Source organism: Spermophilus citellus (assembly GCF_964194105.1).
Source record: "Spermophilus citellus genome assembly, chromosome: 9".
In the NCBI taxonomy this organism is placed as follows: domain Eukaryota; kingdom Metazoa; phylum Chordata; class Mammalia; order Rodentia; family Sciuridae; genus Spermophilus; species Spermophilus citellus.
Window position 1 is genome coordinate 65,999,538 of NC_138191.1, and position 72,089 is coordinate 66,071,626.

Consider the following 72,089-nt stretch of genomic DNA (forward strand, 5'->3'; position numbering starts at 1 on the left):
CTAAATTTTAAAATATATTAACTCTTTCATTCAACGTAGTGAACACCTGCTATGTGTGAACACGAGGAGACACAGAGGTAAACAGGATACGCCTGGCCGCTGCTGCCCTCGTGACACTTGCATTTCAGGATAGAGGATGGACACTGAACAATTTATTCAGAGTTGATTGTTAATTTGATAAGCCATTCCAAGGAAGTACAGAGTAGATATAAGCATGTGTACAACAAAAAGTCTGACCTAGGCTGCAGAGATCAGGAATTCATTTTTCTTTTTAATGTAATATGTAAGTCTAAAAAAAATTATGGACAGACTTTTACTAACAAAGTAAATTTATCTCTGCTGGTTGACAGATTGTTTATGGATCTTCCTATTTTACTCTTTAATTATGATTAGATTAGGACTTTTGCCATTTAAAAATATGTATTAACTTTTTGAATAGGAATTCACTGACCTGGTTTAAACATTACAAAGTATGAAAGTGTATACAGCCAAAATTCTCCCTCACATTCTTAACATCCATGGGTCCTCACTGTTACCACTGTTGCTGGTTTCTTATTTATCTTTAATAAGAATTTGTATTTATAGAAAAGTTAATAGAAATGTATATGATTATGTTTTTTTTCCTTTTAAATGATAGATATTAACATACTGTACACATTTTAATTCCCTTTACTTTCTTCACGTAATATAACTTGGGGACATGCCAATCTAATATTTTGTTAAAAATGTCTTCTATTATTTTATAAAACCATAGGTATTTCATTTTTTAGATATATTCATGTATTTAGCCAGTCCCTTGTTTAAGTTGAGCACGTAAGTTGTTTCCAGTATGTTGCTATGATAAAGAGACAGTGCTTAATAAATAATATTCAAATGTCATTTCATTCTCATGTGCTTGGATCCAAAGAGTGAATTCTTAGCCCATTTGGGATTTATCTAAGCTTGAGGTATATATATCAAGCCATATTTTTTCTCTACAGGCCTTCCTGGTTATTTCCAGATGATTCATTAATAGTACTTCTTTGCCTCACTGATCTGACATATCACATTTATCATATACTAATGTTCTATTTCTGACAATATGTTCTGTTTTATTTGTCTATTTGACTTTTTATGTGCCAGTTCTATTTTAGGTACTGAAGTTTATCTGACAGACTCTCCCTGTAGTGTTCTCCTTTTGCAGAGATTTCTTGAATTTTTTCTTTTGATTTCTATATAAGCTTTAAAATCACTTAATCTAGTACTGGGGAAAAAACAACAAAAATTATTATTATTTAAATCCCACTAAATTCTCAAACTAAAAAGGATTAAGATCTTTATTACATGAAGTCTTTCTATCCAAAATGCCTTGCCATTTAAGACTGACTTTTGTCTTTAAAGTAATGACTTCTTTTTCCTTTAGAATACTGGACTTTGTCAAGAATGTCCCAAGCCTCTTTACCTAGGAATGAAGTCTCTTCTTCCATTTTATATATTCAGCAAATTTAAGTTGTATATAAGAAAAATCTTATATATTTATTTTGCATCTTGCTAATTTATTGCATTTTTATTTGTGGTAGTTTTTTAGTTGACTCTCTTGAGTTTTCTAGATTTGTTATCATAGGATCTGCTTATAGTAATAGTTTTAATTTTCACATCTCTAATTTCTTTCTCATATGTAATTACATAGGCTAGTACTTCTGGTAAAGTGTTAAATAGTATTGGTGATAGGATCATTTATGCTCTGTTCCTGAGTGGGGGTGCTCTAGTGCTTCCCGTGAAACATAATAATTTGGAAATTGAAATAAATATATTTTAATATTTAAATATATATTCATTATAAATACTTTCTTGAGAATTTCATTAAGAATGAATATTGAATATTTATTAATATCCTGCTTGCTTCATAAAAAGAATCTAGAATTAATTTTCTATACTCTAGAACAGCTTATATGGCATGAAAAATAGCTCTTTTTTGAAAATTGTACAGAATTCTCCAAAAACTGTCCTGTTGTCTTGACTGGGAAAAAGGGGCAAGAGGAAGCACTCTATAAATTTCTTTCTTTCTCCTATAGATATTATGCTGTTTTGATTTTATGTCTTTTCTAGGGTCAGTTTTGGTATTATTATTCCCTAGAAAATCATCCATTTTATAGAGAAATTTTTCTCTTTTCATTTTTGTGTTAATTCTCCCTTATCATTTCTCATTTTATTAGCATATTTTTAAGTTTTTTCTTGACCAAGTTAAGCTAACATTTTTATCTGCTTTATTGATGTTCTTTCAAAGTACCAACTTTCAGTTTTTATTTTCCAACTTCTTTTTATCTTCTGATTTTATCTTTGGTTCTTGTTCATTTTTGTTTTATCTTCAAACTTCTTAAGCTGAATGTTAAACTCATTTATTTCAGTCTTTCGTGTTTATAACAGAAGAATTTAAAGTTATGATTAGTGCTTAGTTTGCTTTAGCAGTCTGTAGTTTTCATATCACACTTTTTTTTTCATATCACTGCTTTTTGAATGTTTTGTGATTTTAGTTTTGTATTTTTCTCTTTGATCAAAATATTGTTTGAGATTGATAACACCAAGAGATATTAACTTTTTGTTTCCGATTTTATTAACTTTTAGTATTTCATGGTGATCAGAGAATGCTGTCCAAATCATTTCTACTTTTTGTAATGTTTTGAGGTCTTTTTTGGGTCTTAGTACCCAAAGAAGTTTCTGTGAATATTTCATAGGCATTTAATGGAAAATATACCTTTACTTACTTGCTTATCTCTTGATCTCTCATGATCTGAAAGAGGCAAATAAAGTTTCCTTCCATTAGTAGGTTTTCATTTCTATTTGTATTTCTTTTGCTTATGTGATACAGCACAAATAATCATGGTTGTTACATCTTAACTGTGAATTACCCTTGATATTATAAAGTTCTTTTCTTTGCCTCATTTAACCTGAGTTCTGTTTTCTCTTAGATTGTAGCCTTTGATTTTTTGTCTTTTCTTCTTTTTTGTGTTTTCATTTACCTGGTATATCATTCTCTATTTTGACCACTCTGAAATACTTTATTTTAGGTTACATCTCTTGAAGGCAGTGTAGAGTAGGTTTAATCTGAAATCCCTTTATATTTGGTTTAAACCCATTTACACTTGTCAGTATGACAGAAATGTTTGATATTGGTTTTATTATTTAATGCGTATTTTCTAAATTTATAGATTGTTTTTAAGTCTTTGACAATAAACTTTGTTTTCTGTTTTATCTGTTTTGCTTTCTGTGTGAGTCTACTGATACTAAGAAATGTTTGTGATTTTGTTCTCATTGCTTTTATATGTTTGTTTAATATCCTTAGTTCCTAATAAATCTATATTAGCAAGGATTTTCCAGATGAATACAACCAATAGGATAGATGGATCGATAGATAAGTAGGTAGGTAGATGGATTCATCATAAGGAACTGGCCCACATGATTATAGATGCTAAGATGTCTTGAGATCTGGTGGAAAGCCAGAGACAGTTCTAGTCTACGTACAAAGGCCAGAGATCCAGGAGAGCCAATTGTGTTTGAGTATAAAGGCTTCAGAATCCATAGAACCAATAGTATAAAGTTCACTTTGAGTCCAGTCTGAAGGAAAAAGGAGAATAATGTTCTATCTCGAATGTAGTGAAGCAAAGAGTAAAATCTTCCTTTTATTTCCTGTTGGTTCCATTCAGGCCTTCAAAAAATTGAATGAGGCTCATCCCCATTGGGAGGCAATCTCCTTTGCTCTGTATCCTGAATCAAAGGTTAATCTCACCCAGAAACACCCTATAGAAACACCTAGCATAATGTCTAATCAAATATGGGAACACTCCATGGCCCAGTCAAATTAAAATAAAATTAACCATTACAAGTCTAACTGTTGTCAATTGGGCACATTTCCTTAAATCCTACTCAATCTCCAAATAAAAACAATAGCAAGGTTATAATTCTTTCCAACATGATGCAACAATATGTATAGAACATGTCAAACCAAAAAGCATCAAAAGAAGAAGTCAAGTCCTTGAGTGATGTTTATGTGTCTCCTTTATAGCCAATAATTTAATGTTGTGGCGTAAAATTAACAATACTTAAATAATATGATGTAAAATCAACACTTATTTTTACATAACAGAAAAAGAGGGGGGAGAAAAAAAGATAGTTGATTGTATGTGTGTATGCATGCATGTGTGTATACCTTCTTTTTTGTTATGAATACGCTTGTATTTTACACAAACAGTGTGTTTTGGAAAATGTTGGTATTACATATATTAACAAAATAAGGAGAAAATACTATGACAACTAGAGTGCTTATTTCTACTACTGGTAGGTATTTATGACTACCTTTCCCACTACCTATTTGGTATTCCCTTTGTCTTCAGCAAGCAGCTCACTGGTTAAGGTTCTTGACCTGGTGAAGTGATTCAAGTATTCATTCAGACCTTATTAGTCCTGCCTGGATTGAGTTGATGTTTTCTTCCTTTCCTTCTTCTCTCTCTCTCTTTTTTTTTTTAGTTGTAGTTGGACACAATACCTTTATTTTATTTATTTTATTTTTATGTGGTGCCGAAGATCGAACCCAGGGCCTTGCATTAGACGGGGGTTCTACTGCTGAGCCAGAACCCCAGCCCGCAATTTTGACCTTAATTACAGGGCACAGTAATACTAAGAGATACCCTAAGGGGTTTCCTGTATTTCAGATAATTTTCCTTATCTCCACTAAGTAAATGCAGTAAAATGTCCCTTTGGAGTCAAGACCAATAACCCCAGCCTACACAGTAACACCCTTCTCTGCCTGTTGATTCAGAGGCTTCAGAAGCTCAAAGTTGCCAGGCAGCAGACTTAACTTCCAGTTCAATTTAATCATTGTGTCTGCTGCTAGAAACTTTTCTCCTTCTGGTACTATGACCACTAGACCATCATGGCATAAGGTTGTGGGAACAGGAAACAAAAATTTTTCGAGTGGGTCCCTAGGGGAAATATAGTGTGTTGTCACTCCCATTTCTACCTCTTAACAACTGGGCTCATGATTAGAGCATATATGACCTTCTAGAGAACATTACTCAGCTCTGCCAAGGTATTGCCACCTTGATGCTGTTACTGAGACTTAAAAGGCCTGTACTATCAAACCAGCTGCTTTAGAATGGTAAAGGGCATGGTAAGAGCACTGACTTCTAGGAGTACAGGACTACTGCTACACTACTTTGGCTATGCAGTGAGTTCCTTGATTAGGAGCAGTGCTGTGGGGAATACCAAGATGGTGAGTAAGGCATTCTGTGAGTCCATGAATGGGAGTTTTGGCAGAAGCATTGCAGGCATGGAAAACAAATACATATCTAAAATAAGTGTCCATTCCAGTAAGAATAAAAATTCCCCTTTCGTGATGGATGAAATTTAACATAATCAACCTGCCACCAGGAAGTTCTGATGCTAGTAGATCAAGCTGCTCAGCAGTGATGGCCACAGGAACAACCTTCATGAATGAGTCATTGTTGTGCCCATTCATACCTCCATCATTAATATCATGGTCAATTTGTTCATGACTCCATTGGGCAATGGCAGGGGTGGCTGGGGAAAAGAATGACAAGAACAAATAAAAATTTTAAAAAAGAAAGAAGAAAAGGCATTGACTGGTATTCACAGAATGGGTCATCCAATCTACTTTATTAAAATTCTTCTCTGATGAGGTCACCCTTCAGTGAGCTTTCACATGGGAATCAAATGTCTTCATGGTTGCTTATTTATTTATTTATTGTTTATATGCTTGTTTTGCCTATCCAGAGAGGTCTATCTACATACCTCTGTCCCACATTTCCTTGTCACCAATTTTTCAATCATGTTCCTTCCAAGGCTCTGACCATCTGGCTAAATCATGGCCACAGGCTATGAATCAGCATATAATCATGCATCTGGCTACTTCTCTTTCAAAGCAAAGTACACAACCAGATGCATGGCTCAAAGTTCTTCCCACTAGGATTTCTCTTCATCATTGTTCTTTAAGGGTATCCAAGAAAGAGGCTGTAGTGTTGCAACTGCCTACTTTTTTTTTGGGGGGGGGTGTCAATATTGTATGAAACATCTATAAACCTGGCCTGAGTCTCTGCTTCCTCTGTCAGCTGATCATAGAGAACTCCCCATGAGGCCACAGGTGCAGGCTGGAAAAAAGAAGGCAATGTCATATAAGCCCATTCTGTTTTCTTCATTCTGTTTTCTATATATAATTCTACAGACTTTAAGAAAGATTTGTAAATTTACTGCTACTTTATAATTACACCTTTATTTAATATTCTTAGTTATTCATATCTTTAGACACTTTTGGTTTCCTTATATGAGCAATGATAAAATCAGGGATTTTTCCTCCTTTCTCTACCCCATCTCTCATCTCATAAATTTAAATTTATCTTTGTACAATGAACTATTAATACAATATTATTAAATTTATCATTTTAAATAATTTCCTTTTATTCTAGATACTGCATGTGAAGGAACCAGTGTATTTTTCTTCCACTTTCCCCCCACTTCTTTTGCAAATTTTTGATGGCATAATTTCTACCTTGTTAGGGCACATAATATTTATATGCTTTTATACCACTCTAATTTCTACATTTTTGTCTTAGTTCTACATTTTGCATGCAAACATGCATTTGTATCATATGCTAAGTCATTTATGGATGAACTTATGAGAATAATTTGTAGATAGATATATATCTGACTTAAGTAAAATTAAGCAAAAAGTCAGGAAATTATAAACAATAAAACAAAATTGAACTCTTAAATCCGATGGATGACTTGAAAAGAAAGATGGACTAAAGCATTTTTCTGGCAATAATCCTTTTCATTTGGCCTTTCCTGTTCTCTTTCCAACATTAAAAAAAATCAACCAAGAAATCAAAAAGCAGCTATACAGTCATCAAATCCATGTTAAATCCACATATGGTTTGGAAATATTTGAGATCTAGCCATATATAAGCAAAGGCAGATGCTTAACTTATTGTTTTTTTAGTTGACAGTATCAGGATTATTAACTCTGCTGGATGATATTAGAAGTATTTTCAGTTCCACTCATCAGCATTTACCACTATAACTGAGCACAACACCCAAGAGTTGAGATCCTTTCCTCCTTTCAGATATCAAGAGCTCATTCATACCCACTTCTTGTTTCTTGGTACTTCTGAAGTTAGTATGCCCTTCAGGATTGTGAGCTGAAGTTCTCTATATATTTATTGGGTGAATTCTAGAGTGGTAGTCTTAATTCTTTTGATGCTCTGATAATTGGGGCATTTCAAAAGAAGTTATGAGTTTATTGTTTACCTATGTTTATATAAGTCACTTAGCCTTTCTTAGCTCTCAAAATATGAATAATAATCTTTTTCTTGCTAGTTTCATAAACTCCATTTCATTTTCTTTATTCAGCTCCATACTGTGAAGTGCTAAATGTCCAAATTCCCATTAATTGTGTATCAGAGCTGGTAAGTGTAGTTAGACATTTGGTCTATACCCCTGGCCAGGACAGAATAACAACATCAACCATATTCTTGGACTCACTTTCCTGGATGACATTTTTATCAACACACTGACACCAGCTGTGGCTGCAAAAACATTCAAAGAAGCCATATTTAAATGCTTTAAAACTAAGTGAATAGGGATTTTACTGGGCCAAACAAAGCTATTACCAAATGGGACATTTGTTTAGCAAGATGAACTTTTGAACAAATCTTTAAATACTGTGGTGTTCAAAAGCTTGGAAATAGTTTTTTCTTAATGTGAATTTTGATAGTGTGAGGCTAATCAATGTATGTTTGAAATCTTTATTCTAATTTTCAAAACCAACTAGATTATTATTCAAACAGTTTAACAGTGGCATGAAATCTTTCTGTAGGGTTGGATTTAGTGGATAATGTTTGGGCTTTGAACACCCACCATGTTTCTAAGACAATGCCCTCTAGTGGACAACCCTCTGCTCCCCATTAAAGTTACTCTGAACCCATGTTTTAGAAATGAGCTTAAGGTACACAAAGTATGTCACAAAATTTGAACTGGAGATTGCAAAGAGAACCTGGGAATCTTTCAGAATCCTGAACTTTTACATTTCTCTTCAGATCATTCATATGGAATGAGGGGAGGACAAGAAGTCCTCTAGTCTCCCAGGATCTTAAGGTCTCAAACTAGCAGTACCCAGAAATTTCTTTGAACCAATGAAGGTGACAGACAGACTGGGTATTCAGCCATTCATACTCTACAATTAAATCATTGCTAAGAATACCTTTATAACATTGTATTTACTATGATGAGTCAATCCATGTACTAAATACTTAGTATACATTATCTTACATAATCTTATAACAATTCTATGAAGTAAGTATAATTATTCTATTTCACTGATCAGGTAACCCATGGGTAGAAAGCTCAAGGAACTATTGAGGTCTATCCCAAAAAGCTTATGTTCTTAATCATGATTCCCTCTAATTCTTTCATCTGTGCATGCTATCTATCTTATTAATTTTGGCTTTGTAATGTTGTAGCATGGCAGAACTTCATCATGTTTCTTTCAAAAATTTAAGAACAATAAAGATTTAAGTAAATACATATGGACAATGTGGACATTTGGAGAACAAATGTTGATTTTCAGACTTTTTGTTGGTATTTTACTTGAGGAATTCTTCTGATATATATGCATGTCCACATACACATGAGCGCACACACACATACGCACATACATATTTTTCCACTGACACTGGCATTAGGCCAAAGCTGAACTCTTCTCATGTCCAGTGGATGATGATATTTCACAAACATCTATTTCACACATAGACATGCTGAACTCAGGATAGAATCTAACACAAAAAATATATGGAAGAAGAACCCCCCCACCCCAAGTTTGGGCTCATTCAAGACAATTTATTGTCATTCCATCAAACCAGACTCATTCCTCCTGGAAATGTGATTGATCCTTTAGGTGAAGAGAATTTCAAAAACCTGTATTTGAACATCAGCAGTCAGGGGATCATATCTTATTCAGTGGTGGTTGTTTCAGTCTCTGGATGAGGTTAGCCATTTTCAATTGTGGTATATCTTGAGTTTAAAAACCAACGTGATATTACTGTTTATTTGAAAAGAACATAAATTAGTAATAACTGTTTCATGAATTTTTAATCCTACGGAGTTTTTATATTCCTATGTGTAATCTTATTGACTTTAAATAAAATTTCCCTTAGGTATTTAATTTGATTCGATTTAGATGTATTCTTTTTTTTCTTTTTTTATTTATTTCTTACATAAATGACAATAGTGAAGTGCTTTACATTCCTAATTATCCATTCACAGTACCTTTTTTTTTGTAACTTTGTATATAAAGTATGTTCTATTTCAACAGAGACATCCTTTAAAGTTCATTAGTCTCATGGGTATATGTAGATGTATTGTTGCCTAAATTTGAACATATAGGAGACAGGGCTCAACAAATTTCCAGCATTAGCTCAGATGATTTCTCTCTAAAAGTGAGTATGAGAGTGATTCTGTGTTTTACTAACATGCATGTTAAATGTGAGGCTCACATGACCTATCCAGACATGGGGGCACAGGTTTCTGTAATGGTTACAATTATTATTATATTTCAATGTATCCTTGTTATGGTTTAAGTATATGGTGTTCTTTAAAAACTCATGTGTGCGGCTGGGGATGTGGCTTAAGCGGTAGTGCACTCGCCTGCCATGCGTGGGGCCTGGGTTCGATCCTCAGCACCACATACAAAGATGTTGTGTCCGCCAAGAACTAAAAAATAAAATATTAAAATTAAAAAAATAAAAAAATAAAAACTCATGTGTGAAATAATAGAAGAATTTTCAAAAATAAAATGATTATATTATGATAATTGTAACCTAATTGGTATATTAATCCACTGATATGGATTAACTAGATGGTAGCTATGGGCAGGTAGGGTCTGCTGGGGGAAGTAAGTCACTAGGGGCATGCCTTTAGGATTTATATTTTGTCCATGGTGAATGCAGCTCACTCTTGCTTCCTATTTGTTATGTCCTGTACTGCTTTCCTCTGCTATATATTTCCACCATGAAGTGCTGCCTCATTTTGGGGTGAAAGATAAGAAATCTGCTGACTGTGGAATGAACCAAAATAAACTTTTCCTCCTCTATGTTGTTCTTGTCAGGCATATTTTTCACAGAAATACAAAAGCTGACTAAAACAGTCCATTCTATGGTATTTGTGATAAATAAATTATTTTGTTTTCCACTTAAAGATAGTTCATCTTATCTTTTTATTAAATTTTATTTATTTATTTATTTTTATGTGGTGCTGAGGATTGAACCCAGTGCCTCACACATACGAAGCAAGCATTCTGCCATCGAGCCACAAGCCCAGCCCATGGGTCATCTTAACTTTATAATGAAATTTGGAGATATAAGGAATTGTGTAATTTAAAAAATTAGAAAGGGCCTGGCACACTGGTGCAGCCTTGTAATCCCAGCAGCTCAAGAGGTTGAGGCAGGAGAATCGCAAGTTCAAAGTCAGCCTCAGCAATAGCAAGGTTCTGAGCAACTCAGTGAGACCCTGTCTCTAAACAAAATACGAAATAGGGCTGGGGATGTGGCTCGGTGGTCAAGTACCTCTGAGTTCAATTCCCGGTACCCTAAAGAAGCAAAATGCACAAAATTTCATCATATCCATAATTATTCTTGAAAAGTTTTTACTCATGTGGCATATCTTCAACATATTTGAATGGATGGATCATCTATGCTGGGAGGAGAAAAGCACTTGCTCATTATCAATAAATTTGTCACAATTTATCTCACTTTTCATTGCCTTCTCTCTTTAATGTTCAGTTTATACTCTAAAACCAAAAAGAGTAAAAAAGCAGTAAAAATCCACAGGTTTACTTAATGTATTTACATAAAAGAAATAATTGAATATTCAGTACCCGAGTGATAATGACAATCTGGGGAAATACAAAGCATGTTTCTGACTATTAAGTTTGCTAAAATGTATATATTGCCAAGAGTTTATCAGGAAGCCAGTATAATTATTCTGTTTTTTGATATTACCTAAACTTTCAAGGAAGGACATGTGTATTATATTTAGTACCAGGAGATCTTTAGTCCTTTGATGAAGTGTGGTTCCTAATTTCAATTTGAATGGTACAATCAGGAGACATTAGCTATAAGGCAACATATCAGATGCTGTAATTACTTGGAGAAACTAGGAAAGATCCTTGTTCTTCTAGTTGAAAGAATAGGACTCTAGAAGATCAAGACTGAGTTCTTTGAGAACAAAGCTGTATTTTACCGTAGGCTGACTGTAGGATAAGGATGTAAAACATCATCAGAGTATTGGATCCGCCTCTCCCTCTTGGATCATTGCATGCATTGTTTGTACACAAATTGTTAGAAAGCAAATTATGATTCAGTGAGTCTAGTCTATGACCTAAGAGTCTCAGTTCCTAACATGCTTTCAGGAGTAACCATGACTTTTGCTCCACACAGCAAATGGAAGAAAGAGAGCACTTTAAGATTATCATTAACTTTATATGGTTTATTTATATTTAGTTTAAATGAAGAAAGCTAATATTTTAACTAAACAGGAGCCTCTTTTGAAAAGCTAGGTCAAGAGATTAACAGAAAATTATAAAAAGCTTTTGGATTTCAATAAGGTTAGTATGGCTTAAATTCTTGATCATGATAACATTATAGTTATTTAGGAGAATGTCTTTGTTCTTCGATGACACATGGTGAAGTGTTTTGGGTCGAGTGAGATGATGTTTATTTCTTTTAGTGGTTCAAAAACAATGGAAGAAGATAGAGCAAAATATTTAAAAGGAGTGAATCTAGGTGAAAGGTGTATAGATTCTATTGTATTAATTTTCCAACTTTTATTAAGGATTTTAATTTTTCAGAATAGAAATATAAAGCAAGAAATGTAATTATAGAAAATGATCTTCCACTATGTCTTGCATCTTACTAGCCAATATACAAGTGACAGAAGTTTTCTTTTTACCTATGTCCCAGCTAATAGATGTGAGATGAGTGTCATCCCTAACATTAAGTGAGGCGTATAATGTACCAGGAAGGGATTGTCATAAATAGATATGTTGAACCAATGTGGAAAACTCAGATAAATTCTAAATACATACTATTTCCAAAATTTATCAAAAATAATACTACAGTTGGGAAATACAGTAACATTGTCCTGGATCAAGTAGTATACATTTAGAAATTACTTGTTTTAGGCCAATCTATCATTTCCATGGAAGACAGATAATTACATATTTGTAATACCGAGTAGTTAAAATGCAGTGTTGACATCTGTGTTAGTGGCTTCTAAGTTTACCTGAAGATGCCAAACTTTTATATTCTGAAATTAGTGAGGCAATAACTAAAAGGTCAGATAGAATGGATATCTTTCCTTTTTATGTTTTATTTTATGGTGAATTGATTCTGATATATCAACTATGTGTGAAATATTTATTTTTTTAAGTTTTAAATTTTTTATTTGTTCTCTTTAGTTATAACTGACAGTAGAATGTATTGTGACATGTTGTATGTTCATGGAGTATAACTTCCCATTCTTGTGGTTGTACCTGAGTAGAGTTACACTAGTTATGTAATTTCATATGTGAACATAGGAAAGTTATATCCGAATCATTCTACTGTCTTTCCTATTACCATCCCCCTCCCTTTCCTTCATTCCCCTTTGTCTAATCCAATGAACTTCTATTCTCCCTCACCACCTTGACCTTATTGTGTACTAGCATCTGTATATCAGAGAGAACATTTGGCCTTTGATTTTTTTGGTTTTGGGATTGGCTTATTTTACTTAGCATGATAGTTTACAGTTCCATGCCATAATTTCATTCTTCTTTGACTGAGTAAATATTCCTTTGTGTATATATACCACAGTTTCTTTATCTATTCATCTGTTGAAGGACACCTAGTTTGGTTCCATAGCTTAGCTATTGTGAATTGAGCTGCTATAAACATTGATGTGGCCACATCACTACAGTATGCGGATTTTAAGTCTTTGGGTATATGCCAAGGAGTGGGATAACTGGGTCAAATAGTGGTTCCATTCTAAGATTTTTGGGGAATCTCCAAACTGCTTTCCAGAGTGGCTCTACCAATTTTCAGTTCCACCAGCGATGTATCAGTATACCGTTTTCCCCACATCCTTGCCAACATTTATTTTTACTTGAATTCTTGATAATTGCCATTCTGACTGTGGCCTCTCTGGCTGATGCTTCCAGCTGCAACAGTTGCTGTGGCACTGGGGATTTCTTCCTTATTTTATTATATACAACCTCCTGAGTCCTCAGTCTGCTTTGATTGTCCAGTGTTAAGTTCCAGTAAAGTCCTTCCATTTTTCTGTTCACCCCCCTTACTGAAAAGCTGCCTATCTGCTTTCTTGATTTGATACCGTGGAGCAGCCAGGAAGGCAACCTTCACTATTCTGCCATCTTGAAAACCCTCTACATGGGAAACATTTTTAATGCTATGACCCACTGATTTGGGGGAGAATGAGAGGAGTAATGATGAAGAGTGAACTCAGAGCCTCATGTATATTAGGCAAGCATTCTACCACTGAGCTAAATGCCATAAGGTTGTTATGAGGATTTAATGAGATAACGCATATAACATGCTTAGTACAGCACCTGGATCATATTAATTATTCAGTAGATGGCAGCCATAACCTTTTTTTTTTACAAGAACTTATTATTTTGGTCAGATATTCCAGGCAAAAGGTATAGCATATACAAAGGTAGTGTGGGTAAGAAGGTCAGAGAAAAAATACCTAAAATGGTTCACATCAGGATTCAAACCCTGACTCTGTCCCTTCGTTGTTGTAGGATACTTCAAAGTCTGTTTCCTCATTAAAATGAGGATGATGAGAGCACCAGCACCTACTTCATAGGTGTAATAGTTCATCTTTTATTACTATAATGAAATAACAAGGCAGGCTAACTTTATAACATTAAGAGTTTCATTTAGCTCACAGTTCTGTGCCACAGTCTGGCTGGGCACAAAATCACGAGCCACTCAAACAGGAACAAACTTTATTTTTGAAACTCCCGCCAATGCCCTGTATGCTCCCGGGAAATATGCCGACCCACACATGCGGCATTCTCCTGGACACACATACCAACAGGAAATCCCTCCTCCGGAATTCCCTCCTACCGCACTTCCCCAACCAATGGGAACTCTCCAGGAGTCCCGTAGCAGGCCCAGGTGGACAGCAGGGGTCTAATATTCATTTGAATGCAGATCTTAACATAATCATATCATCTCAATGGCTTGCTGGCATCACGTCACCTTTCAACCAAAAATGCCATGCATCATTACTACTTGGCTGTGGCTCTTAGCAGTTCTGGAAATTCAAGGTGATGCCTTGGCTCTGAGTAACGACCTTATGGTGACTGGTATCACAACAGGAGCATGGCTTGGGAAGAAGAGATCACATTACCAAATAGAAAGCCAGAGCTTCAAGGGTTGGGCTCACTCTTAAAAACAACTTGCTCTCAGGAGTCCCACAAGAATTACCTTTATTCCTTTGGTGAGAAGCTTCCCCCAATGACCTAAAGAGCATCTTCTAGGTCCCACCTCTTAGAAGTCCCACCTCTTCTTCCCACTGCCACATGAGAGTCCAAGCTCACAACTCAGGAACCCTTGAGAACACATTCAAACCATAGCAATTGGGATATTGTGGAGATTAAGCCAGAAAACAATGCAAAATTGTTTAATCCAATGCCTGATACACATCATATTTTCAGTATATTTTAGCTAAGATAAAAATTCATCAGAGACCATTATGTGAATGTATCTTTCCTATCAATAATCTGAAGTGCCATATTCTGAATAAAACTTGCCTTCTTCAGGCCATGTCAGCAACCCACTCTGGTATTCACCCAGGCAGGGGTCTCCAGGCTTGACCCAGGATTTGCTACCTGGACACAGTGGAGTATTCCCACCAAATTGTCTAAACTCCATGGGTAAAATTAGATAACTGGGAATCTTGATGTTAGTCTTATCATTTGTTGCAAATATAGTTCCCATTGATCCTTTTTATGGTTTTAAACTCATGTTTTTTCAACAACTGTGCCTATGATTTGTAATGTGTCTTTCAGGTTTTAATATTGTATAGACACTAATTTCCTAAAATGAATCAGGGAGTTTGCCATCTTTTCCTGAATGTTGGAATAACATAAACAATATAGGTATTACTTACCTGTGTTAAGGGTGAAATGTACCCCAATTAATATCTTGTTCTGATACATGTTTATGTGGCATGTCTTTCTTTTTTAAATAATAAATCTCTAATCATCTTTCCAATCTAGTCTATAGTTGAGTCTTTATTTTTTAACCTTGTCTTGTATTAATTTTGGCACTTCATATTTTACAGGGGTTCATATAGTCCTTCCAGATTTTCACATTGATTATCACATAGAAACATAATTTAGTTCTTTTAATATAGTAAGTATCTGTGGCATCTTTCTCACTGTAATCTCACATTTTTATTTTCTTTTTAATACGATATATTGGGATTTTCAGCTTTTAACTTTTTTTCCTTTTATTAGTTTCTTTTGTTATTTTAGTCTTTTATCTTTATCAATTCATGCATCCTATTTTCTTCAGGTTTATTTGGTGTTCTTTTTTTCTATTTTTTTAAATCAAATCATTTTAGGTTTATTTTTGATAATACAAGTATTGAAGAAATATTTTTCCCTGAATTTAGCTCTTTGTTATACCTCATATATCTCATATATTTTAACATAAAGTGATTTTTTTTATTATTTTCTAAGTAGTTTATTTCTTACTTTGGTCTAAGATTATTTTAAAAATTTCTCAATTTTAAGTAGTTTTTATTCCTTTTTGAATTGTTGATTTTTAGTTTTATTAGGTAATAATAATCAGAAAACCACACCTGGAGAAATTCCTGCTTTCTGGAATATATTTAGGGTTCTTTTGGTAGTCAAATATGCAAACAAATATAATTAGGGGAACAACGTTTATTCTCTTTCTACAGGATACTTATTTCTACGTGTATATTTCTATGATCTAGATAAGAAGATACATAGATATTGTGTTTCTAAAGTTGTCCTTATTTTCTAAGAGTTTCTTTAGTGCTCAGGTTGCTTGGCACACACACAGATCTTCTTTGTGAATTGTACTTTTTGTCATTTCATAATATACTTCTTTTTTCCTTGAATTCTTACTTAGTCCGACATCAATACTGTGGTTTTGTTTCCTTTTTGCATATATATATCTGGTATGTGTTCAATGGTCTGTTATTTGCCCTTTCTTTGTCTATCATTTTAGGTATGATTCTTATTAAAAACACTGAGCAGTCAGGGAACAGACAGATGTACCACTCTGGTGGGAACCACTGACCTAGTATTTTGCACTAGGTATAGCAGCTCTGGTCTCTGTCCCAGGTTCCACGTAAGGGAAAGTTTTCCTTGTGACTGGTTCTTGTTCTCTTTCCTGAAGCTACAGGGAATGACTAAGGCAGCTTGTTCCCCAGACATATCCAGAGAATGAAAAATCTCAGACTTACTCTCCAGGAATTGCCAGCATGTTCTGAGATTCTAGAGGGTCAGAAGATACGTGCCAAGATCAGTGTCTTCCTGAATGTTTAAAAAGATTCACATTTCAGATCTTCTTTTTGGAGGAAAGCTTATGTATATGATAAAATATATATACCAAATCAAATAAAGGTTTTATCCTGAGAGTTCCCAGGGTGTTTTATAAGGTGTCAGACTGTTCCTATTGAGATCTTTCCACTAATTTAACTACCTGTGTGATCCTCATTGAGCTAATTGATGTCTCTGGAATTTAGGTCTCTCATCTGAAAAATGTAGATACTTATTCAGAAGATTGATTTGTAGATTAGGTAAGACTGTACATCAAACAGTACCTAGAGAGTAGTGTGCACTCACTGTTTCCTCTCCAGTCCTCGGGAAAATTTCTGTTTCTGGGTACAGTGGGTTTTCAGAAGTCTCAGTGGTCAACAAGCATATCACAGAACACTGGTATAGGTTCATTAAGGTGCCATCACCCTAACACTCGTCCAAGGTATAAAGTGGCTTTAAAGAGAACAAAATATGGCAATTACCATGTATTTCAGAAGCCTACACCCAGTCAGCCAAGGGGATACTGCTAGTAGTGTCAGACTATATTACATGAGTTACTTATTTTATAAAGATTAATATTTACTCAGCATTTGAGATTTTATAAGTAAACCTCCATGTAACTCTCCTTTTTTCTTTTGAGTTGGATTCATTTCACTGGCTCCTGATTCTGGCACATCTGACAATTCCTTCAGACCTCAGACATGCTTGAATTATTTTATAAACTCATTGAAGAGGCAGAGTATTAACTATTCTTGGATTTCCTTGTAAATTGGCTTCTAATTCATTCACTTTATTTTCTATCCAATTGGTGTCTAGGTAGGTCCTACTATAGATTCTTTGAAAATAAAGAAATAAAGAACATATCTGTGCCATTTGTTAAGATGAGAATAATTTTTTCCTTTGTCTCGCAGAACTTCAATTCATAAAAATCATTCCCCAGGAGTTATCCTATCAAGCAGCATTATTTAATGATAGAAATATTACCTAAAACAACAGAAGCTTGGTTTTGGAATTATTCTGCATTTATAAATATTAGATAAAATAGGATTATCTGCTAACCAGCCTATACAATCCCTTCAGTAAAATAGAGACTTTTTTATTTTCATTTTTTATTTGTTCTTTTTAGTGGACTTTTTTCTAATATATAATATGTTTTAAATGTTAAATGGTTTATTGTTGAGGGATGTTTTTGTTGTTGCTGTTCCTGTTCATTTTGTTTTATTTTGATTTCTTGGAATTCAGGAGACTTTAAATTGAAGTTATTGTCTTAGATAAAAGTTGTGTTTTAATTTGAACTACCAACATTGAAAGAACAAATGTAAATTAAGGTAATATTAGATTAAATTAAAATTGTGCTGGATTACTGACTCTTGGAAATTTTCCTCAACTGCACAATTTAGTTAGACCAAAATCCTTAGCTTCCTTTTTCAAAGCAAACAACATCTATGTATGAATTACACTGAGCAAGGTATGTGATTATAAAGTATAAACAGAATTTTGATGGCGTGTTCTAACAAATGCTCACAAACATAGGGTAATACACAATACCTTTTCATTTGTCAGTTGAAGATGGAGTCCTTATAGGAGTGGGACATTTTGGAATAAGGGTCTTGATAGCAGAGCATGTACAACACTTGATCTTCTATTTAGGATTTCAAATTCAATAAAATTAAGCTATGCTTCACTCTCTGGATTAATGCTCACTCTTGCTATTGCATGTTTTATAAGAAAGAAAGAAAGAAAGAAAGAAAGAAAGAAAGAAAGAAAGAAAGAAAGAAAGAAAGAAAGGAAGGAAGGAAGGAGGGAGGGAGGGAAAAAAAAGCAAAAAGCAACTACAGTGGCCACATTCAGGAGGAAACCAACACACAATAGTAATTTAGTGTTGTCCAGGGTCAATTTGGTGCAGCTATTGGTTTGGCACTGGGAACCACAGGGCTGGTCTGATTTCTCAAATGCATGGGCTACACCAAAAAAGAGCTGAGTTTCTGCGTGAAAATAATTTATATTAAAATGCCTTCCAAGAACAGCATTATTCTAATGGGTGTTTGGCCTCTGATTTCTTTCACTTCAAAGAAATCGCTTTTTAAAAATGTGTCTGGAATTCATATTTAACACAGTATCCAGAGGCAGACAAGCCACAAAGTCCAATCTACAGAAGGCATGAGCTCGGTGCCAGGTACATGGATGTGCTCAATGATGGTAGCAATTATATTATGGGAGAAAAGGGCAGCTGTAGAGGCGGGTCTCTCAGATTAGGTGCCAAACTAAGATTTTCCATTTCATGCTAGAATTAATTTTGCTAACTGAATTCTCAAGGGCAGAGATGAATACTACATACTTCCCTAGATTTTACAGCCAAATCTATCAGAAATGTCAGCTACTCACCTGTCTGTGCTTCAGTTTCTTCAATATTTACTGAAACCCTCTGCCCTGAGGTCCTCTCTGATTTTTGCTCCATCTGCATTCCACAGTTCACTAGTTCTGCTTCCTCACCCCTCAGTCTGGACTCTGATCCTCCCACTTTCACTGCCCTTGCCTGTATCTAATTAGTTGTGGAATCCTTATCTTCTTGGATCGCTTTGCAGCACTTGGCACTGGGAATGTTCCTCCAACTGGAAACTCTATATTGTTTTCCATGACAGCATCAGTTACTCCTTCCAGAATCCTCTCAAGGTCCCCCTGCACCTCTTGACCAGTAAAGGTCTGCCCTCAGTTCTCCCCTCGTTTGACACTCTTTCTGTCAGCAATATCATCCATTTCATGATTTCAACTACCCACTGATAATTTACAAGACTGTTTCCTTAAAAGAACTTGCAATTTTTATAGACAAACTCTTAGTCAACATTGTTTTTTTACAATGTCTGGGTAGATCACGAGCACCTGAAGCTTACATATACAAAACAGAAGTCATAATCTCCTTCAAAGCTGCTCATTTGCCACCCATTTGCTTAAGCCAAAATCTTATAGGTTTTCCTTTGTCCTCCTTTATGAATAACTCTCTTCAAATACGTGTCACCCGAAATTGTAATTGTCTCTTATTATCTCTTATCTTCCTCATGAAGATTGTTACCATGTTGCCCAAAGGCCTAGCACATTGCCTGTCACAGATGATGTCATTAAAGGATGTTGACACTGAATAAATGCTGAATTATGTTCCAAACTACCTGGGTTATGTTCAATTTAAATTCAAACATGAAAATACTCAATGTATATAATCATTTTTATATTTATGACTGAATTGGCTGATATATCTCTTCATATAAGTAGTGGATTTCTTTACATTTAATCTTGGTTAGGTATTAAATGTTTTGAAGTTTGTTTTTTTTTTAAAAGACCAACTTAAGTATAATTTACATCCCCAAACTTCACTGCTTATAAGTGAAAAAAATGAACATAGTTATCACTTCAATCAAGATATAGAATATATCCATCACTACAAATATTTTCCATCTCTTTCCCTCTATAAACTGGGTTTAGGAAACCAGTAGCTAATATTACCTATACCCAGGACTATTTTATGATGTAAAAATAGTAACCATGAAGCTCATACACAGTGCCTAATGGGAGAAGCTCAATAAGTGATAGCAACTATTATAATTATTTTACTGGTACTCATATCTACAATTAAAGATGTGAAATGGCAAATTTAGCATCTGAGTAAAAAACCTATGCTAATCCAAAGAAAAATTCCAAATGCTGGGTCAAATGGTGGTTCCATTGCAAGTTTTCCAAAGAATCATCATACTGCATTCCATATTGTCTGCACCAATTCGCAGTCCCACGTGCAATGTATGAGTGTACCTTTTCCCCACGTTCTCACCAACACTTATTGTTGTTTGTGTTCTTAATAGCTGTCATTCTGACTAGAGTGAGATGGAATCTTAGAGTAGTTTTGATTTACATTTCTCTAATTGCTAGAGATGTTGAACATTTTTTCATATATTTATTGATTAATTGTATACATCTTCTGAGAGGTGTCTGTTCAGTTCCTTGGACCATTTATTGATTGGGGATATTTGTTTTTTATGGTGTTTAGCTTTTTGAGTTCTTTATATAACCTAGATATTAGTGCTATATCTATTGTGCAAGTGGTAAAAACTTGCTCCCCAGATGTAGGCTCTCTATTCACCTCGCTGATTATTTCTTTTGCTAAGAAGAAGCTTTTCAGTTTGAATCCATTCCATTTATTGTTTCTTAATTTTAAGTCTTGCACTATAGCAATCTTATTAAGGAAGTTGGGGCCTAATCTGACATAATGGAGATTTGAGCCTACTTTTTCTTCTATTATATGCAGAGTCTCTGGTTTAATTCCTAGGTCCTTGATCCACTTTGAGTTGAGTTTTGTACATGGTGAGAGAGAGAGGTTTAATTTCATTTTGTTGCATATGGATTTCCCATTTTCTCAGCACCATTTGTTGAAGAGGCTATCTTTTCTCCAATGTATTATCTTTAAGCACAAAACCAGAGTTGATTTTTCATGTTCATTTACTTGGGATTAAATATTAAATGCATTATATCATTGAATTATTTACAAAAATTACTTTTTTGTTTTGAATTATCACTTCTAAATATCAAATTCACAAGAGCTTATACATATATATTCTATCTTGTTCATGGCTGTATCTTTGGCACTCACTTTGGCACTGGCCACAGATATTTATAGGTATTCAATAAATATCTGATTAATGAATGAGCAATCAATAAATCAATAATGGTAGGTACAAAGTCTCTGAGATAAGAAAGAAGCATCATGGCATATTCCAGGAACTGCAAGTTGTTTATATGCTAAAGCAATAATTACAGCAATCACTTAGCACGTCTGCATCTGGTTATGCTGATTTTTACTTACTCATCTCATTGAACCCCCATGGAAACCTCATGACATCAGTGCCATTATTATCCCCACTTTATGGATGTGGAAGCCAAAACTCAGAAAGGCTAAGGGCAAACCCTGGTCAGTGACAGAACCCAGACACATGGACTCCAGGCCCCAGGAATGCCTCTTGGAAGGAGCTTGAACTCTATCCTGTAGAAATGTCAGGAGTTTGGAGATTGTTAGGCAAGGGAGTAATGAGAGCAGATTTGTATTGATTTGTGTTTTAGGGAAACCATTATGGGGTCGGTAGAGAGAATAGAGTAGAAAAGGACAAAAGAAAAGTCAGGAGCTCACTAACGAGGTCTTTAATACATTCCCCGCAAGAAATCATGATGACAGCACCAACTAGAGCCAAGAGAGGTGGAATGTAAAGGGTTTCCTAGGAGGCACAAGTTGTGGGAGTAAAAGGAAGAGAGATACCGAGGATGACTCACAGAATGGCCATGTGGTTTAGCTCTCTGTTATCTTGTACCCATCCCATACTCCCAATCCTGGTATTTTTCATAGGATCCCCAAAGCCAAGTTCCTCATCTCTGCAGTTCCTATGTGACCCATGAAGACCTGAGAGTCAGCACACAGGTGTTCATGTCGAGTGTAATTACTGGGATCATGCTGCATCCTGTGTGTGAAACATGAATGAAAATAAATCATGGACAAAGAGCTTCCTTCCACCACCATTTCACCCTGTACATGCAGTTGCATTACCAACCACATTATCATGTTATCACTGCAGAAGGAACATTTCAAGTTTTATTTCTCTTCAGTGAGATCAAGGCAGAGGTTAGGGTTTTGGTGTGTGTATGTGTTGTTTATGTTCAAAGTGCTTTGTTGGTAGAATTTTTAGAAAACTGCATTACATGTTCAACTAGTTTACTGTCCCTTAAGTACTTATTCTACAAAGCTCATATTTCAGTCAGATCTCTGGGAAGAAAGTGAACCTTTTCAGGCTATGTTGTGGTGGCTCAGCAATGTGCTGTGGAGAGCCTGTGGGCAGGAGTCAGGGCTCAGTTCCTCACAACTGAACCCTACCTCATAAAGGAACCCTGCCCTGTTGTCCCTGAAACTTTCTTAGAAGTTACTTCTGAGGTTTTTCTCAGTCCTAGAGTTGTTTCAGGTTCTTTTTTGTTTTCCTTTTTATTAACACATAATATCTGTACATATTTATGAAGTACAGTGCAATAATGATGCATGTACACAGGGTGTAAGGATCAGATCAGAGTAATAAGTGTTTTCATCTCAAACACTAATCACTTCTGTTGGGAAACTCTGGGCTTCTCTAGTTATTTTGTAATACATAATACGCTGTTATAGATTAGGATTGCCCTTTTGTGCTGTAGAACACAGATGACTTTCTCCTATCTAACTGTTTGGATGTACTTTACCTAACCTCCTCCAATCCCCTTCCCCCACCCTTCCTGGTCAATAGGGATCACTGTTTCACTCTCTTCTTCTGTGAGATCAATGTTTGGTTTCCACAAATGTGTGAGAACATGCGGTATTTGTTTATTGGTGACTTGCTTATTTCACTTAACATGGTATATTCCAAGGCCATCCACTGATACAAGTTATAGGATTTCATTATTTTTATTGCTAATAATATTTCACTATAAATATATATAGTACATTTTCTTTATTCACCCATTGATGGATGCCTTGGTTTATTCCATATCTTGGCTATTAGTTCAGGTAATTCTATGATACAATGATTTCATCTCCTCTGAACATATACTCAGTAATGAGATTGCTATATCATATGGTAGTTCTAGTTCTAGTTTTTTAAGGAAGCTTACTGCTGTTTTCCATAGTGGCTCTACCAATTTACTATCAGGACATAAGAATCTTCCTTTCTCTAAATATTTGTTATTTTTTATTTGTTTTTATTTGCATTTGTTATATTTTTGTCTTTTTGATAATAGTATTCTAACTGGAATGAGAATGATACCTCATCATGGCTTTGATTTGTATTTCTCTGAAATACAGTGATATTAAGCATTTTTAAATACTTTTTTGGCATTTATTTGTCTCCTTTTGAAAAGTGTCTACTTGGATCATGTTCTGGGTTCTTAAATATAAATCAAGACAGGCTTCTACCAGCAACCCAGACTACCTTACAACAGACAGCTCGCAATGCAAATTCTGGTCAAGAAGAGACTGAAAGTGAGCTCTTTTCTCTTCAAGTTGTTTTTTTTTTCCAGCCAGTTAGAAGGTTGAAGGGAAATGCTAACCAGCAAATAATGGTGTCCAAAGGAAACCTCCCAGTCCAATGAAAGAGTGTGTCTTCTTTACTGTGGGAGATGCCAGTCGTAAGTGGGTGTTTTGTACTCGGTTGAATTAAAAAAAATAAAATAGGTTTGTCTTGAAACTGTTAATGATAGAACACATGGCATAAATTATACCGTAAACTCTAAACAACTCTGAAATTATAAACATTGCTTAGTCAAAGCTTTTCTTTTAATGATGCCCTGATGTCGTTGGCATACCCCGTGATTTTAGTCAGTATTATTTTACTTGAAAGGAGGATTTTTTTTTTCCAAAAAAAGTCTCTCTAAGAAAAGCTGCCTTCCTGGCTGACTTCATGAAACATCTTGCTCCAGTGGCCTGGGTCACATCTTGCCTGGGGCTGAGGCCAGCAGCATGAGATAGATGAGAAGGGTAGAGAGGGGAGTCATGGGATGAGGAGAAGCTGCGGACGTGGTTCTGACATAGGCAGGAGGCTGACTCAAGTCAGGGGGAACTATGACTAAATGGGCTGTCAGGGATCACAGCCAACATCCTGGAGACCTAGTGCAGAGCTAAGATTCTATTCAGAAGGTCTTCCTCTATTTGTCTATCAGCATAGTTCTCTGGGAGTACAGTTGAATTTTCTTAAATGATAAAAATAGTATCTACATCATTCACAGTTGAGTTTTATAAAGCACTTATTCTGTGCCAGTGACTTGGTCAAATATTTTATGTATTTTATCTTATTTAATCTTAACAACCCATGGAGCTGCTACTATTATCATGTCTTCGTTAAAGATGAAAATGGGGACTTGAAGAAGTTAAACTTTGCCCAAGGTCACATAGCAAGTACATGGAAGCCTGAATTGTAACCCAGTTTAGTCTGACTCAACAAACTCTTAACAGCGATGTTATGCCTCATCCATGAGATTTATGAGAAAAATGTGTGTAAAAGTTTGTTTGGAAACAGCATTGCTATAGAAGTTCTAGTGATGATCTCTGAAGTCAGAAAAGCAGACCCCTTCCACTTCTTAATAACCGAATTTTAGTTTTGGCAGTAAGATTTACCCCAGTCTTTTTACTCACAGTATTGGAGGTCCACACTGGAGACCAAAAACCAGCCAATCTCTGGTCATCATGGTGAGAGTCTCTTCTTTCAAAGTTGTCTCTATTAAGTGTTCCACTTCCCCTGAGTCTGATTTGGTTAGAGTGCCTTTCTCGTAAGCATTTCTGTTTTCTTTTTTTCATGCTGTTTCCAGATTATACTCCCACCACTGTTTCCCAGACTGTCACAATATTGTTCAGGTAGAATCAGGATAAGCAAGCATAAATTATTTGATCCAGCACATTCCCACTATTGGCAAAAAACAGCGATATGTTACTATGCTTCAGTTAATGGTAAGATCTATAAACAAAGACTCTCTGTGACACTGAAAGGAAATTTTTTTTTTTTTAGAATTTTTAATATTTATTTTTTAGTTCTCGGCGGACACAACATCTCTGTTGGTATGTGGTGCTGAGGATCGAACCCGGGCTGCATGCATGCCAGGCGAGCGCGCTACCGTTTGAGCCACATCCCCAGCCCCCTGAAAGGAAATTTTAAATGAAGAGGAATATCATTTTTCTAACCCCAGAACGGAATTTGCTCCTGGTCAAAAATGGATGAGGCAATTCATTAATCAAGGCAGCATACCTCTCAGCCTGACAGATCCCTGCCACATGGGGATACCTTAGCGCAGACATTCCATGTGAGTCTCTGAGTTCACACACATGGCACATCTTCCTACACTGTATACATTTAATGAATATTCATTAAGCCTATTCTGTGTTTAGCTGACATAGAGTCCCTGTTCTAGAAGGAGTCATAATAACATGAGGAGTTATAATATAAACCAAAAAAAAAAAAAAACCCAATAGACTTTGAGAAAAATGTGAATGAAGTTGTAAGGTGATGCAGGAAAGGGGGTTCTATAACAGCCTCTAACTCCAGGAAAACAGGTTAGAGGAAGAAAACAGGTTAGAGAAGAATAGCCTGTCAAGGTATTCATCCAACAACAGGTTTCAGGGAAGCAGGAGCTAAATAAATTTGCTTCACAATTTCTTATTCTCAATATCAGAGTAGGTGTTTTTACCCATTTGAGTTTTAGTGAATGGTGTGTTGGGAGTTGCAGAGTCCAGCCCAGGTATTGTGGCATAATGAGAAGTATCTGCATTCTACCTTACAGGTGTTACCACCTCTGGCATTGGGCAAGTTCCAAAACTTTTGTTCCATATCAAAATATGCACCTTTGGCTCTGCATATTCACATAGAGACACCTAACTAGTAAGAGGCTTTTTCTTTTCTAAATAATTTTTTAAATAAGCATTGAGTTGTTATAAATATAGTTTGTGCTTCTGAGTTAATTCCATCCCTTAGGAGCTGTGTGAGAAGGTGAATAAGTTGCTGTGCTTTACTGAGGCTCAGTATTCCCCCATATAACCAGGATAACAAAAGCCATTTAAATGTGTATATAGCATTTTTCAAACTTTAAAATTTACATAAATGATAATTTATATTTAAAATCCTTTTTGGCTAGTCATCACTATTTGCTTTCTTAAGAGCCTCTTTTTTAAACAAAACCCCACTGAAGAGATGATAGAGGACAGATTTGTCTTTAGAAAATGTTTGGGGAAAGTTTTACAATGCAGATGATCTTCAAATGTGAGCTCCTCCTCTGTCCATATCAAATTTTCAACAGTTTCCAGAATAGCAGTTCCTGATTATGTTGCACAGGCATGACCGGTGCTGTTTAGAACAATGATCTTTAAGAAGCTAGGCGTATAAAAAAAATAGTAATTGGTAATTTAGACTTTTTCCTTCTGTCTCCTTGAAACTTGAAAACTTTAAAAAAGTCTTTGTGAAGAATTTTTTTTTTCCTTTTGGATATGAAAATTGTGGCTCAAAATTCAGTCCAAACCAAATTTCAAATGTGAAATTATAACCCCTACCTCTGAATGGAAACGATGGAGCCCCTTAGCCAGAGTGGCAATTGGCAGTTCTACCTTGGTCTCCAAGGACACACACAGTGGAACACCAACCAAGAAAAAGAACAGGGAAGGAATAGAAGGGGAAATGCTAAAACCATCTGTACAGAGTTGGGTTTTCTATACTGCTGGTACAACAGGGTCCATCTTGTTATCTTAACAAGAAGTCAATCTCTATCCCATAATTGGATTTAAGAGAATCAGTAGTGAACCTCACAATATTGACTTTAGAGAGTTAATGTGCTTTATATAGAATACCTCAGAGTGGGGAATCAGGGGACAGAGCTCTATCCTGGCTCCATCATAAATGCCCTGAACACTTTGCAGTAGGTCCCTTACCCTCTCTGAGACTCAGAAGCATAAACTGTACATGTGGATATGTACAGCTACACCAACTTCATAGGTCATGGTGAAAAACAAAAAAACAAAAACACCACACTGAAATGTACACCGTATTATTTCAATATTTCACAAAAAGGAGAGACCCAGGCTAGCCCCTCCCGATTCTCAGACTTGAGTTCTGGTATGGAGGGAACACAATTGTCCTGAAGCCCACATTATGATCCATCCTTCATTCCTCTTTCTCTTGAGTCAGGCCTGATTGCTTTCACTAGTCCAGAGTAGGGGAGAACTATCTCACAATGTGAAAGTCAACTTGATTTCTCTCTGGTGGTCTCTGCCCACCACGCCTGCCTTCAGATGGTCTAGATAGCACCAAGAACAGTTCCTTCTTCAAATGATACCAGAAAGAAGGGAAAAAAAAATCTGTCACTGCCCAGTTCCCATTCCTCCATTCCAAGAGCAGTGGTGCTAGGGGCTAGACCTTTAGCCTGAAGGGTGAAGGCCCTTTGCCAATTGCCAACCTGTGGCTGTGGCCTTGAACCACATCCTATAATTCTAGTTTATAGTCCCAGTGGTCACTTTTTCAACAGCAGCTTAGATTGTTCTTTTGGAACTCCCAATTCTCTAAAAGGGAGAAATTGTTGCAAATTCCCAGACAAATATGTGAATTCAAAAGTAGGGCCAGACATGGTGGCACAAACCTGTAATCCCAGTGGCTAGGGAACACAAGGTAGGAGAATCACAACTTCAAGTCTAGCCTCAGCAATTTAGTGAGGCCCTAACCAATTTAGCAAGATTCTGTCTCAAATTAAAAAATAAAAAGGACCAGGGATGTAGCTCAGTGGTAAAGTACCCCCAGATTCAATCCCAAGTGCAAAAAAAAAAATGTGGGTATGTAGAAGCTAGAGCAAATAAGGTAAAGAAGGTGTTGTAGGGGTGGGTGTTGGATGGTTGGTTATTATAAAGATATAGGGAGGATCAGTGGAGTAGAAGGAAAAGAACAAGAGGAGAGAGAAAGAATGGGAAATGGGAGGAAATATGGAATGAATTTAACAAAATCATGTTAAATGTACCAAAGAGAATTTATGGATACATAGAACGTACCAATCAAGCACAAGGTACCCAATCAAAAATAAAGAAATAAACAAGTAAAAGGAAACTAGAGTAAAGGAAGGAAAATAGGGAGAGGGAGGAGGAAAGGCAAAGGGGAGACTGGGGATTGAAATCAAATTCCTTGCATGTATAGTTTTGTCAAAATATAACCAACTCTTATGTATGGCTATAATGCCCTAATAAAAAATAAATTGGTTACAATAAGTTTTAAGTAAATGGAAACAAATTATCTAATAATTCAAGTAAAAATTACCAAGCTCCTCCTGTATCTGAATAGAGATGTCAGTCTCTGGTTAGAGTTGCTACAATACCACCATTGTTGTTTACTGCCCTAGTAAGGGGCTGTCAATGTGGTCTTTCATGGAACCTGGTTTACCACACCAGTGGGCTTAGATGAAGACAGGCTTTGGCAACAAGTGCTCAGGAAAACAACAGATTCCATGTTATACCACCTGCTGGTCAGTTCCTTCTTCTTGCTTTTCTTTTTGCATTTATGCATAACATATGTGTGTAGTCTTTAAAAGAGCCTAACTTATAACCAGTGCAAGCATAGGTACAAATAGAAACTGTTTCAGTATTTACTTGTGGATCATTGTCTACATTTTTTCCATTTCTAAATTCTCCCCAAAGACCAATTTTCTTTGGTAACAGAGAATATATTTCTCTTTAAGTTTGTAAAAGGAGCTACATAAAATTCTCCAGACACATGTTTAAAATGTGTGGTCAAACTGGCATCTTTACTTGGAAATGGCCAGTAGTGGAGAATTTTAAAATTTGTCTGATGATACCTCAAAGAGATTTTTTTCTTAAATGGAACATTAGAACCTCAACTATGAATTGTTCCCACATTTCAGATCTGCCCAGTGGACCTTTCAACTTTAAGCTGTTTTTGTTATTAATGAAAAAAAATCATTATTCATTTATGAAGTCTGGTTCTTCTTAGTTTTGACTTTCTAGGGGGATTTAATTTTGAAAGCCAACCTGTGGAATAAACTATGTCTCATGTGAACCCATTTAGAGACAAATGGGTTTCTATAAAATGCACCGTATGATCAATTTACATTTCTCTAAGTTGTCATATTCAATAGACTCAGTAAGGCCTACTGTGAATGCAAATTTTAGACTATGGAAAATAAACATAAAGTTTCCTTTATGGCCTGTAGCCTTCTGCTTTGTTGATCCAAGATGTCAAGGACTGCTGCAGTTGCCTGATGAAAGTGGAGTTTTCATTTTCACACCTGAAACAGCTGAAGACTAAGAAACACCGAGCACAGAAAATGAAGGCATGAAGAACGAAATAAACGCCACACATCTACAAGGATCTTAAGGAAAGGAATTGTGGGGAGTTCGATATTCTATTTCACTTATGAGACAAAGTCAGAATTAATTTGCTTACAAATCCAGAAAGAGATGCTGAGATGCCATAATTAAAGGCCTGGATCTTGCCACCAGACAAAAAAGGGTTCAGATTCCTTTTCTTCAGATTACTAGTCCTAAATTTTGGCTTATTTTCTCTGTGGCCATTTCTTCATACATAAAGATGTGAAGTACTTCCTACTGCAAAGACTTATTGTGATGATTAAATAAAAACAATTATCATAAAGCTTTTACCAATACCTGACAATTATTTAGTGCTCAATAAATAGACAAAAGTCTAGGATGCAGAAAAAGCATTTGACAAAATACAGCACCTCTTCATGTTCAAAACACTAGAAAAACGAGGGTTAATAGGAACATACCTCAACATTGTAAAAGCTATCTATGCTAAGCCCCAGGCCAACATCATTCTAAATGGAGAAAAATTGAAAGCATTCTCTCTAAAAACTGGAATAAGACAGGGATGCCCTCTTTCACCACTTCTATTCAACATAGTCCTTGAAACTCTAGCCAGAGCAATAAGAGAAAAGGAATTAAAGGAATATGAATAGGAAAAGAACTCAAATCATCACTATTTGCTGACAACATGATTCTATATTTAGAAAATCCAGAAAACTTCTAGAACTAAAAAATGAATTACTCAAAGTAGCAGGGCATAAAATCAATACCCATAAATAAAATGTATTTCTATACATTAATGATGAATCAATCCACTGCAAGAGAAATTAGGAAAACTATCCCACTCACAATAGTCTCAAAAAAAAAAAAAAACACAACTTGGCAATCAACCTAACAAAAGAGGTAAAAGACCTCTATAATGAAAACTACAGAACACTAAAGAAAGAAATTGAAGAAGACCTTAGGAGATGGAAAGATCTACCATGTTCTTAAAGAGGCAGAATTAATATTGTAAAAAGAGTCATACTACCCAAACTGTTATACAGATTTAATGCAACTACTATTAAAATACCAATTAAATTCTTCATAGAACTAGAAAAAGCAATCATTAAATTCATTTGGAAAAATAAGAGGCCCAGAATAGACAAAGCAATCATTAGCAAGAAGAGTGAAGCAGGAGGCATCACTATACCAGACCTTAAACTATACTACAGGGCAATAGTAACAAAAATGACATGGTATTGGTGGAAAAATAGACATGTAGACCAATGGTATAGAAAAGACACAGAGACAAACCCACGTAAGTACAGTTATCTCATACTAGACAAAGGCGTCAAAAACATACATTGGAGAAAAGATAGCCTCTTAACAAATGGTGCTGGGAAAACTGAAGATCCATATGCAGCAAAATGAAATTAAACCTTTACCTCCCACCCTGCACAAAACAAACTCAAAGTGGATCAAGTACCTAGGAATAAGACCAGAGACCCTGCACCTACTAGAAGAAAAAGTAGGACCAAATCTCCACCATGTCAGCTTAGGAAACAACTTCCTTAACAAGACTCCTGAAGCACAAAAAGTTAAATCAATAATCAATAAATGGGATGGACTCAAACTAAAAAGCTTCTTCTCAGCAAAGGAAACAATAATATTAAGAGAGAGCCGAGGAAGATGGCGGCAAAGGGAGTGCAGCACCCCCGAGTGCCGCGTCACTGTGTGAGAGAATGACGAGTTAAAACAGCTGAAGGCTGTTTTGTTGGGAATTTCCAGCGAAATTGAGGTGCTCCAGAATCTAGTGGAGGGATTTTCATCGTGTGAGGATCGGCTGCGGGGGCTCGGTCGCGGGCGATTTCTCCGCACGGAGGGTCGCACAGCTTGTTTGGCAGATTGCCCCACGGCCGGAGTCTGCGGCGTGCGCTGGGAAGCGGAGAGGTGGCGGCGAGGAGGTGCAGCGCTGCAGATTATGTGGGCTCCTGCCAGCGGTGCAATGGCTGCGCTCAGTGCTTAGTTCTGGGTTTGAGATGGAGGAGGGAAGCAGTCCAGTTCGGTTCTCCACACCAGTCGGTCCACGGAGGAGGCCAGCACCCGCCATCTTGGAGAGCTGACGTAATCATCCCTGTTTTCTACTGATCTCAGCTCATTCAGCTACGGAACAGGTGATTTCAGGCTGTTATTTTCCTGCGTCTCACAGACAGATAGCTCAGGCTCAGGGCTAGAGAACCTGCGGAGATTGCTTCTTGGAGCTCGCCCCTAGTAGAGCGGGCACTGAGCTCTGAGCAGCCGGGTTCTGGCTCCCGGAACTGTTTTGGCCCAGGGTTGGGGGAACCCACGGAGACTGCTTCTTGGAGCCCGCTCCAAGCAAAGTGTGCACTGAGCTTGGGGCGGCTGGGTTCTGGCTCCCGGAGCTGCTTTGGCCCAGGGCTGGGGAACCCGTGGAGACTGCTTCTTGGAGCCTGCTCCTAGCGGACTGTGCACCGAGCTCTGAGCAGCCAGGTTCTGGCTCCCGGAACTGTTTTGGCCCAGGGCTGGGGAACCCGCGCAGACTGCTTCTTGGAGCCCGCTCCAAGCAAAGCGTGCACCGAGCTCGGGGCAGCCGGGTTCTGGCTCCTGGAGCTGCTTTGGCCCAGGGCTGGGGATCCCGTGGAAACTACTTCTCAGTCCGGGTCCTGCTGGGTGCTGTGGGGGCCAGAGGGGCAGAGTGGAGCTGCCGCCTGTGCCCAGAACAGGCCAAGCGACCCGCCGGCGTGGTATCACGTCACCCCAACTGCAGCTGGGGCTGAAGAAAGCAGCCGCCCACGCCTGGATCAGGTCCAGTGACCCGATGGCGTGGTAGTCAAGTCACCCCATTTGGAGTAGGGGCCGAGCAGAGCCACCGCCCGAGCCTGCAAGGTAGGCAGACCTGCGACCCACCGGCGGGACAGGCCCGGTGGCCTGCCAGCGTGGTGGATACGTCGCACCAATTGGAGTGGGGGCTGAGTGGGGCCACTGCCTGTGCCCGGAAAAGGTCCAGTGACCCACCAGCATGGCAGTCAAGTCACCCCATTTGGAGTGGGGGCCAAGCAGAGCCGCCGCCCGAGCTCGCAAGGTAGGCAGACCGGCGGCCCACAGGCGGAATGGGCTTAGCGGCTGGCCGGTGAGGCAGACACGTAACACTAGTTGGAGTGGGGGCGGGGCAGAGCTGCCGCCCGTGCTTGGAAAAGGCCCAGCAACCCGCCGGAATGGCAGTCAGGTAGCCCCATTTGGAGTGGGGGCCGAGCAGAGCTGCCGCCCGAGCCCGCAAGGTAGGCAAACCTGCGACCCACCAGCGGAACAGGCCCAGAGGCCTGCCAGCGTGGTAGACACGTCACACCAATTGGAGTAGGGGCCGAGCAGAGCCGACGCCCGCATCCGGATCAGGCCCAACGACCCGTGGGTGTGGTAGTCACGTCACCACAATTGGTGTGGGGCCAGAGCAGAGCCGCCATCCACGCCCGCATGGTGCGCAGACCTGCAACCCACCGGCAGAGCAGGCCTAGCGGCCCGCCAGCGTAGTAGACAAATCTCCCCAATTGGAGGAGGAGCACAGCCACCACCCGCCCTGCAAGGGAGATTTTTCAACTATACAAGAGCAATATAAATAAATAGGGGGAAAATTTCAAAAACTCAACAGTTTTACCAAGCAGAAAGAACGCGAGCAGTATGAAAAGACAAAGCAAGAAAGGACCACAAGCAATGCAGGTCAACTCAACTTTAGAAGAGGTAATATCTGCAGCAGATGGAATGTCAGATAAAGAATTCAGGATATACATGCTTCAGATGATCTGGAGTCTCAAGGAAGACATGAGACAGCCAAATCAGACAATGAAAGATCACTTTGACAATGAATTACATAAACAAATCCAAGAAGCAAAGGATCAGTTATACAGGGAGATAGAGGTAATAAAAAACAAACAAATAGAAATCCTAGAAATGCAGGAAGCAATAAACCAACTTAAAAACTCAATTGAGAATACTACCAGCAGAGTAGAACACTTAGAAGACAGAACATCAGACAATGAAGACAAAGTATTTCAACTTGAAAAGAACATAGACAGCTCAGCAAGACAGTTAAGAAACCATGAGCAGAACATCCAAGAGATATGGGATAACATAAAGAGACCAAACTTAAGAGTCATTGAGATACAGGAAGGCATGGAGGTCCAAGCCAAAGGAATAAACAATCTATTCAATGAAATAATACGAGAAAACTTCCCAGACTTGAAGAATGAGACAGAATCCCAAATCCTAGAAGCCTACAGGATGCCGAATGTGCAAAATCATAAGAGATCCACACCTAGACACATTATAATGAAGATGCCCAACATACAGAATAAGGAGAGAATTTTAAAAGCTACAAGAGAAACGAAGCAGATTACATTTAGGGGTAAACCAATCAGGATAACAGCTGATCTTTCAACACAGACTCTGAAAGCTAGAAGATCCTGGGATAACATATTTCAAACACTGAAAGAAAATGGGTTCCAGCCAAGAATCGTGTATCCAGTGAAATTAAGCTTCAGGATGGAAGATGAAATTAAAACCTTCCACGATAAACAAAAGTTAAAAGAATTTTCAGCTAGAAAACCATCTCTTCAAAAAATCCTTGGCAAAACGTTACAGGAAGAGGAAATGGAAAATAACAATGAAAACCAACAGTGGGAGGTAGGACAATAAAGGGGGGGGGAAATAATCAAAGAAGAAAACAAATCAGGTTTAGTAACATTAATAAACAAATATGACTGGAGGAACAAATCATATTTCAATAATAACCCTAAATGTTAATAGCTTAAACTCACCAATTAAGAGACACAGGCTAGTTGAATGGATCACAAAACAAGACCCAACAATATGCTGCCTACAGGAGACGCATTTGATAGGAAAAGATATACATAGACTGAAGGTGAAAGGTTCGGAAAAATCATATCACTCATATGGACTGCGGAAACAAGCAGGAGTGTCCATACTCATATCAAATAAAATAGATTTCAAGCCAAAGTTAATCAAAAGGGATAAAGAGGGACACTACATACTGCTCAAGGGAACCATACACCAACAAGACATAACAATCATAAGTATATATGCCCCAAACAATGGTGCAGCTATGTTCATCAAACAAACTCTTCTCAAGTTCAAGAGTCTAATAGACCACCATACAATAATCATGGGAGACTTCAACACACCTCTCTTACCACTGGACAGATCTTCCAAACAAAAGTTGAATAAGGAAACTATAGAACTCAATAACACAATTAACAACCTAATCTTAATTGACATATATAGAATATACCACCCAACATCAAGCAGTTACACTTTTTTCTCAGCAGCACATGGATCCTTCTCAAAAATAGATCATATATTATGTCACAGGGCAACTCTTAGACAATATAAAGGAGTAGAGATGATACCATGCATCTTATCTGATCATAAAGGAATGAAACTGAAAATCAACGATAAAAGAAGGAAGGAAAAATCATGCATCATTTGGAGAATGAACAATAGGTTACTGAATGATCAATGGGTTTTAGAAGACATCAAGGAGGAAATTAAAACATTCTTAGTGTTAAATGAAAACTCAGAAACAACATATTGGAATCTATGGGACACACTGAAAGCAGTTCTAAGAGGAAAATTCATTGCTTGGAGTTCATTCCTTAAAAAAAGAAAAAACCAACAAATAAATGATCTCATACTTCATCTCAAAATCCTAGAAAAAGAAGAGCAAAACAACAGCAAAAGAAGTAGAAGGCAAGAAATAATTAAAATCAGAGCTGAAATTAATGAAATCGAAACAAAAGAAACAATTGAAAAAATTGACAAAACTAAAAGTTGGTTCTTTGAAAAAATAAATAAAATCGACAGACCCTTAGCCATGCTAACGAAGAGAAGAAGAGAGAGAACTCAAATTACTAGCATATGGGATGAAAAAGGCAATATCACAACAGACACTTCAGAAATACAGAAGATAATCAGAAATTATTTTGAATCCTTATACTCCAATCAAATAGAAGATAGTGAAGGCATCGATAAATTTCTTAAGTCATATGATCTGCCCAGATTGAGTCAGGAAGATATAGACAACCTAAACAGACCAATAACAATTGAGGAAATAGAAGAAACCATCAAAGGCTACCAACTATGAAAAGCCCAGGACCGGATGGGTATACAGCAGAGTTTTACAAAACCTTTAAAGAGGAACTAAAACCAATACTTTTCAAGCTATTTCAGGAAATAGAAAAAGAGGGAGAACTTCCAAATTCATTCTATGAGGGCAACATCACCCTGATGCCTAAAACAGACAAAGACACTTCAAAGAAAGAAAACTATAGACCAATATCTCTAATGAACCTAGATGCGAAAATCCTCAATAAAATTCTGGCGAATCAAATACAAAAACACATAAAAAAAATTGTGCACCATGATCAAGTAGGATTCATCCCTGGGATGCAAGGCTGGTTCAATATACGGAAATCAATAAATGTTATTCACCACATCAATAGACTTAAAAATAAGAACCATATGATCATTTCGATAGATGCAGAAAAAGCGTTCGACAAAGTACAGCATCACTTTATGTTCAAAACTCTAGAAAAATTAGGGATAACAGGATCATACCTCAACATAGTAAAAGCAATCTATGCTAAGCCACAGGCTAGCATCATTCTGAATGGAGAAAAATTGAAGGCATTCCCTCTAAAATCTGGAACAAGACAGGGATGCCCTCTACCACCACTTCTGTTCAACATAGTCCTCAAAACACTGGCCAGAGCAATTAGACAGACGAAAGAAATTAAAGGCATAAAAATAGGAAAAGAAGAACTTAAATTATCACTATTTGCAGATGACATGATTCTATACCTAGAAGACCCAAAAGGGTCTACAAAGAAACTATTAGAGCTAATAAATGAATTCAGCAAAGTGGCAGGATATAAAATCAACACGCATAAATCAAAGGCATTCCTGTATGTCAGTGACAAATCCTCTGAAATGGAAATGAGGACAACTACTCCATTCACAATATCCTTAAAAAAATAAAATACTTGGGAATCAACCTAACAAAAGAAGTGAAAGACTTATACAATGAAAACTACAGAACCCTAAAGAGAGATCTAGAAGAAGATATTAGAAGATGGAAAAATATACCCTGTTCATGGATAGGCAGAACTAACATCATCAAAATGGCAATATTACCAAAAGTTCTCTATAAGTTCAATGCAATGCCAATCAAAATCCCAACGGCATTTCTTGTAGAAATAGATAAAGCAACCATGAAATTCATATGGAAAAATAAAAGACCCAGAATAGCAAAAACAATGCTAAGCAGGAAGTGTGAATCAGGCGGTATAGCGATACCAGACTTCAAACTATACTACAGAGCAATAGTAACAAAAACAGCATGGTACTGGTACCAAAACAGGCGGGTGGACCAATGGTATAGAATAGAGGACACGGAAACCAATCCACAAAACTACAACTATTTCATATTTGATAAAGTGGCTAAAAGCATGCAATGGAGGAAGGATAGCATCTTCAACAAATGGTGTTGGGAAAACTGGAAATCATTTGCATCAAAATGAAACTGAATCCCTTTCTCTCACCATGCACAAAAGTTAACTCAAAATGGATCAAGGAGCTTGATATCAAATCAGAGACACCGCATCTGATAGAAGAAAAAGTTGGCTATGATCTACATATTGTGGGGTTGGGCTTCAAATTCCTCAATAGGACACCCATAGCGCAAGAGTTAATAACTAGAATCAACAAATGGGACTTACTCAAACTAAAAAGTTTTTTCTCAGCAACAGAAACAATAAGAGAGGTAAATAGGGAGCCTACATCCTGGGAACAAATCTTTACTCCTCACACTTCAGATAGAGCCCTAATATCCAGAGTATACAAAGAACTCAAAAAATTAGACAATAAGATAACAAATAACCCAATCAACAAATGGGCCAAGGACCTGAACAGACACTTCTCAGAGGAGGACATACAATCAATCAACAAGTACATGAAAAAATGCTCACCATCGCTAGCAGTCAGAGAAATGCAAATCAAAACCACCCTAAGATACCATCTCACTCCAGTAAGATTGGCAGTTACGAAGTCAAACAAAAACAAGTGCTGGTGAGGATGTGGGGAAAAGGGTACACTTGTTCATTGTTGGTGGGACTGCAAATTGGTGCAGCCAATTTGGAAAGCAGTATGGAGATTTCTTGGAAAGCTGGGAATGGAACCACCATTTGACCCAGCTATTCCCCTTCTCGGTCTATTCCCTAAAGACCTAAAAAGAGCATGCTACAGGGACACTGCTACATCGATGTTCATAGCAGCACAATTCACGATAGCAAGATTGTGAAACCAACCTAGATGCCCTTCAATAGATGAATGGATAAAAAAAATGTGGCATTTATACACAATGGAGTATTACTCTGCATTAAAAAATGACAAAATCATAGAATTTGGAGGGAAATGGATGGCATTAGAGCAGATTATGCTAAGTGAAGCTAGCCAATCCCTAAAAAATAAATGCCAAATGTCTTCTTTGATATAAGGGGAGTAACTAAGGACAGAGTAGGGGCGAAGAGCATGAGAAGAAGATTAACATTAAATAGGGATGAGAGGTGGGAGGGAAAGGGAGAGAGAAGGGAAATTGCATGGAAATGGAAGGTGATCCTCAGGGTTATACAAAATTACATACAAGAGGAATTGAGGGGTAAGGGAAGAATAATACAAGTGGAAGAAATGATTTACAGTAGAGGGGGTAGAAAGAGAAGAGGGGAGGGGAGGGGAGGGGGGATAGTAGAGGATAGGAAGGGCAGCAGAATACAACAGACACTAGAATGGCAATATGTAAATCAATGGAAGTGTAAATGATGTGATTCAGCAATCTGTATTCGGGGTAAAAATGGGAGTTCATAACCCACTTGAATCAAACTGTGAAATATGATATATCAAGAACTATGTAATGTTTTGAACGACCAACAATAAAAAAAAAAGAGAGAGAGCCTACAGAATGGGAGAAAATCTTTACCACACACCCTTCGGATAGAGTATGAATATATAATATATAAAATATAATATATAAAAACTCAAAATTTGACACCAATAAAACAAATAGCCCAAACAATAAATGGGCTCAGGAACTGACCAGAAACTTTATAGAAGAAGAAATACAATTGATCAACAAACATGAAAAAATTTGCATCATGTCTAGCAATTAGAGAAATGCAGATCAAAACTAAGATTTCATCTTGCTCCAGTAAGAATAGCGATTATCAAAAATACAAACAATAAGTGTTGGCAAGGATGAGAGGGAAAAGGTACACTCATACATTTCTGGTGGTACTGCAAATTGGTGAAACCACTCTGGAAAGCCGTAATGAGATTCTTCAGAAAACTTGGAATGGTACCACCATTTGACCCACCTATCCCCCTCCTTTGTACCTAAAGAACTTAAAATCAGGATACTACAGAGATACAACCACACCAATATTTACAGCAGCTCAATTCATAATAGCTGAACTGTGGAATCAACCTAGATGCCCTTCAACAGATAAATGGATAAAGAAACCGTGGTATATATACACAATGGAATATTACTCAGTCTTTTAAAAGAATGAAATTATGGAATTTGCAGGTAAATGGATGGAGCTGGAGAATCATATGCTAGCTGATATAAGCCAACCCCCCCCCAAACAAAGGCCAAATGTTTTCTTTGATAAATGGATGCTGATCCATAATGGGTAACAGGGTTAGAATAAAGAAACTTTGGATTGTGTAGAGGGTATTTAGGGGAGGGGAGAGGGTATGGGATGGGAATGATGGTGGAATGATATGTACATTATTACCCACTATGCATGTATAATTACACTACTGGTGTGACTCTGCACCATGTTCAGCCAGAGGAAGGAGAAAATGTGCTTCATTTGTGTACAATGTGTCAAAATGCATTCTACTGTCATGTGTAACTAATTAGAATAATTTTTTTTAAAAAGTCCAGAAAATTTCAGCTTTCTTAAAACTAAGAACTATAGAATGACTTCCACTTTATTCTATTTTTAAAACACAATGTTAATGAGCTATAACTGCCATATATATGAAATATAAATTCATAAATTTCAACCAATGTAAAATCCACCAACTGTAAGTATGTAATTCAATGAATTTTTTGGTAAATGTGTAGTGTTGTGCAATCATCTCTGCAATACAGATCCATCTGGATTTTGTGGAGATAGAATCTCCATAAAAATTCCCTCTTGTCTGTCAGAAGTTGACCTCTGTCTAGGCAACTACTGATCTGCTTCTTGTCCCTGTACATTTGCCTTATCTAAACATCTTAATTTTATTGGTGCATTATAATTATACAAATTGTGGGATTCATTGTAGTATATTCACAAATGCACATATCATAATTTGACCAATTTCATTCCCTAGTACCTCCCCATTTACTCCCTTTCTTCCTCCCCCTCATCCCCTTCCTCTATTCTAGAGGTGTGTCTTCTAATTTCATGAGACCCCCACCACCACCACCATTTTTTCCCTTTTTTGTTTCAAGTTTCCACATATGAGAGAAAACATATGACCCTTGATTTTCTGAGTCTGGCTTATTTCACTTGGCCTGATGCTCTCAGGAAAATGATACACCCATTTTCATGCATGTGACATAATTTAATTTTTATGACTGATTAAAATTCAATCATGTATAACACATTTTCTTTATCCATTCATCTGTTCATGGGCTCTTAGGCTAGTTTTATAACTTGGCCTTTGTGAATTCTACTGCTATAAACATGGGTATGTATATATCACCATAATATACTGACTTTAATTCTTATGGATCAATACCAACACCATTTGTTCAAAAGACTGTCTTTTCTTCAACATGTTTTCAGCACCTTTATCAAGCATTAGATGACTATCTGTGTAAGTTTGTCTTTGTGTCTTCTATTCTATTCCATTGGTCTTCCTATCTATTTTTTCACCTGTACATACTGTTTTTTTTACTATAGCTCTATAATATAATTTGAAATTATATGATGTCTCTAGCATTGCTCCTTTTGTTTAGAATTTCTTCAATTGTTATGGGTCTTTTATTCTTTCATATGAATTTCAAGAGCTTTTTCTTTTCTAGTTTGTAAAAAGTGTTATTAGTATTTTGATAGGGATTGTACTGAGTCCATAGATTACATTTGGTAATATGGCCATTTTAACAACACTAATTATGCTTATCCATGAACATGGGAGGTTATTCCATCTCCCAGTGTCTTCTCAGTTTCCTTTGTATTATTATAGAGAGATTTCTGCAATTTTAATTTACTTCTAATGTTTAATTGAGTCTTGTATCTCATTTGCTTAGCTATCTTGTAATGAGATTTGTTTATTCACAAGGTCTGGAGTTTTGTTTTTGTTTTTCTTTTTAGTTGCTTTCATGTGTAGTATTTTTTTGAGTATTTTCTGTAATGCTGGCTTAGTTGTGAGAAATTTTTTTTTTTACTTTCTGCTTATCTTGAAAGGTTTTTATTTCTTCCTCAATATCGAAAGATAGCTTTACTAGATTTGGCAATCTTAGTTATTTCCCTGCATATTATAGTTTGTGCTGGGCAATCAGAAGTAATTCTGACTAGCTCACCTCTAATGTAAGTACTGTTTATTCTCTTGAAGCTTTAAAATTCTATCCTTAATCTTTATGTTAAGCACTTTAATAGTATTATATCACTGGGAGGTTCTTTTTAATCTTGTCTATTTTATATTCTGCATGCCTCTTGAATCTGGATATCCATCTATTCCCAAATTGTGGACAATTTTCTGTTATTATTTCTCTGAAAAAGTTATCCAGGCCTTTAACCTGTATCTCAGATCCTGTTTCAATTTCAATGACACTTAAATTTGGTCTCAGTGTTTTCCCAGAGTTTTTGTATATTCTGATCATGATTCCTTATTCTCTTTTCTTTAATACTTTCCAAATTGTTAAGGTAGGCTACCTTGTCTTCCAGCTCTGGGAGTCTGTCTTCTACTTGGTCTACTCTAGTAGAGAGACTTTCAACTGTATTTTTTATTGGCTTTATTGTATCTCTTATTTTTAAGATTTCTGTTTGGTTCTTTTTCAGTATCTCTGTCTTTCATATCCTGTACTGACTTTCTCAATTTGTTGAATTATTCTTCTGTTTGCTTGGAATTCATTGATTTTTTTTTATAATCATTATTTTGAATCTTTATCTGGTATTTCATTCTTTTCAATATCTTTGGAGTCAGTTGCTGGTAAATTCTAAACCTTAGAAGATGTAATATGACCTTGTTGTCTCATATATATTATAATCCTATATTTAGATTATATATCTGTTGGGATGTATTTCTCTTTGACTTTTAGATAAGAACCTTTTCAGGCCACAGCCTTATCTTGGCAGAGTGTTCTAGGATATAAGGTTGTTGTGAATTGTTGACATATTTCTAAATGTGTTTCATAGTATAGTTTCCATGGTAGATTTTTTTGGTGATGATTAGTGTGCTTTGATACAATGTATATTGTGTTGGAGCTTGAAATGCCACTTTCTCTGTAGATCTCATAAGCATGGGGTTGTTCTTTTAGGTCAGACAATTGTGCTGTATACAGGAGGGTGTTTGGGGAATACTCTTTGTAATTGCCTTCTATATTTAACAACTACGTGTCTTCTAAAAGGGTAGGAGAGTGATATGGGTTGAGGTCCCTCATACGTGTGGTGTCTATGGTCTTCATGTTATTTTTCCTCTGCTGTTGCTGTCAGAGTAGCTGTCCCTGAGTGGGGCTGGAGGTCCCTCCTTAGCCATTTCTACTTGGGTCCGGAGCATCAATTTTTTTCTCCCCTGTTCTTTATATTAAAATATTGCTCAAAATAGAACAAAAAAAGAACAAAGGGATAATAAAGAAAAATGATTTTAAAAAAAGAAAAGATATGTATATGTATATACACAAACAAATCAGCAAATATAACAAGAAAACAAAAAAAAAATAATCTTAATAAAAAGTGCAAGAATTGTCTCTACTTGGGTAATTGGAACTGTGGACAAGTTCTTATGCCAGAGTATTCTTTACATTTTTTTTCTTGAGCTATGTATACTTTAGAAAGATCAAGGATTAGAGGTTATTAAACTCTTCCTCCTTTTGTGTTGTTTGCCAAACTGCCAACTGGAGTAGTTTGGGATGGAAGCTGATTAAAATGGCTCTCAACTTCCCTGTGCACATGTTTAGTTAGTTTTTGTCACTATGACCGAAATATCTGGGAGGCACAATTTAGAGGAGAAAAAGGTTGTTTGGGGTGCTCATGATTTCAGAGGTCTCAGATCTTAGAGGGCCAACTCTATTGCTCTGGGCAGAACATAATGGGGGAAGGGTCCAGCAGAAGAAAGCTGCTCAGCTCATGGTGGGTGTCATGAATCAGAGGAGGGAAAGGGATCACAAAGAAGATGCACCCTTCCAGGACATGCTCCCAGTGACCTACCTTCTCCAGCTCTGTCCTTATATTTTTGCATGTAGATATCCATTGTCCCTGCCTATAGTTACCACCCAGTTCATTTAAATTAATATGTTTTAATTAGGTTTCAGCTCTTATAGTCCAATCATTTAACCTTTGAACATTCCTTCATCAATACAGGAGATTTGGGGGGATATCACATATGTAAATCACAACACCAGTATAAGGTAGAATGGATTGTAAAGTACCATCTATTGTCAAGAGAGACTAGACTGATACCCTCCCAGGGTGGGTCTGATGCAGAGTTCTAAATGTGAATTTCTGGTGACTCAGACCTAACTCTAATTAGAACTTTGGAACTCTTTCAGGTGGCATCTGCTCTGGAGAGATTTTATCAACACACCCCAAGGGCCAGGCATATGCCAATCTTGCATGGTGTCTGCACCTCAGGGACCTCTGAGAATCCAACTCATGGGATGGGTAATGAACTACCCTGGGTGGAGGGAGAATGGCAAGTCTCACACAATCCACAGCCCATGAATATGACCTTTCAAGATTCAGTACCTTTATGTAATTAGGCTCATCTTTAGGTTTCCCAACTCTGTCCAGCTAGTTGTGTGAGTTACCAGACTTAATGGGAAACTGAGTTCCACTCCCTTCCATATCTCTCACCTGAAATTCCTTGGTTAAAATCTGATCTGTACCTGTTTCAATTGTGTTATGCCAAGTGGGCCCTAGGCCACATGGTAGCTGCTGTCAGGGGCCTTCTGTGTGTGGCAATGTTTGCTATGATTTCCCAGATTACAATAGCAGCAAGCTTCAGTGTGACCTCCCCAAGGTCTGTGTTATATTTTAATTTTGCTAAACATTTTATATAAAGGTGATATATCTTTATTTCCATCTGGATTTTTTTTACTGAGCATGTTTTTGAGATTTATCCATATTGTACCATGTATCAGTTTCTAATTTCCTTATTTTGCTGAATAGAATTCAGCATATGAACATGCCATATTTTGAAAATCAAAAGGCATTTGGATTATTTCCTATATGTAGCTATTATGGAAAATGATCATACATACATTCATATACATGTCATTTATGGGCATATATGTTCTTTTAGCTCTTAGAAATTGTATTACTGGGTTGTATTATAAGTTTATACTTAATATTTTAACAAGCTGCCAAATTATTTTTCATGTTTCTGCACCATTTTATATTTCTACCAGCTACATGAACATTGCAGTTTCTCTATATTCATTTGCCAAAGGTGTGATTTGCTGATGTTTTCTCCCAATAGGTCACTTATTTTTTGCAGTTAAAAGACACCAGTAAGAAAATGAATAGCTTTGCATTTGGAAATGAAAATTTTAAGTTGTATCAATTTGTAATGAACCTAATGGGTTGTATTTTTTCTGTCACATGTAAGAACTTTTGCCTATTCCAAGGACTCAAAAATTTTTATCCTATTATTTTATCTGCTTATATAGTTCTAGTTTTTAATGTAGAGTTATGGTATATTTTGAGTGAATTTTTGTAGATGAGGTAAGAACCTAAGACCATATTTTTGCATGTAGATTTCCAATTCTCCCTGCTTTATTTTATTGAAAAATTATCCTCTACCCTCTGATATATCATGGTAACTTTAATGAAAATTAAATGGTATGAAACGTTAGGTTTACTTCTAGACTTTTAATTCTGACCCATTGATTCATATGCCTATCCTTGAAAGGGTCTTGATTAATGTGCAGAGTCTCCTCCTTGATCAATATCACAGCGTCTTTTATGTTGTGAATTTAAAGTAAGATTTTTTGGGTACCTTCCACTTTATTACACTCTTATTTTTAATACAAAGTATAGTCTGAAACAGTTTCATAGGTTTCTCTCCTGTCATCAGAGAATAAAAATAACTTATATTTTCTTTTCTTTTCCTTTTCTTTTTTGGAGACAGGACCTCTCTATGTTTCCAAGGCTAGCTTCTCACTCCTGGGCTCAAGCAATCCCCCTGCCTTAGTCTCTCAGGTAACTGAGATTATAGGACACAAATCATTAAAGTAGCTTTTAGGTTGAGTGGTGAGGAAGTATAAGTCTTCCAATTCTTTTCTTTGTTTTTTTTTTTTCAAAATTGTTTTAGTCAATGTTGTTCCTTTGCAGTTCTATAAATATTTTGAGACTAATAGTTAATTTATATTAGAATATCAAATTAGATTTTGATAGGCATTACTTTGAATCCATTGATTAATTTGGAGAAAATAGTTCTTTGACAATGCGGAGTCTTAGAATTGGTGGACTTGTGATATCTCTGTTTATTTAGATCTTTTTAAATTTACGAAGCAGCATTTTGTAATTTTCAGTGTACAAATGTTGCATTTGTCAAAATCTTGTTCAAACTACAGTCAGCCTTCCATATCTGTGAGTTACACATCCTCAGATTTATCCAGCTGCTAATCATTATTCCCTAAATGCTTTATAGTAACTATTTACACATCATTTACATTTTATTAGGTATTATAAGTAATCTAGAGATAATTAAAGTATACAGAGGATGTATACAGGTTCTATATATTCACAGACTTCAGTATCCACAGGTACTGGAGCCAATCTCTCCTGGATACCAAAGGATAACAGTATTTTATGTTTTTTTTTTTTAAAGAGAGAGGGAGAGAGAGAGAGAGAGAGAGAGAGAGAGAGAGAATTTTAATATTTATTTTTTAGTTCTTGGCGGACACAACATCTTTGTATGTGGTGCTGAGGATCCAACTGGGCCACACGCATGCCAGGCGAGTGCACTACTGCTTGAGCCACATCCCCAGCCCTATTTTATGTTTTTTTAATGCTATTGTAAATGAAATTATTCTCCCAATTTTATTTTTAGACTGTGTGTTGCTACTATAGAAATACAATAAATTTTTGTGTATTAATCTTGCATTCTATGAAATTACAAAATTATTCATTAATTTAAATGGGTTTTTTAATGTGTTCCTTGGTATTTTCTACACATAGGATCATGTTTCCTACAAACAATGACAGTTCTACTTCTTCCTTTCTAATATGGATTTTTTGTTGTTGTTGTTGTTGTTTGTTGTTTTTTTAGTAATGGGAATTTAACCTAGGGCTGTTTAACCAATGAGCCACATCTCTAGCCCTTATTTAATGTTTCATTTTGAGATAGGGGCTCTCTAAGTCCTTAGGGTCTCATTAAATTGCTGATGTTGCTCTCAAACTTGGGATCCTCCTGCCTCAGCTTCCCAAATCACTGGGATTACAGGCATGCCCCATTGTGCCCAGCTTATTTAAATCCCTACATCCTTCAATAAAATGCAATATACTGATAATATAGTACCTTGGAAGTGGTAACAGCAGACATCTTTGTCTCATTTCCATTCTTAGGATGAAAATATTTTATTTTTCCATATAAGTGTGATGTAGATGTAAATTTTTTTGTAGATACCCTTTATTAAGCTAAGGATATATTCTTCTATTCTGAATTTGTAGAATTTTTTTTGTTTTTAATCATCAGAAGATGTTAGATTTTTTTTTCAAATACTTTTCCTGCATTTTCTAAAATTGTCATGAGTTTTTTTGTCTTTTATTCTGTCAGTGTAGAATATTGCACTGATTGATTTTCATTTGTTAAGCCAATCTTGTGTTTATAGGATGAATCCCATTGGTCATAGTCTATAATTCTTTTCATATATTGCTGGATTCAGTTCAACAAGTTTTATACTCACATTCATGTAAGACATTGGTTTATAGTTTTCTTTTAGAGAGGACCTTTTCTAGCTTTGAAACTGAAAAAATACTGATCTCATGGAATTGTGAAGTAGTCTTTTCTCTATTTTTTGAGTTTGTGAAGGATAAGTATTCTGTCTTCTTAACTACTTGGTAGAATTCACCAATAAAGACATAAATACAAGGGCTTTTCTTTATGAGGAATTTTTTAATTGCTAGTTCAACTACTTATTTACTATCAATCTATTCATATTTTCCTTTAATTTTTTTTTTTTACTTTTGTGTGTGGGCATTGAACTCAGGGCCTAGGGGAAGCTTTCTTCAATTAAACTATACCCCCAAGTCTCAATCTATGCACATTATCTATTTTTCTTGAGACAGTTTGGTAGTTTGTATCTTTCTAACAAGCTTTTACACTTCATCTAGATTGTCTAATTTGTTGGCATAAAATCACTCCTTTTCATTTCTATAAGGTCAGTAGTGTTGTCTCAGACTCCTTCATCCTTGATTTTGTTAATTTCAATCCTTCCGCCCACCACCACAATCTAGGTCAAACAGCTAAAGATGTATAAATTTTGTTGAACTTTTCAAGGAACCAATTTCTGGTTTCACTGATTGTCTCTGTTATTTTTCTTTTTCATTACATTAATTTGTTCTCAAATCCCTCAGAATCTAACCCACTATTACAGAAGTCTCACCTTTCCCTTTCTCTTACCATCTGTTAATCTGACTAGCTCAGATGATTTTTAAACTTCCAAATAATTAGTGAAATTAAATAAAGGAGAGTCCTGAAATATAGTTTTGTCTTTGGGAATATAAAAGTAACTCTAGGACTTTCTTTGGGCAGCACCAGACGACAAACAGCTGTGACTCAGCACTAATCCATCCGGCTGAAACAACTGGTCAGCCCTTCTGATCCTACAGAGGTAAATGCCTACTGAGCCTTCATAGGTAGTGGCCACAGGTTTGAAACAGGGCTTGGGAGAGACAGTAAGGACCCACACATAGCACTGGTCACCCGGCAAAGGAAAACGAACTGTTGCCATTTGCAAGAGACACCACCATGGCAGAGAACTGACGTCATCAGAATGTGGCGGAGGAGATAACTTCATTGAAACCTGCGACTACAGGTGTGTAATTCCCTAGCCTTCCCTCTCCACACATCGGGGAAACCTTAAGGGCCCCTCCCAGCTCTCCTGTAAGGGCCCCTCCCAGCTCTCCCGTGAGCACGATAGCCAGCCCAAGGGAATCAGAGGTGGTGCGGGACCCGCGGCGTGGAACTACCACTTCCACAAGGGCTGACAGCTGAGGTGTCTTGCACCAGCTACCGGTGGCGTGGCTACCGGAGGGCAAGTAAAATTCACTGAGGATTCTCAGCCCCAAGCTCTACAAACTTAGGGTCTGAGGGAATGGCAAACTCGAAGAGTGTGCCCAGTCGTTCATGAAAACAGGGCTCCCGGGAGCAGCAGACCTGGCATGTAGCCAGTATTGTGGTGAGCGGCACCCATGAGAGGGGCCTGGCTAGAGGAAAAGTGGGAAGTGACTAGACACAAGAGGAGGCCCTAGGCACTCAGGACTGGAGACTCGCCCAATCTGGGAGGAGCTGCTGCACAGTGATTGGTTCCCACGTATTGACAGGAGAAACTTGACCTGGTGGGCACAGCGCCATCTACTGGAAGAGAAGTTAATCAAACTCTAAGACGGCATTTATTAGGTTTTTTTTTTTCTTTTTCTTTTCTCTTTTTTTTTATTTGGGTTTTTCTTTCATTTTCATTTTTTTCTTTCTTGTTGTTTTATTAAATTTTTTTTACAAAATATTTTTTTATTTTTTTTCTACTAATTTTAATTTAATTTTTTTAAAATTATTATTATTATTTTATTTTTTTAAATTTTTTTTAAATTTTTTTCTTTTTTAGTTCCTATTTTTTTCTTCTTTAGTCTTTGCATTTTTCTTATCCCCCCTTTCCTTGAATTCTACCTGCCTACTCTCATTCTCCTTAGAGACTTCTTCCCTTCCCTTCAAATACCTTTCCTCCCAAGCATCAACTTAATTTATAGGAGTAAACAGTAACTCAGCAGTCAAACAGAACAAGAAGTAACATGAGCAGCTTCAAAAAACAAGGAAGAAAAGGAGTACAAAGAATGCAGGACAGCCTAAATATTCAGGAGGACCTAGAGTCATCAGAAAAATGGTCATATAAAGAACTCAAGGAACACCTTAGACAGATGGAATGGAACCTTAAAGAGGATACAAGACAGCAAATTCAAGCAGCGAAAGAACACATTGAGAATGAATTTCATAAACAGATAAAAGAAGAAGTTAAGCATCTTTATCAGGAGATAGAGATTATAAAAAATAATCAAACAATAATTCTAGAAATGAAGGAAACGATAAACCAAATTAAAAACTCAATTGAGAGTATCACTAACAGAGTGGAGCAAGTAGAAACCAGAACGTCAGATAATGAAGACAAAATATACCATCTTGAAAAGAGTCTAGCCAACTCAGAAAGGCTGGTAAAAAAATCACGAGAAAAACATCCAAGAGTTATGGGATAACATGAAGAAGCCAAACTTACGAGTCATCGGGATAGAAGAAGGTACAGAGATTCAAACCAAGGGAATGAGAAACCTGCTGAATGAAATAATTACAGAAAACTTTCCAGAAATCAAAAAGGAAACAGATATACAAATTGAAGATGCATACAGGACACCGAGCACACAAAATCACAGTAGACCAATGCCAAGACACATTGTTATGAAGATATCCAATATACAGAACAAAGAAAAAATATTAAAAGCTACAAGAGAAAGGAGACAGATTACATTTAGGGGTAAGCCAATAAGGTTAACAACGGATTTTTCATCACAGACACTGAAAGCAAGAAGGTCATGGAACAATGTATTTCAAACACTGAAAGACAATGGATGCCAACCAAGAATTCTGTATCCAGCAAAATTAAGCTTCAGGTACGACAACGAAATAAAAATCTTTCATGATAAACAAAAGTTAAAAGAATTTGCAGCCAGAAAACCAGCATTGCAAACCATTTTGAGCAAAACACTACAAGAAGAAGAAATGAAAAACAATAACCAAAACCATCAGTGGGAAGTGCCTCAGTAAAGACAGAGGGCGAGGGGAAAGACAATCATGGAGAAACAAACTAAAATTTTTTTTAAAAAAGGATAAACAATCAAACATGGATGGAAGTTCAAACCACGTATCAATAGTAACTCTGAATGTTAATGGCTTAAACTCTCCAATAAAGCGACATAGGCTGGTATCATAGATTAAAAAAACAAATCCAACAATATGCTGCCTCCAGGAGACACATCTGATTGGAAAAGACATACACAGGCTGAAGGTGAAAGGATGGGAAAAAATATACCACGCACACGGTCCTCGCAAGCAAGCAGGGGTGGCCATCCTCATATAGAATAAAATCGACTTTAAGACTAAGTTAATCAAAAGGGATAAAGAAGGACATTATATACTGTTAAAAGGAACCATTCACCACAAGACATAACAATTATCAATATTTACGCACCAAATAATGGTGCTGCGACATTCATAAAACAAATTCTCCTCAAATTCAAGAATCAAATAGACCACAACACAATAATTATGGGAGACTTCAACACACCTCTCTCACCATTGGACAGATCTTCCAAACAAAAGTTGAATAAAGAAACTATAGAACTCAATACCACAATCAATAACCTAGACTTAACTGACATATATAGAATATATCAACCATCATCAAATGGATATACTTTTTTCTCAGCAGCACATGGATCCTTCTCAAAAATAGATCATATATTATGCCATAGGGCAACCCTCAGTAAATATAAAGGGGTGGAGATAATACCATGCATTTTATCTGATCATAATGGAATGAAACTGGAAAACAATGATAAAAGAAGGAAGGAAAAATCCTACATCACATGGACAATGAACAATATGTTACTGAATGATCAATGGGTTACAGAAGACATAAAGGAGGAAATCAAAAAATTCTTAGAGATAAATGAAAATACAGACACAACATATCGGAATCTATGGGACACAATGAAAGCATTTTTAAGAGGAAAATTCATCGCCTGGTGGTCATTCCTCAAAAAAAGAAGAAACCAACAAATAAATGAGCTTACACTCCAACTCAAAGCCCTAGAAAAGGAAGAGCAAAACAACAGCAAATGTAGCAGAAGGCAAGAAATAATTAAAATCAGAGCGGAAATCAATGAAATTGAAACAAAAGAAACTATTGAAAAAATTAACAAAACTAAAAGTTGGTTCTTCGAAAAAATAAGATCGACAGACCCTTAGCCATGCTAACGAAGAGAAGAAGAGAGAGAACTCAAATTACTAACATACGGGATGAAAAAGGCAATATCACAACAGATGCTACAGAGATACAGAAGACAATTAGAAATTATTTTGAAAACCTATATTCCTATAAAATAGAGGATAGTGAAGACATCGATAAATTTCTTAAGTCATATGACTTGCCCAGACTGAGTCAGGAGGATACACACAATCTGAACAGACCAATATCAATGGATGAAATTGAAGAAGCCATCAAAAGACTACCAACCAAGAAAAGCCCAGAACCGGATGGGTATACAGCGGAGTTTTACAAAACCTTTAAAGAAGAATTAATACCAATACTTTTCAAGTTATTTCAGGATATAGAAAAAGAGGGAGCTCTTCCAAATTCATTCTATGAGGCCAACATCACCCTGATTCTGAAACCAGACAAAGACACCTCAAAGAAAGGAAACTACAGACCAATATCTCTAATGAACCTAGATGCAAAAATCCTCAATAAAATCCTGGCGAATCGAATACAAAAACACATCAAAAAAATTGTGCACCATGATCAAGTAGGATTCATCCCTGGGATGCAAGGATGATTCAATATACGGAAATCAATAAATGTTATTCACCACATCAATAGACTTAAAGATAAGTACCATATGATCATCTTGATAGACGCAGAGAAAGCATTCGACAAAGTACAGCATCCCTTTCTGTTCAAAACATTAGAAAAACTAGGGATAACAGGAACTTACCTTGACATTGTAAAAGCTATCTATGCTAAGCCTCAGGCTAGCATCATTCTGAATGGACAAAAGTTAAAGGCATTCCCTCTAAAATCTGGAACAAGACAGGGATGCCCTCTATCACCACTTCTATTCAATATAGTTCTCGAAACACTGGCCAGAACAATTAGACAGATGAAAGAAATTAAAGGCATAAAAATCGGAAAAGAAGAACTTAAATTATCACTATTTGCAGATGACATGATTCTATACCTAGAAGACCCAAAAGGGTCTACAAAGAATCTACCAGAACTAATAAATGAATTCAGCAAAGTGGCAGGATATAAAATCAACACGCATAAATCAAAGGCATTTCTGTATATCAGTGACAAAACTTCTGAAACGGAAATGAGGAAAAACACTCCATTCACAATATCCTCAAAAAAAAAAAAAAATACTTGGGAATCAACCTAACAAAAGAGGTGAACGATTTATACAATGAAAACTACAGAACCCTAAAGAGAGAAGTAGAAGAAGATCTTAGAAGATGGAAAAATATACCCTGTTCATGGATAGGCAGAACTAACATTATCAAAATGGCGATATTACCAAAAGGTCTCTATAGGTTTAATGCAATGCCAATCAAAATCCCAACGGCATTTATTGTAGAAATAGAGAAAGCAATCATGAAATTTATATGGAAAAATAAAAGACCCAGAATAGCAAAAGCAATTCTAAGCAGGAAGTGTGAATCAGGCGGTATAACGATACCAGATTTCAAACTATATTACAGAGCAATAGTGACAAAAACAGCATGATACTGGTACCAAAACAGGCGGGTGGACCAATGGTATAGAATAGAGGACACAGAGACTAATCCACAAAGTTACAACTATCTTATATTTGATAAAGGGGCTAAAAGCATGCAATGGAGGAAGGATAGCATCTTCAACAAATGGTGTTGGGAAAACTGGAAATCCATATGCAACAAAATGAAACTGAATCCCTTTCTCTAGCCATGCACAAAAGTTAACTCAAAATGGATCAAGGAGCTTGATATCAAATCAGAGACTCTGCGTCTGATAGAAGAAAAAGTTGGCTCCTATCTACATATTGTGGGGTCGGGCTCCAAATTCCTTAATAGGACACCCATAGCACAAGAGTTAATAACAAGAATCAACAAATGGGACTTACTCAAACTAAAAGTTTTTTTCTCAGCAAGAGAAACAATAAGAGAGGTAAATAGGGAGCCTACATCCTGGGAACAAATTTTTACTCCTCACACTTCAGATAGAGCCCTAATATCCAGAGTATACAAAGAACTCAAAAAATTAGACAATAAGATAACAAATAACCCAATCAACAAATGGGCCAAGGACCTGAACAGACACTTCTCAGAGGAGGATATACAATCAATCAACAAGTACATGAAAAAATGCTCACCATCTCTAGCAGTCAGAGAAATGCAAATCAAAACCACCCTAAGATACCATCTCACTCCAGTAAGATTGGCAGCCACTATGAAGTCAAACAACAACAAGTGCTGGCGAGGATGTGGAGAAAAGTTACACTTGTACATTGCTGGTGGGACTGCAAATTGGTGTGGCCAATTTGGAAAGCAGTTTGGAGATTCCTGGGAAAGATGGGAATGGAACCACCATTTGACCCTGCTATTGCCCTTCTCGGACTATTCCCTGAAAACCTTAAAAGTGCATGCTACAGGGATACTGCCACATCGATGTTCATAGCAGCACAATTCACAATATCTAGACTGTGGAACCAACCCAGATGCCCTTCAATAGATGACTGGATAAAAAAAATGTGGCATCTATACACAATGGAGTATTATGCAGCAATAAAAAATGACAAAATCATAGAATTTTCAGGGAAATGGATGGCACTAGAGCAGATTATGCTTAGTGAAGCTAGTCAATCCCTAAAAACAAATACCAAATGTCTTCTTTGATATAATGAGAGCAACTATGAACAGAGCAGGGAGGAAGAGCAGGAAGAAAAGATTAACATTAAACAGAGACATGAGATGGGTGGGAAAGGGAGAGAAAAGGGAAATTGCATGGAAATGAAGGGAGACCCTCATTGCTATACAAAATTACATATAAGAGGTTGTGAGGGGAATGGGAAAATAAACAAGGAGTGAAATGAATTACAGTAGATGGGGTAGAGAGAGAAGATGGGAGGGGAGGGGAGGGGGGATAGTAGGGGATAGGAAAGGTAGCAGAATACAACAATTACTAATAGGGCATTATGTAAAATTGTGGATGTGTAACCGACATGATTCTGCAATCTGCATTTGGGGTAAAATTGGGGGTTCATAATCCACTTCAATCTAATGTATGAAATATGATATGTCAAGAGCTTTGTAATGTTGTGAACAACCAATAAACCCCCCCCCCCAAAAAAAAAGTAACTCTAATCATTCTCCAAAGGGCTTTTAAAACTCATGTCCTTCCATATTATTCTCCTGACAAGTACAAAGCTTTCCAAGAATCTTTACACCCAATCCGATTATTCAGACAGCCTCCCCCAAATCTATTTTACATAAGCATCCCATACATGTGTCCTCTTATACTTCTATTTTGGAGAAGTTCTTTTTTTGCAATTTTTTTGAGGGGTGAGAACATCCAGCAAAAGTTAGCAGTATATGTAATCTACAAAATGAAACATCTTTATGTTCAGATCCCTTTTCTCCCTTCTCCATAAATCCATCAAAACTGAAAAATAATAAGTAAAGAACACTTACTAAGTATACAGACTCCTAAGGGGAACCCATATTTTCTTATATGCTTGTCTGTCATTCTGAGGGTCTGAGAGCTACTTATGAGGTCAATTTCTATGAAGTGCTTCTGCTTCAGACTGAAGAAAATATACAGAAATGAGTACTTTCATTTTTAAAATTTTAATTTATTTATTTAAGGAACTGGTACTTTTAAAAACATAATAACTTGACAACTGGCACCAGAAATATGGCAAGACAGAGTGATAACATGTCTGAGATGCAGGTTGTGACCACAGATTATTTTTAGAAAGCCCTCCAAATGGCCAATGTTTTCCTAATAAAAACATCAAAGAAAGGAACCCAACCAAGACTACTTAGTAAAATTTCAAAATCACAGACTTAAACTTCTCTCTGGAAAAATGGCTCCTTATAAATCAAAAAAATTTAGTCCAGACAGTTAAATGTTTTATGACCACTCTGGCTAATTTCTCCTCTCTTTGTTTGCCCCAGGGAGAATTTCTTAATGATCTTGATGTATTTTGCAATTTGACCAATTTTTTAAAAAATGACTCTCATAACCTGCCTACCCAAATCCTGTTTCATAATGATGATAGAAGATCTGCATGCTATGATCCAAATCTAGCAGGATATTAAGACCAAATTCTGAACCTGAAAGAGGATTCTAGAATCAGAATCCTGCCTTGAGTCTATAGGTACCTGAGGAAATACTGATTTGTCTCCACAATCTAGGTATTCTTGGGTTTCTGATCAACTTCTTGATTTCCCCCCGCATATCCTAACTGCTTTATTCCTCTTAGGTCCTGTCCCGTGGGAATTGACTCAAGTTCTTTACTCCAATAGGGACACACTGCTTAGAGCCAAGACCTGTCATGCACCTGAAGATGAGCCTCATCTCTGCCAATGAAATCAGATGGTGGACCACTTTGTGATGTAGATGACAACACACACACTCTCCAATACCAATTTTTACTTCAATTTCCCTATTATCCCACAATTTAGTATGGGACTGTTCACGAAAGCCACACAAATTCTGACTATAACAAGAGACAGTTTTAAGGAGCTGTAAAGCAGAAGTCTGCCAACTCTGCAGGGTGAATATGCTGATGTTTAGGAAAGGAATGGACTGTTTTCTCCTGTGGGCTTTAAAAGCAAGTCAGGGAAGTCCTTCAAGCTATAATAGAGAACATTCACTTTTACTTGAGAGGTAGTAATCTTCTACTACACCTAATCAGCCCACAGATGAGAAAGTTAGTTTAGAATACAGCCTTCTACTGTGCAAGATTAGGTTTCAATAGTAGCTACACATGTGTAACCAAGCTAGGCACTGGCCCAGCAAACTAATCCCAGAATGTAATCAGGGAGGTAGGATTTGCTTAGAGTAGAAGCTGGAAGGAATTAATGACAACTCATGAGTAAAGGGGGTAATGCCAGGAAGAATGCAATACAGTGTAGGGATGGAGCATCAGGCACCAGATTGCCTACCCTCCCTACTGCTCTTCAGCCCTTCCCTGGCCAGTGCTTTATTTGTGGAAGCCTGGCATGTGGAGTCCTTCAGTAGCCTTCAAAATGAAAGAGGCATGGCTGAAATCTGAAGGGAAATGTCCATGACAGCTATCATAAAAGGCAAGCCCTTAAGAAAAATTTTGTGGTGAATTTTCCAAAGAGGAATTTGTGTGTCTGAATGTCTCTTAATGAATCTGTCTGCTTCTTTCTTGAGTGCTAACCAAGTGAACATCTGCATGACAGAAGACTGAACAACATGCTCAGTGGAAGCCTTCAGGGGAATACTGTTAATTGAAAGTGTTTTTGTCCCTCTAAAAAACAAATCTGGATCAACAAGGAGTTCATTTTGTTTGTAGTGAGAGATTCAGCTATATGCCAGTAGCTCTCTTTCATTAAAGATAACTTAAGAACTGCCTTGGTGTGGGAATTCCAAAAGGCATTTCCTCCCATCCCTGTTGTGTTATTCCAGGTGGTTCTGTGTTGTGTCCGTGGCATGTCTGTATGTTCCTTCCTCTGTGAGCTATTGTGCCTTTTGTCTTTTACATTCTCATGCAGGTACGCGAGACAGGTAGGCATATTGCTTCTCAGCCTTTTTCTCTTTAAACTGCTTGCTAAAAGTCTCATTTGAAACTGAGCAAATAGCAAATGCTCACAAGGTAAGCAGTAGGCAAAATGAACTTTATAAATTTGCCACCTAGCGAACGGATGAAGTTTTCTATTACGGTGAAAGTTCCTATCAGGAACTGAAAGGGATCTGGTAGATCATGTAATCACCATGACAACCTCATGGCAGAACACCTTCAGCTTAAATAAATAGTGAAAATGGGCTTCTTGGGATTTGAGGTGTTTTAAATCAACTATGCATGTTTTAAGAAAAATGTAAATTTCTGCTCTTCTTTTCATTGAGAAGCTATCAAACTGTAAGATCCCATTGCTGCTGAAAGTGCTCTTTTTCTTTCTGCTATATATTTCTTATACTTGGAATGTTAAATACTTATCTGGCATTTCTCTTATTATGGCACATACATGATCCTCCTAATTTATTTGGAAATATAAGTATATCAACTCTGGTGACATTGATCCCTCCTCCCCAATTTGACCAATTTGTATATGGAAAGTTTTCTAAATTTTTATTCATTTGTAGAGATCATAAGTTTTTCCAGACACTTTTGAAAGGATAGGCTCTAAGATACTTCAGGAAGAGTTATAGTAGCTGGCTCTCATCTTAAAACAAATCTTATCAACTATCTGGGCCTGTTTCCTCATACACACAGTGGGCATATGTCTTCTCAAAACTCTTCACATAGGAACTGTTGATGAAAGAAGAAATTGAGTATCTACTCTTTGAGCTTGAATCTTCTGCTACAATCCTGAATTTTATTTTAAATTCCATTTTTTTCTTAAAAATGCAGGTAAGTTTCCAATGTATTTTGCTACATATTCACAAGTTATATAGCAAAAGGACATTTGTTCCAATTTTCAAATTAAAATTCAAGTAAGCTGTACCTGTTTGTTTACTCAATGACTTTATGTGCCCCTGGTGCACAGTAATATTGCTCAGGTTAATTTGCATGAGTCTTTCTATAGCCATTCATTATCATCCAGCCAACATTGGCAGAACAAATACCCTATACAAGTATATGGTCAGACTCGGGTCTTAGATCAGGGTGCTATATGCCACCATGATCTTGAGGCTGATTATTTGCCATATTCATGGTATTATTCAATGAGGATTCAGTAACTGTTCACTGAATTGATGACCTGGTTTCTGATTCCCCACACCACAAAGCATGATTTTCAGATTGTGACCCCTGGAAACTTAAAGGCCTTTAGTGGCAGCATCTTAATCTCCACATGAAGATTGGGGCTTGGAAGAGAGATTGAGTTTTCTTTAGTCAGAGCAGTTTTGGCTTTATCTGGTTTATGTATAGGTATTTACTTAAAGCTTTGATTTTTGCAGATGTCCTTCATCTAGTCAAGATGTTCTATTTCTAGATCTTTGAAAATTTTGACCAATAATTGGTGCTGGATTTCCTGGAATGCATTCCCCAAGTATTGAGATTATTATATATATTTCAAAGCTTTTTAATATAATAAATTATAATGATTTTTAAAAATATATTAAACCAACCTTGTATTCCTGGGGTATATATATTATCCTTTGTATATATTGTTGAATCCAATTTGCTAAAAATTTTATTATTAATGAGAGCTGTTAGCTTATATAATCTTCTTTCCTTTTAACATCTTTCTCATTTTTGTATCAGAATAATGCTGACCTCATAGAATGTATTTGTGTATTATTCTCTCCATTTGTACTTTTTGAAACTATTTGTGTAGAAATGGTATTATTTTATTCTTCAGTGTTTTGTAGAACTCATCAGTGAAGCCATCTAAGCTTGAAGTTTATTATTTGGCAAAAGATTTAAACTAAAAATTAGCTTTATTTTTCTGTTTTCTATTTTATTGATTTATACTCTAATATTTATTAATTTCTTTCATCGTCTCATTTTGGATTTAATTTGCCTTTCTTTTTCTTGTTTACATAGTTAGAAGCTGAGGTCATTGATTTGAGACTTTCCTTCTTTTCTAATGTAGATCTTTAATGTTATGATGTTATACTTTACTACTGCTTTAACAGAATCCTACAAATTTCTATATGTTGTACTTCCATTGTCATTCAGCTCAAAATACTTTTAATTCACTTTTAGTTCTTCTTTAGCCAACATGTTATTTGTAAATGTGGTTTTTTTTTTTTTGTTATGAAGATTTGGGGATTTTCCAGCTATCTTTCTGCTATTGGTTTCCTGTACACACAGCGATCAGTAATCAGTGAGCCCTCTGCAGAATTCAAGGGTTCTTTGAGAAGCTCTCTTGTCTCTGGCATTCTTTCCTATGAACCCTTGCTGCTATCTCTCCCTTTTCTTTCAACTCTTTGATGCTCCTTGTATTTCCTCTCCCTGTACTACAAGCTAGAAACTTGCAGAAAGCTGGGATACTGGTAGGGCTCACTTTGTTTTCCATCCTTCAGAGACCACTGTCCTTTGTTGCCTCTTGTCTAATATCTTGAAAACTAATTTTTATTGTTTACTTTATGTTTTGTTTGTTTAAGGAAGGAGAGTAAGACTGTTTCCTATGACTTCATCTTGCTTTGAAGAGGAAGTTTTAAACATTTATTTTCATCTCTTTTTGTATCTACTGTAGTTCCATTGGCATATAGAAAAGCTCCATGGGTACAGTTTAAGTATACAGGGATACTGTGACAAATTATCTGAAAGGAAAGATTTAAAGGAGGAAGGATTTATTTGGGCTCATGATCTCAGAGGTTTAAGTCCATGGTCACTTGGCCTGGATGCTTTTAGGCCTGCAGCAAGGCAGTACATTATGGCAGGAACACAGGAAAAAGGAAAGCTGCTCCCTCAGCTCATGGTACCCAGGAAGCAGAAAGAGATTGTGAGAGGAAGGAGCCAAGCCATGACTAAATACACACTTCAAGGTCATGACCCCTGAGACCTACTTTTCCAATGAAATCCCACCTTTTTAAGTTTCTATCACTTCCCGTAGCCCTTTAAGCTAGAATGCATAAATGGTTTAATCCACTGATGAGGTCAGAACTCTTATGATTCAGTCACTTCCCAAAGGCCTCCTCTCTGAACACCGCAGCACCAATATGTGAGATTTTGGGAGACATTTCAGATCCAAATCATAACAGCTGGTGAAATTATTTCTGGATGTTTCTACCACGGTGTTTTTGAAGAGATTAGCCTTTGAATCAGTAGATGGCAAAAAGAAAACATCCCTCACCCATGTGGGTGAGCATAACTCAATTCCTTTGAGGGCCCAAATGGAACAAAGAGATATAGGAAAGGTAAAATTTCTCCCTGATTCAAGTTGGAAAATAAGTGTTCTCCTGCTGTCAAGCATTAAGGTTTGGACTGGAATTACATCACCAGCTTGCTTGGCCTCTAACCAGCAAGCAGAGGATCATGGGCTTCTTGGCCTCCAGAATTGTGTGAACCAATTCCTTATAAAAATATCTTTTTATATATCTATACGTATCCTCTTGGTCCTGTTTCTTTGAAGAATCTTGACTAATATATAATTGATGTAAAAAAAATGCCTCATCAAATGTAAAATTTAGGGAAAATCTGCAAAACTTGGTAAATAGTAATTTATCAGAAAGTTAATCACATTTCTGACTATTTCTATATATAGACCACTAAAGCAAAAGAAAAATCATTGTTCACAATTTCTGAAAGAAAGGACTTTGATACACATTGTTATTTAATATGCTTATACCTCATCATGGGTTATAAACAAGAAGAGTTGAAAGTTTATTCAAAGATTTGCTAAGAAGAAGTGTCCCCCAAAAGCTCATGTGTGAGACAATGCAAGAAAGTTTAGAAATAAAATGATCAAGTTATGAGAGTAATCATTGCATGAATCTACTTGAATGGATTAACTAGATATTAATTATAGGCAGGTAGGATGTCTCTGGAAGAGTTAGGTCCAGTGGGGTGTGTCTTTGGGGTATACATTTTTTCCCCTGGTGAACAGAGATCTCTCTATGCTTCCTGATTGTCATATTATGAGGTGCTTTCCTCCTCCACACTCTTTTGCCATGATATTCTGCCTCATCTTGAGCCCAGAGCAATGGAGTCAAGACTTCTGAAACTGTGAGTGCCAGATAAACTTTTCCTCCTCTAAAAAACTGCTCATCAGGTCTTTTGGTTACAGCAAAGAAAAAGCTGATTAAAACAAGTGAAAAATAATTCTTTTTATTGCCTAAATCAAGATTTCAGATACAAGGCCCAGTTCAATGAAACTTTAATTTTTTTGCTAGTGATTGAAGAACTCACATGAAGTGATTTTTTTTTTTTTTTATCTTGTCATCTGCTTATCAGACATAGTTGGAGCAACAAGTCAACTGTGCTTGCCAAATCAAACTTCAGGCCACGTTAAGGCCTCTGCTCCAAGGGGGAAAGAATATGATTTGACATGATCCAGGCGCTGTGCTTTTGGGTTGGCTCACAGACGATTTCACATTTTTATTGTGAACAGTTTGGAAATCTGCAGTCATGTCTGAGGTTACATATGGAAAAATGTGTGTATGTTGTTCTTTTATTGTTGTTGTGGAATGAACTGTGCAAATAAGAGGAGGGAGTTAATTGGCCCACTCCTTTCCCTCTATGCAAGAATGCTGACTTTCCAATTTTCAACAAAGGGATCTCAGGCTTTTGCTTCTAAATGGCCCAAGACATGGGGTTGGAGTCACTAGAGCGAGAAAATAATTATGAACTTTATAAAAAGTAAACAAATAAAGCAGTCTTAGAGGACTGATTGCTTTCTAAATTTTAAAGGCGTGTTCTCAAATTGAATAGCACAGCTGACGGCACAAATCTATGTAGTGTTTTCAATATGTTCCTGTAGAAAGTTGCTGAAATTCTGAATTCCAGTCCTCTGGAAGGGCTGGAATGACAAACTAGAATGTTATTTGTTTTTCCATTTTGGAAATGAAAACCTCTTGTTTGTTGTTTGGTTTTCTCTTTAGTTTCTAATCCTGTCTGACAGAAGAGCCCACCCATAAAATGAATTCCTGCCACTCATTTACCTCTGGTCCTACAAACTGTCTTAAATTAAGTAGAATTTGTCTCAAGACAAAAATGTCAGGCAAGCTTAATGACATTTTCCAACCAAGAAGTGCCAATATGCCAATGAAGAGGTCAGTATTGCCACACACTGGGCCAACCAGCTATTTCTGTTGAAATAACCTAGAGTCACTCTCTCTTCATTCCTTAATTTCACTATTTTGAAAATAATTTTTCTCTTCTACTGAAAGGATACATCTTTAAATAAGTAGCCCATAGATATTCTGGTCTATTCACACATTCTTTTCCCAGTGAGAGTTTCAGATGCCTGATTTTTTCTGTTTTGGAAGCTTCTGTGAACATTTTACTTTAAGAAGTAGATGGTGGTAACAGTGTGAACTTTGGATCCCCATAAATTAATAAACTGAGAAATAGCTCATTATTTTTAAATTTGGGGTTCCCAGTTCAGTAATTGGCATAAAAGTTCTCAATAAAGGTTTGTTTTATGTAAAAGGAAGATGATGGGGGCAAAAAAAGAGTGAGAAAGAAAGAAAGAAAAGAAAAAGAAAAAACATCCTTGGAAGAAACAAACTTTATTGAGATTCAATGACAAGTAAGTTGGATTTTTACGATTTTATAATTCTTTTCAACAATGAGTCTTAACACTGAATCTTCAACATTTCTTTGGGTCTAAGTTAGAATAAATCTAAGCATTTTCACTGGAAAAGACTTCTTGATTTTAATACTAAGCCACTTTTGAGAAAAACCCAGAAAGTTACAGAGTGGCTTCTCTCATGTTTGGCTTTTATCAGCTCAGCTTTGTAGAGCCCAACTGTCAGAACCCCAAATAAGTCTTGTTTGAATGGGATATGATTCCTGCTAAAAATCTGAACTCTATAACTTATGTAAAGATAATTTACATTGTGTCCCATGAAGTCTTTGTGCATCGCCACCATGTCTGGCCTTATCCCTAAAGTTTTATTCACTGGGATTTCAGTGTTGTCCCATTTCATAAGCTTAGCATGAAATGCTTTAAAATGTAATTACTCTAAGATACAAAGGATTAATTAAGCAATGGATTTTTCTTCTGCACCTTCTCAAAGTTCTTTAAAGAAGAAACAAAAATAATGATCAACACAGAATATGATAAAAGTCACATGAAAAAGCTATTTGTAGAGATGAGAGCACAGAAATAAAATGTGAAAATCACAGTCCAAGCTTGCAGATAATTCCAAATAGATCTGTTCTGTGGATTGGCTTTGCCTGTTCATATTCACCAAGTGCCTTTCCCTCTTTCATGCTACTCTTTTCTTTCTTTTCATCTTTGTATCTTTAGGTAGAGAATGGTAAGTACTGGTCTGCTACAAATGCTTTAATCCAGTGCTTCTCAAACTTTAATGTACATGTATTGTATACATTGTTGAAGTTCAGATTCTGATTCAGTAGCCCAGGGATGAGAGGGGAGGGAAAGGAGATACTGCTTGCTTGCTTGCTTGTAAAGTTCAGAAAATTTATGTTTGAAAAGTAGATTTTGAGGAGAGGACAACTTAAACTGTGAAGCATTTATAACTTTCTATTTTTTTCTTTATTGGTGCATTATGATGATACATAATAGTGGGATTCATTATGCCATATTTATATATGTATTTCACATAACTTCATCAATCTTATTCAAGATCCTGGATGATGCCAGGACTCTGCAACTTGGTCCTAGGCTTTATGCTTGATCAGCTGTATTTATTTGTACATTTTAATAACTTGGGGGAATTTTAAAAATCAAGGCTATACCCCAGACCAGTTAAATAATAATCTTTGAGAATAGTATTCAGGTAATGGTATGCTAATAAATATTTAGCATCCAACCCTTCCAGAAAAAAATAAAATAAAGTCCCAACTTGTAGCACTGGTCAATATCCGTGGTATAAGTACTCCATCATTTCATCACCCATGAATGTGTGAAACCTGGAATTAGCACTGGACCCAGACCTCTGGTTTTTTGTTTTGTTTTGTAACTCCCTAGATGGGTGAGCTGTAAATGTGATTACAAAGTAAGAACAAAATGGAGTACTGCTGCTTTAAAATTAAAGTATTCTATTATTTATGGATAATTAATGCTTCTGTTTTTTTTCACTCAGCCTTGGTGCCCTGACTTTTGTATATGCTCTCTACTCTCCTAATCCTATCAGCCAATTTCATCCTTAAAACCATCCCAGAACTTGAACAATGCCACACCTCCCCAGGACAGTATTTAACTAAAGCACTTCTGAATTCCAGCTTAACCTCATTTCTAGAACCTGTTTCTTCTTAGTCCCACCCCACCAGCTTGAGTATCATTCCATTCAGTCATGCCTGATTTTATATAAGACTACATAGTGTTTCAGCAGCCATGGTTTTTTGAAATCTAAATTCATGTTTTCCCAAATGTCAGAGTCTGGTCCTCAAGAACAGTGGCAACAATTTCCTTCCAAGTTTGACATTCAGCAACTTCATTCACTTCGCTTAAGTAACATGTGGATTGGGGAATGAATATCCTAGGGATTCAGCTTCTGGCTCTATAATGATTTTTATCAACCTGAGCAACCAATTTATCATTTGTAGCCTGTTTTCTCAGTGTCAATGGATAGATAATAGTTGTACATACTTCATAAGATTGCTGTAAGAATTAAAGATGCCATAAAAAGATATAAGCAAAATACCTGGCACATATTGGACACTCAATAGAATTACTATAGCTGTTACTACTAGTTATTACTGATGATAATAACTGCATGTTCTAAGAAGGCTGAACGTACATATTCCTAAGTTGAGACATTCAGAAGGAAGGGGACAGATACTCCAGGCAGGGTTCAAGGTTGGCTAACAGTTTATCAACCCAATGGTACCCCAAGTTCTAGAAATACCCACGTATTTTAGTCATATTTTTCACTGCTGTGACAAAAAAAAAAAAAGACATGGCAAGAACAATTAGAGAAGGAAAAGTTTGTTTGGGGGCTCATGGTTTCAGAGGTCTCAGTCCTTAGATAGCTGGCTCTATTGCTCTGGGTCCAAGGTGAGGCAGAACATGATGGCAGAAGTGAGTTGTTGAGGAAAGTAGCTGGGGGGTATAGCGCCATGAAGCAGAATGACATACTGCAGACCAGGAACAAAATATATACCCCAAGGCATGCCCCCAGTGACCCACCTCCTCCAACCACACCCTACCTGCGTATAGTTACCATTCAATAAACTCTATCGGGATTAATATATTAATTAGGTTAAGGCTCTCATAACCCAATCATTCACTCCAATCTTTCTTGCATTTTCTTTCTGACACATGAGTTTTGGGAGACACCTTTAGAAATTAAACCATAACGCCACACTTCTACAACAGCACATATTTTTTTGTATTTTATCTAGTTCTGGCTAATAACTTCAACTTTATTCTTCAAGTGTCTCCATACTTTTTTATGGTTTGAAATAAAATTGAGTGACATGCTTCTTTTAGCCTTTCCAGTACAGAAACCTTTATATGATCATTTTTGTGTGGGGGAAGATCAATAAGAATGAGGGAGAAAGAACTTACTTTCAGCTCCTTGGTAACAACCACAAAGAAATGTTGGTTTCAGTGTCCTCCCTTGCCAGGAGCATTACTCTGGCACTATGAGGACTATCTAAAGGACCCATAGAACATGTGTACCCAGGAAGAGGTTGTGAATGGCCAAACAAAGCATTGATGTTTAGCAGGAAAGAAGTGCAGACAAACAACAACCTCCCACATAGAAACTTTCCCTTTTGCTGTACTCACTCCATTCAACTGGATGTCATTTCCTTTGAATTGTAAGCTGTCACTTTGCTTTTGAAACATATCCTTGCTCCACGATTTATGAATATTATGCATGAGAAGGCTTTGTTCTGCATAAAAACACATTTTTTATAAGTGACAATGCATTGACCATGGCAGTTCAATTTTGTGAGGAGTTAACTTATTTCATTTTGCAGAAAAGCAAAGTTCAACCTTTGGCAAATAGCACCTATTTTATTATAAAATAAAAAATAAATCTCTTTCAAGGCCCACTTAACCATCACCTGATCTGATTTAACTTCCTGATTCTCCACACTAAAAAAAAAAAGGTAAAAAAAAATGTTTCAAGCATATATTTACTGTATGCCAGATATTACTCTGAGATTTTTCATTGAAAACATCCCTGATCTGTGCTAATTGCTCTATACCATTCTCCCATTACCTACTGCCTGCTTTGGTAAAATGTTTGAAATAGGGGAAATCTGGAGAAAAGGATATGAGGGGACGGAGGCACTAAAACATCACTCTGGATGAAATATGTTCATTTGCGCTAAGACCATGGGAATGGAGATCTTCAGGAGAAAGGGTTGATGAGATTTCACATCCAAGTGGATTGTGGAGGGAAAAGAGAAGGTGTTATCAAGTGTGAAGTAGAGTTATTTAAAACTGAGGAGTTAGAGCAGATTGGGGAAACTCCCAAACTCTGACTTCAGGTAACAAAAAAGAAGCTGATTTTTGTGCACTAAAATTATAAAATTGTCTACTTAGAGAAAGGACTTACAAGCATTGATGTTTGATTAATAAGGCCCTTCCAATGCCTTCTAATTAAACCATCAACTGACTGGTTTAATTTAGGAGGGAGAGGAGGTATCACCAAGTTGTCCAGAAAGATTATGGAATACCCTTAATGATTTAACCTGTGAGCAACACAGGTTCATTCACCTACTATTTCTTGGGCACTTACTCTGTGGCAATTACTGTGCTAGGGGTCAGACCTGCACAGGAGAATGTTGTACCCTGCCTGTGCTGGTGAAGCTCTTCGGGCTAAAGAGACAGATAGGCAAAAACTGTGACAAAATGAGATAAATCCTATGATAGAGACTATGTGAGGACAAGGGATCCTTACCATCCAGCACCACCTAGGCCAGATTCTGCCACACATGAACTGGACCTCTTTATAAAAGACCTGTTCTATCAAGTTAAAAGCCAGTCCTGGCAATTTAGTGAGACCCTGACTCAAAATAAAAAATAAAAAAAGACTGAGAATGTAGTTCAGTGGCAGAGCACCCCTGGGCTCAATCCTCACTACTAAAAACAATGGGGGTGCCTGATCTTTGATCATTGCCACCTTCATGCCCTTCTAAAATCATGGAAGGAAAAGAAGATGAAAGGACATATGCTTTGGAGTGAACTAAGTCAAGGTTCCAATCCCAAATCCATACTTGCTACCTGTGTGAGCTTCAGCAATGTAATTTTTCAAATTCTGTTTCCTTATCTGAAATATGTTATCATATTGTCATGAAAATAAAACTGTTTTATGATATGTTAAGTGGATGTCATGTAGTAGACATATAAGAAATGCTAGTTCTGGGGTTATATTCCCATGTCTCCTTAATGTTTATATAATATTGTCCAGAAGCAATCAAATTGTATGATAAATATTTGATCATATAATAAAAATTCCTTAATGTAGAATAGAAAGAGCTTACTAGGCCCAAGTTGGAATGCTGGGTCCCAATTGCATCTCTGTCTCTGGTGGGCAACTTAGCCTGGGGCAAAGCCTCTTGTAGTCTATTATTTATCTTCTACCCTGGACTTTGATATCTTTCTAGGTTCAGCAACTCTCCTGTTAAAATACCACATACTTGTCATAATGCAATATTTCTTTTATCTTAGTTTATTCTCATTTAGAATAATTTTTTATTTTTATCTAAGTTGAACACAAAAGTTTGAAAGACCATTAATGCTACGAGCCTTCCAGTAGACATGTTGGGCTCCCCCTTTTCCCTCCTCAATTCACAATTTTAGCCAACAATTTTCAACACTTCCAACTATTTCTTCTGGAAATAGTTACTTACCTCCACATATCTGAATAATATCCTTTCCCTATAATTAATAAAATATATAATATATGTAAAACATAATATCTATGAAATACAATAAAATATAATAATATGATTCTCTTGGAGTCCTCTACCCTGTTATTCTGAAGTGGACTTGCTGCTCTCTAACTCTACCATGTAATTGAATTCCTGAGAGTACATCTCTTTTCTCCAGTCATGTTCTTCACCCTTGTAATGAATCCTTTGTTTCCTGGATTCCATGTTTTCATTTTACTTGTTTTTCCCCCTCATTTTGGAAAAGCACATTCTCCAGTAGTGTTTTCTTAAAAAAAAAAAGAATAATGGTTTTGGTTTTTGAGAATTTGTATATCAAAAAAAATTGTCTTTAGTCTACCTTTATATTTGATTAATAGTTTAACTTGATGAAAGTTACAGCCCAGAAATATTTCCCCCATATTTTAAAGCATTACCTCATTGTTTTCCAGCTTCCACTGTTGCTATTAAAAAGTCAAGTGTTGTTCTGACTTTTAATACGTCTTAGGTGAACTGTGTTTAGTTTAGTTTTAATGAATGTATCCTTAAAACGTTCAGTGTTTTGAAAGTTCACAGTTACACATGTTTTGATTAATGTAAATCTCCTTTTCATTTACTGTGCCAATTTCTCAGTGAACCCTTTGAAGCTGGAAACACATATTTCTATTATTAAAATAATTTTCTCTAGATAATATTTCTAATACATTCTAAAGTCCCAAGTCAAAAAGTCACTTCCAGGTTAAGTTTCCTTAACCTGTGATAAAGCAAGGAAGGGCTGTTCTGTTTTAGGTTGTGTGACAAGCAAGGCTCATCCAATTTTCTAATATATGTATTCAGAAATCCTTTTTCAGTTGAACAAAATGGAGGACATTCATGAGTAGCTTACGTTTCCCAAGTGAGGACAATTTATGTCCAGTTACAGATTTATTTCTCAGTTTCTTAGTGCATTATATCATAGTAGTAATGAGTAGGCACCATTCACTCTAAAATAGAAGAATGATCAGGTTTGTATTTGGAATTAAATCAAATTCAATTAGGCTGGAGTGTGCAGTTATATAACCCTTGGGGAAATGTTGATATTTACAAATAATTTATTAAGGTCAGTTTTCCATCATTGTTTCTACCTGGAGTCATTAAAATTTTTTTTTTCTAATGAAATGGAAAAGGCTGAAGTTTAAGATTAGTAGACCTAGCATATATTCTAGTTATGCTCATAAAGTCAATTGTTCTATGAAGTTTCAACCTCACCAGACATTTTTCAGTAAAGTATCAGTTCCACAAGGAAATTTGTGAAGACCATCTTCTTTCTATTTTGTCTATTTTTAATTAAAATTTTCCTCTAAGATATCTGTTTGACAAATTTAAACCAGGATCATACTTTTGAAAAGATTCTGCTGAAAATGTATTTATTCCTTCATTGTCTTAGTAAATATTTTGTAAATTTTTCTTGGTGAGTCAGAATTCTCTACATTAATGTTTATGTTAAACTTAAAGACACTTGTGCCTTTGGGGCTCATGAAGTTGTACAGTGCAATTGACCCTCATCGATGCTCTTAGAAAATTATGCTTTTTGAGAAGCTCCTATCAGTAAGGAAAAGCAAAACAATTCAATAGGGGGAAAATGAACACACATTTACAGAAAAGGAATACTAAATGACTCATACATAGGAAGAGATTCTCAATCTCTTAGTGAGCAGAGAAACACAAATTAAAATCAAAACAAATTACCATGATATACCATCACTGAAAGGAGTCCTAACCAAGCCAAGTATTAGGGAGATATGGAACTACTCTTTTACTCTGCTAGTATGAAAATAAAAGGAAAATGACAACGAAAGCAACACTGGAAGAGCATTTCAAAATGAAGTCAGGGGCCCACTGCAGACAGGGCTTTGCACTATTCTAGCTGCTGCTGGAAAGGTGAAATTTGGTCACCTCTATCTACCCTCTGACCACAGGCATCTGGAACCACTAGAAAGACTGGCTGACCCGACAATTACATTGTGCCCAGAGGCTCAAGATTCATATCAAGAGGTCACGTGGACTCTTGTTTTATGGACATTTACATTCTGTTTATACATTCTTTTCTTTAACTTCTGTCAGCCATGTATTCCCAGGTCAATAGACAACCCCCACCCCTTTTTCTCCTTCCTTGGAACACTGATTCAGAGCTATCCAAAACTGTGTCTCTTAAATTACAATTCCTAAAGCCCCAAGCAAACTCTCTCTCTCTCTCTCTTTTTTTTTTTTTTTTTTTTTTTTTTACTTTTGCAGTTTCTGAGTTTGGACAGACAGACACCAGTATAAGTATATATTTGTGTAGCCCAATGGAAAACAGTTTGGCATTACTCAGTAAAGATGAATATGCTTGTCCTTATAACCCCAAAACACTTATAGGTATAAACCCTGGAGCAAACCTTATCCATGTGTGGAAGATGTATATAAAATTACTTCTGACCTTGTAGCTTATGGCAAAGTAAAAGACCTAAATATATAGGTACAATAGAAGAGACAGATGAATAATGGTATATTCAGACACTGTAAATCCTATCATCCAGAACTGAAAATTAGTATATTATAACTAGATGCATCAATATAGATGAATGTTACAAATAATATTGAAGAAGGAAAGGACATCCCAGAAGGATACATACAAGCATTATTCAATTTATATCGAGTTAAGAAGCTATCTGTACTAAACATTTATTTTGTAGAGATATAACTTTGGTCCAACCATCAAGAAAAGCAGAGGAATTATTAACAAAATATCCAAATAGTATTTATGCAGGAGGAAGGCTGGTAGGGATGTGATCACAGAGGAATTTAAATGAAAAATAACCACTCTGCTTTTGAAAGTAGAAGTGACTGGGTTTATTGATAAATTGATTGGAAGTAGGTGAGGGAAGAAAAGAAATAAAGGATGACTGTAAGGCTTGGAGACTGAGCATCATTTGAGAAGAATACCCCTTGTGGTTACACATTGTTTTTAAACTATATATTTTACAGTTTATGTCTAGTATATTTAGCAATATTTTGTTTTAAAGAGAACTTGTTCTATGCTAGATCTGGGTTTTGTTTGTTTGTTGTTTTTCAAAGCCTAACCAAATTTTATTTCCTTCCCCCATTTTATTAAATATAAAATTCTATTTTCCCTTCATCCCACTTCATTTTCTTCCCCAGGAATATGAGCTTCCAGAAATGGTAGAAAATGACCACACTGGTTTGGGAGAAGTAGCAAAATGTCTAGAATAAATGGAAACTGAAGATTAAAGAAGAGTAATGTCTTAAGAAAATTGTTACTCCTTCACTCACCATTTCCCTACAACTAGTCTCCCCTGCTCCTTGAGGGGACACCAGCTAGCACTAGGAAAGGTGGGGAAGAAAAATAAAGTTAAGAAAAGAACGGGGTGGAGATAGAAAGGAAGAGAGAAGGAAAACTTAAAGGACTGCTGACTGAGTTAAGAAGATATCAAAATAATATTTATAATCAATGAGAAGAAGTTTTCTGCTAGAACAATTATTTATCTCCCACCTTTGCTAAAAGGACAAGCAAAAAACGTAGGAAAAGGAAAACAAACAAGATCCATTCCTGGGACCCCACATTCATGTTTCTGTAGGGTCATGGATAGCAAGCACTCTTGATGGTGGTGGTGAGTCCATTTGTAGGGAAATGTAGAGAGAGGCAAAGAATTAAAGAGTCATTTAAATAAAGGAAGGGTTAGAGTGGCTTAAAGAAGAGAACTATGTGCTTTATGTAAGTTCAAAGTATTTGGACAGATTTTTTAAATCTTAAGGAAAGAAAACCATAGTTAGGAATAAAAATGATTCCTAAGGAATTTATAATTTAAAGGAAGAAGATAAATACATATATAAGCAAAGATGTAGAGGAGGTAGGTGGGACTATGCAACTACCTAGGCAGTATGTTCAAGTTTGAGCATTGGTATTCTGGTGTGAGCTGTTTCTAAATTCTAGCATATGATTGCTGATAGTCTACCCTCCTGACTCCTGCTGAGGGCAGAGAGGATGTTCATGAACTATTTGTGATCTAGAGCAGGCCTCCCAGCCTCCTCCCACATTTTACCTAATTAGTCCACCACATGTAATCTCAACATACATAACATTTTGAGAGTCAAAGCTCACCCTGGGTTGAGATTCCAGGGCTGACCTAAGGCTGAAGGGAAATAAAGATGTCTGTCTTTGATACAGCTGAGACAAGGGCAAATATGAAAGTTGAAGATTTAAACTAAGGCAGAAAACGTGCAGGGGAACTCAAAAGAGAAAGACTCTATGGAAATGTAGGGGTACAAATCTGGGGTGCAGAGCAGGTACCGAAAAGGTCGAGTTCAGAACTAACTTGGTAAGAGAGAACAGTCAGATGAGGATCAAAAGGGAGGTGAGAGTGGGCGCTGAGAGACTTGAACATCTGCTAGCGTTTGCAGCTTGATTTTATGGGTTTGTGTGGGTGTGTTAGCCTGGCTTAAAAGTATCAGGGGTGGAGCAGCCTCTTGGCACAGACGGGAACCACATGGACCTCCAATGGTGGAGCTGAAGGATGAGACTGGAAAAGACACAGGACTGCTTACTCATTGGGACTGTGCTCCAGAAGCAGGTGAAAACATTTTAAAAAAGAAAAAATTAGTCAATACCATCCCTAAT